The 72089-nt window shown below is 36.4% G+C and overlaps 3 protein-coding genes across 9 annotated transcripts in view; 1 reads left to right on the top strand and 2 right to left on the bottom strand.

Moving 5' to 3' along the window:
• The window catches only part of LOC129887320 (phospholipase D zeta 1), an 18628-nt gene extending 2968 nt beyond the window's left edge, over nt 1–15660 (bottom strand). The window contains exons 1-16 of one of the 3 annotated variants that reach the window (XM_055962381.1): nt 15254–15660; nt 14248–14349; nt 13998–14113; nt 13753–13894; nt 12136–12306; nt 10925–11098; nt 10511–10753; nt 10302–10418; nt 9466–9605; nt 9216–9365; nt 7820–7976; nt 7217–7738; nt 4483–4593; nt 3025–3171; nt 2744–2941; nt 1181–1270 (exon numbers count right to left, since the gene is read on the bottom strand). In XM_055962381.1, the coding sequence (XP_055818356.1) occupies nt 1226–1270; nt 2744–2941; nt 3025–3171; nt 4483–4593; nt 7217–7738; nt 7820–7976; nt 9216–9365; nt 9466–9605; nt 10302–10418; nt 10511–10753; nt 10925–11098; nt 12136–12306; nt 13753–13894; nt 13998–14113; nt 14248–14349; nt 15254–15484 (2766 nt within the window). In that variant the 5' untranslated portion in view covers nt 15485–15660 and the 3' untranslated portion in view covers nt 1181–1225. Of the gene's footprint in view, nt 1–1180; nt 1271–2743; nt 2942–3024; nt 3172–4482; nt 4594–7216; nt 7739–7819; nt 7977–9215; nt 9366–9465; nt 9606–10301; nt 10419–10510; nt 10754–10924; nt 11099–12135; nt 12307–13752; nt 13911–13997; nt 14114–14247; nt 14350–15253 lie in introns of those variants that run through there. The other 2 variants (XM_055962379.1, XM_055962380.1) reach the window with 2 other exon arrangements.
• A 27997-nt stretch (nt 15661–43657) lies between these two features.
• Nucleotides 43658–44197, bottom strand: LOC129884198 (uncharacterized). The gene is made up of 2 exons (XM_055958538.1): nt 43988–44197; nt 43658–43804 (listed from the first exon to the last, which is right to left on the bottom strand). The coding sequence occupies exons 1-2, from the start codon at nt 44195–44197 to the stop codon at nt 43658–43660; spliced, it is 357 nt and encodes a 118-aa protein (XP_055814513.1).
• Nucleotides 44198–52058: 7861 nt separating this feature from the next.
• On the top strand, nt 52059–68426 carry LOC129887319 (uncharacterized). Of its 5 annotated transcripts, none has more exons than XM_055962377.1 (5): nt 52059–52377; nt 59740–59905; nt 63308–63406; nt 67317–67514; nt 67876–68426. In XM_055962377.1, the coding sequence occupies exons 2-5, from the start codon at nt 59873–59875 to the stop codon at nt 67906–67908; spliced, it is 363 nt and encodes a 120-aa protein (XP_055818352.1). In that variant the 5' UTR covers nt 52059–52377; nt 59740–59872; the 3' UTR covers nt 67909–68426. The 5 variants fall into 5 exon arrangements, with proteins under 5 accessions (XP_055818352.1, XP_055818353.1, XP_055818349.1 ...); XM_055962378.1 differs by having other exon boundaries at nt 63305–63406; nt 67350–67514; XM_055962374.1 differs by having other exon boundaries at nt 63305–63406.
• Nucleotides 68427–72089: the final 3663 nt, after the last annotated feature.

The following is a 72089-nucleotide window of genomic DNA, read 5'->3' as shown; positions in this document are numbered from 1 at the left end:
TATCCTAAGACTCTCATATAATAACATCTCGTGTACATTATTATTAAGCCAATGAAAAGCTTTTCTATTTTTCATATCGTATTATAGCCTCTACAATCTTGAGAGAGACTTGAATAGCTTCCACGACAAGCAGGTGGGGTACTGGCCAATGTGTGCTACCCATCGGGCCAATTTTTACTTAATTTGTTCTTCCTTCTGGTTTTCGACACCATTCCTCTCTTCGGCAACCAGTGCCTCTACACTCTGGATGGCCGGTCAGGCGTCACTCCTCTCTCTAGGATCGTTAGAGAACCATTCATCTTTCTGGCGGCCAGCTACGTTACTTTCTACACAGACGGCAGCTTCACTACAAGAGGGTGGGGTACTGGCCAATGTTTGCTACCTGTCGGGCTGATGTTTACTTAATTTATTCTTCCTTCTGGTTTTCGACACCATTCCTCTCTTCAACAACCAGTGCCCCTACTCTCCGGAAGGCCAGTCAGGCAATACTTCTCTCTCTAGGATCGTTAGAGAACCATTCGTCTTTCTGGCGACCGGCTATGACACTTTCTACTCAGACAGCACCTTTGTCCAAACCTTGAATTTCTTATCATTATTCTGCCAACTCAAGTTACGCTGATAATGTTCTGGAGATTTGCAACACCATATCATTGAGAATAGCTTCCATTTCGTGAGTAGTTAACCAAGAAACACTTTGCTTCATTGTGCAATTACCAGCGATTTTTTGGAGGAAATAATTCTAGTGCCACTTTTCTATATGGTGATTGTGCACTATTCAGCGAGATTTTGCAATCAAATTTCATTTCAAAATAAACAAAGTCAAATTGGTGTCCCCGCTTTGAGTTTGAGGGGATATTTCAGAATATAATTGAATGTATGTCTAGATTCATTGTCCTTGAACAAGAAAAATAATACAGAATATTATATAGGATACCTAGGGATATTTTGTATTTAATTATAGGATACTTAAATACCTTACTAGCATAGCGATTGATTACCTACCATATCATGCATAGCCTAAGACTTCTATATAAGGAACCCCTCTTATACGTTATTAAATCAAGTCAATTAGAAGCTTTTCATATTCTCACACAAAGCAACATAAGTTCACCATCAATTGGATATATATATATTTTATATTTTTTTTAAAAAAAAACCATGGTGTGCGGGTCTTGCATACCTCGACTAATTCCACGGGATACCTTCCACCTCCCACCGGCAACGGCTACCAGGTAACTTTGTCCACCAAGAATAGATGAGAAGAAATCACCTAGTGTTTTTTTCATGGAATTTGAACCTGAGAACTTTTTTTGACTACTAAGCCACACCCTTAGTGCAAAGAGTATCACCGTCAATTGGAGATTCTCAATTGAGTTAAAAGAAAAAATGAAACTAGTTATCATTTCATATTCCAACTGACGACACACTTTAAGTTCAGATCTTTGGTTTTAACATCACATAAGTTCTTCTTCAAGGATAATCAACAAGTGAAGACATGATTATGCACAACAACAACTACAAATTAACTGGTAAATGTAGCTAAAGTTGAGTAGAGTAAGGCCTAGTGTAGTAGAATGGTGTGCCTGAGTTATAAGATGTCGACCATGAAAGGCACTTTCTCCAAAGGTTTGGTGAGCATCTAAATGTGTTTGTAGAGATTTCGATTAAAAATAACCACTTTGACCGAAACTGAAAGATACCATTTCAAAAGCAGCTAGCCCACTATCAAATTTCAAGTTTTAAAATATTATTTAATGGATGAAAATGGAAATTTTTAATCCCGATCCATGTCGTAACATTATTTTAAATCCTATAAGTATCAAACAATGTTTGTGGTCAGTCTTATTGTTTTAGAGAATAGAAGGACTTGACAAAATTACCTTGCCAAAAGCAAAAATAGACCAAAGTTATGCACAAAAATTTTGAGTAGTACTTTTCCTGAGAGCACCATTATAGAGATAACTTCTCTTAAAGAACCCAAAGTATAAAGGGAGCTGGCCTGAAATGTAAAAGCATCATGTTATTCCAGGCCAATAGATTTCTCTTGAACTAGTCTCGGATCTGTTTAGCAAATAATTCTGGCTTTTACTGGACTGACGTCAAGTCAACACCCTAACAAAAAGGGGTCTTGACAGCATGGCAAAATTAGCAATAGATATCTATGCAGTATTCTAGTCTACTAGACAAATTTAACTTTCTTTTTTAACATGTCAAGGGAAACCTCTGCGGCTGTGGCAAAACATTGTCTCAAATAGGACACTTGGATTCACCATCTTGCTCCCCCACCCCCTCTTTCTGGGTCCTTTCCCTTCTCTAACAAAGACTCTAGTGTTACTAATTGTTATAACCAACTGTTTTGTCTTTACTCTTTCTATGTGTTACTTATGAGAAAAAACTATGTGTCCTGAAGAATCCTGTTTTTGATTTCCCCACTGTACAAGGCCTATCAAATGAGTAAACGCACACAGTACAAGGCTACAAGCCTTAGCCTTAACACTAAGCAGCAGTTCTGAAGCCTGGACACATGACATAGAGGTGAAATTCATCCACGCCATCCAGTTGTAAGTAAAGATTCAATGCCAGCATAGATTTTTCAACCATAGAAGATAAAGTTAACATACAAGACGACATAACAGCCTAAACGTCTAGAAAGACATCCACTGACTATTAGGACATGAAAAGGGAAGCCTTTAACAATTCATGGAGTATGTTGTAAAAATCAAGGAGGAAGGATGGAAAATACCTGGCTAGTTGCAATAGGACCACCATCAAAGAGCCTTCCATAAGCTCTGAGACCATAAAATGATATATAGTCATGCATTCTAGAGCCCATGAGGTCATTAAGATTATGCAATATTGAATTCGATCCTCTGCATATTGTTCGATATTGCCAATGCATAATAGCTCTAACTGAAGCAGCACCACTATCATCCAAACCACCCTGTTGTAACTTAATCCTTAGTGGAAAAAATATAGACAACTATCCACAAGAAAAGATATAGGTCAGTCTAGTCATACTGTTACCTGGAAGCCAGGAAGAAGTGGTATCACAATGATAACCCTGAAGGACTTCTTTTCATTATAAGCTCGCATAATACGCCTGTACACTGCTTCTAAAACACGATTTTTTATAATTTCATCTCCAGATAGACCAGAAATGAAAAATTGATTCTGGACAAAAAAAAAATCACTAGAGCTGTGTCAGATATCAGATAAATTGAATGGTTGCTCAAAATCAGTAAATCAAGAACACAAACAAAATTATCTGAAAATGAAAATTTATCATCAGTAGGAAAGAAATAGAAAGATAAACTACAAGACATTTCATTGTTTCTCTAACACATCTGATTCAAATGTTCAGCATCACTCTATAGGAATATGATAGTTGAGTCAACGATAGTTGAGTCAACGATAGTTGAGTCAACGATAGTTGAGTCATCTTCCACATATTAACAGGTATATTGTAATAACCCTATTTAAAGCGTCAAGTAGTCAATAGACCTTTAAAGCTGATTATTTTAAAATAGAAAAAGAGCTTTAAATTATAAGGTATTTCCACCATAGAACGTGTCCACAATACCAGTTACAGAATATAATGTGGTAAATCATAAAGAATGGTTTTCAAACTACATATATGGCTTGCTAACCATTCTATGTCCTAAAATGTACTTCCATTGCTATAGCAATCTGGAATTGATTACAATCATATTGATTATAAGACATTGCCACCAACTGATCCAGGCAAATTTACTTGGAGTAAGAGTGTAAAAGTAAAAACAGGAAGTCGTTTCATAAAGATATTAACATATGAACTAAAAATTGCATAGTCCCCACAGTGAGTAAATACTTTGAAACAACCATTGAAAGAAGTTTAAATAACATAACTTGAACTTCCATCAGACTACTACAGATGTCAAAGTTTAAAGTTTCTCAATGAACAGCTCCCAGGCTTGGAGTGTAGTAAGATAATCCAGAGGAATATGAAAAACCATCAACTTGCTATAGCGTCCACCCACAGGTGAAAATAGAGATATGCAAGAAATGAGTACTTAAAACAGCAAGAGAAGTTCGGATTAATGCATAGATTCAACACTACAACAAACTTGTATTAGCTATTAAGGCAATACATATTTGAGAAGAAAACAATTAATGCTGCATAATATTAGAATATAAACTACTTCTGTTGTAGGCTAAAAGAAGAAAATGTTCAAAAAACCCCTCCTGCTACTTTATAACTAGAAGGCTAAGACAATATCCTTCTTAAGGACAAGTTAGGGTGGAGAAGTGGTGCCAGTACTTCAACAGAGCCAAACTTCTATAATTATGTGATCCTGCTTTTAAGAGATTATTGCCAACAACCATCTGCAAGCAAGGACTATTTTGTTCTGGGGAAACAACAAACTAGACGTCCTAATTCAGCCAATGGGCACTAGCTATATGATGGTTTCATCAAAGAGCACAGTATAAATGTATAATGTATACCTCTATGTAAACAAAATGTTCAGCCTTTTCAATAAGGGAGCAGTAAGCATTGTGTATGCTTTCTTCAATTTGACTTGTTCCAGCTGACCATTGACTGACACTCCTTATAACCTGAAAGCAAAGAACTTATATCAACTATATGAAAAATCAAAGACCCAATTAGATATAAAACATCACAAGCAATTCTAAGGGAGATTCAAACCGACGACAATAAAATATCCAATTTACATTGTGGAAGCAAACCATAAACTAAAAAAGTGCCATCCAATTTGGCTCAATTATATTTGTAGCCACAAAGATTCAGAGAGATTATTTATATAAAGAATAAAATGTCACATCCAGAAGAGCATAAAGCAAACTTCCAAAATGACTTGAATGCTCGTTTGAGCTACTGATACCGGAACCGGTCTCTCTCTGGATCTAAACCAGAATCAGGGAAGATGTTACAAAAAATCAGGAGAAGATTATGAAGAGAAGAATTTAAATGTTACGACATCTGCATAGCCATGTTATTCAATATTAACTAGTATCTGGTAGTCACACATAAGGGTATATGAGCAAAGACTCCCATTCACAACTCTTTAACATGAAATGTTCCAATGTCATCCCCTTTTTAGCCACCGAAAAAAGAGAAGATGTCCAACAGTGATAAAACAGGGATGCAACTAGGTATGCAGATGGACTATTGCAGATAGAGACAGGTGACTCAAGCCTGTCCCAATCCTTACAGCATCAGTCAACTCTTCTGTTGCTTATTTTATTTTTCACTAACCTTTTTAGGTAACGATTGTAGAGAACTTCACATTCTCATTACTGCAGCACTTCTTTGATTAAACTGTTGTCAATTGCTAGTCCGTAAAACACCCTGTTATGTTACTTGAACAATAATTTGATTTCGCCTAACCTTCTGGTCCTAACTCCTACGCATAATCATGTATGGATGCATTCACACAGGAAAGAAGAGAATAGATCTACCATTTCTACCAGATATGCTAATTTAAACTAAGGAATGAACCTTTTTCTCTTAAGAATTTTCATTCAATCATTTATGATAAAAATTTGATCAAGAAGTTTTTGTATCTATTACAAATAGATATTCTGCAAGTCTAGTCTGGTAAGGCTTCAAAGTAAGGAAATACCTCTACCATTTCCATCATTTGTCAACCCACTAATAGGTATTTATGACATCAAAAGTTCAATAGTTCCAATTTCTTTTAATAACCGACAAATTACCGAGGGCTAGTAGCGCATGGTTCAAAACTTGGAGGATGATGGGCCCGCCCTTTTACTCTTCTACATTTAAAATACCATGCTATTGTCTGCGACAAGGTTCAAATCCGCAACGTGCACCTAACCTACACATCAGGCGCTGCACTTGTACCACTAAACCAAAGCCCTGGGGACCAAGGTCAACAGTTCCAATATATCTTTCTCTAGGTTGACAAAACTTAGATCTCGGAGATGTCTTTCTACCACTCAAGTGTCTTTCTGAAGAAGAACCCAGAGTTGGACATGCTTACTTCTCTCAGCTACATGAATCATCAGCACTTGAGTTATAAAAGACACTTCCATTTCAACCCAAAAAAAAGAGCTACAAAAGATATTTCAAATTGTGTACTTGGGAAAGCTGAAAGGATTAAACCCACAAGATTATTTCGAAGGGGCTATTAACACTACACCTAACATAAGGGGCTATTTTGTCATTTTCTCATACAGTCAACTAAAAATGTACAGAGAATTTATTTAAACAAAACAATCATGAGATTTCTCTTCCAGCATAATACACCATCAACTAATTTTTGGTGAGTTCTAAATTCAACTTTATTGGCAGTTACAGTTTAGTGTTACAGACCGGCTTTGTTGTATGGGGTGGAGTGTTGGTCAGCCAAGAACTCTCAGGTTCAAAAGATGAAAGTGGCGGAAATGAAGATGTTGAGATGGATGTGTGGGCATACTAGGAGCGATAGGATTAGGAATGAAGATATCCGAAACAAAGTGCGAGTGGCCTCCGTGGTGGACAAGTTGAGGGAAAGGAGACCGAGATGGTTTGGGCATGTAAAGAGGAGGTGTGCGGATGCCCCAGTGAAGAGGTGTGAGAGTTGGATATAGTGGGGGCGAAGAGAGGCAGAGGTAGGCCGAAGAAGTATTGGGGGAGGTGATTAGACACGATATGGCTTACCAAGGACATAACCTTATATAGAAGGGTATGGAGATTGCGGATAAAGGTAAGAAGTTAGTAGGTAGTTAAGAGTGATCCTATTACTAGCTTATGCATGTATTTGGTTTGGGGTAGTATAGAGCACCGTGTCGGTTGTAAAATTAGCCCATTCATATAGTCTTAGGCTTTTGGTATTCGTTATCATATGTGGTTTACTGTGTTTAGATGATCACGCCTTGTTGTGGTGGTGGTTACGGTTCCTTGCATATAGTTGTTACTGCTTTGTTATTCGTGTCAAGTTTCTCCCCACCACCTGTTTTTTCGTTTTATTACTGCTTTGATTTCCTTGAGCCGAGGGTCTTTCGGAAACAACATCTCTAGCTCGGAGAAGTAGTGGTAAGGACTGCATACACTCTACCCTCCTCAGACCCACTTTGTGAGATTTCACTGGGTATGTTGTTGCTGTAGATTCTCATTAAACCAGAAAAACAGCAGAGATGACCAAAACATAGAAGCTTGAAAAAACTGAATAAATTGACACGCTAGAGATGTAGGCATGGGATGATTATAACTCACCTGGCAACGACATGAAACACGAGGACCAACTTGCCCATTTTCTTCAGGTGAAACAACTTGATCGCCTCTCTCTTGTTTCTCCCACCAATCCTTGTCCAACTTCTTCATGCCAGGCTGCACCAGATTTGAAGATAGCTCCAGATTTTGATCCAACTCGTCCACAAATCCTTTCATTGGCAAATCTGGAACTAGAGGCTCTACACGGGTCTTCCGGAAAGAGAAAGGGATTCTGCTAGGCCTGCTCCGCTGATCATGAAAACCATGCCCTGTATGGAAGCCATTTATTTTTAGTTCTTCCTTGAAACTATCCCCCCCTTCAGCTTCCTGAGGAATAAGCAAAGGAATATCTTGGGAAGAAGACCCTGAAGAAAATGAATCATGTCTTTTGATATTTTTATGAGGACGCGCAACACCATTACTTCCATTGTCCATCTCACCGCTCATTCCCATGTAATGAGGAATAACCATGTGATGCTGAGGCATAAGCAGCGGAATTGCTTGCTCATGTGGAGCTTTGTTCCTCTGAGGAATTACAGAAAATGTCAATATGACAATATACAATCATATCAGTGAAAGAAAAATATGTTTACAACAAATATGAACCTTTGCATAATTCCAGCGCTGAACAAAGTGTCGAGCAGCATCACGGCACGGTGGTCCCCAGAGGGCACAATGGACATCATGCCATGGCATACGTGGATACTTCTTCCGGTCTAATTCATCCTTCATGGTATCTTCCCAGGAATTTGGTTCAGATTCCCTGAATGTTGTATTACATGAGCAACTAGCAAACTTTCAAACAGAAGAAACTTCTGAGAGTTGGACTACATACATGACTGTTCTTTTGAGAAGGACAGTGATAACCTATCAGTTTGGTTCTTAAAGGAAAAGTGTTATAAATAAATATGAGGAACTCATCAACTAGATTTTGAAATAGGAAAAATCATTTATCTAAAAGAATCAATCAACCATACAGTTTTCGGATTGACCTTGACCTGAAAAGGAATTACCCAAAATTATGCCTATCCTTAGTAGTAACTTCCATGTATCTGCTTAGTCTAACTGAAACTTTTATCTTAAAAGCCGCTTCAAGCTTTTAAATAGAGGCTGTTAAACTGTGAAGCATTAGCGTCTAAAAATGTTGAAAGTTGGATATTGTTAAGTTAGTTCCTTCCCAAATAAATATAATGTGTGAATTGTATCTCAAATCCATTTGTTGGTGTGTTTTGTATTCTAATCATCAAGTTAATTATTCTCTTCCTTTTCTCAATTTTCTCACATGGTATCGGAACCTCTATGATTTGGTAAAGCTTCTGGTGATCAAAACTTTTTTCCTGTGTATTAAGCGCCACTATTAGCACAACCTTCTGATGAGTTTATTCTTCTTGAGTTCTTCAAAATATGAAGAAACAGGTGAGGAGGTGTTAGAATGTCAGCATATTGGTGTGTTAGAGCTAATGCCCCTCATTTAATGAATATAAGATGTGAATTGTATCTCACACTTATATAGAGTTTCCTCCTGCATTCATCTATCAAGTTATCTATTATTCTCTTCCAGTCTGTTATTTTTGTCACACAACCATCTCTTTCTGGTGTTGACTCACAGGTATAGAGGTTACACTTCATTTCTCTAAGTCTAAGGTGAAAAAAGATACCAGACTGGGGACCATCTGAATGAAGGAACAAAATGAATTAAACTATACCGCTGCCGGTAGTTACAGAGTATTTCATTTTTCCTTAAGCTTATCTGAGCTACAAGTATTTCAGAAGTTTTATACAATAATGTTTTAATTATGTGCACCTAAAAACAATCAATATCTAGGGCAATCTTACCATTTTAGTATAACCCCACAAAAATTTATCATCCTTTAAAATATAATGGGATTTACACATAGCTCAGGATTCTCGCATTTGATTATTTATGATTCAAAGCAGAATATGACTAGTTCCAAACAAATTGAAAATACAATTCTCTTAAAAAGATAGTGTGGAAGAACACCTTGGATTATAATAATCTTTTCCAGGCCATATAAGAGGTGGACAATCACCCACTTTGTGTTCAGGTGAGTCATAACGGCCAAAGCACAGGTCCAGTCCTCCGATAAAGCAAATCTGATGGTCAACAATGACAATTTTTTCATGATGGGACCTATACGTAACCATACATAACCATTAATTGTAAATAGAGTAACTAAAATTGCCAATACGAATAATGAAACAATGCAATAAGTATGTTCAGGAACACATACCATAGATACACACCACTTGAGAAATGATCCGGATAACGCAACACTCTGACATTCTCATGGATGCCTACCAGCTTTCTCTTGCTATACACACTGTTGATTTTTAAAGCAATAGCAACCTCTTTGTACAGAAGGATGTAGATCTGCATTTGAAATGAGCTAAAGCTTTGGAGACTTCAATAATCAGAAGCAAACACGACATCACACAGAAAACAGACGAGAAAATAAGAATTACCACCTAATTTGGGGAAAATACAGACCTCGGTTAACAAAATACTTGTGCAGGCTATTTACCTAAACATAGATAATGAAGCAACTGCCCTTCAACACCTCCACCCACCCAAAAAAATATTTAAAAAAAAAAAGGGGGGGGGACAAGAAAAGAAAGACCATAGCACTATCAGAACCAGAGAAGTAACTACACATTTATAAATAACTGCAAAATCTTAGCACTTGGGTGGGGGTAGGACTTAGGAGTAACCAATCTATTAGGAAAAGAGAACTGGAACATCATGTGGTAGCACTCAAAAATAAATCACTCCAAAAGCTGAATTCTGGAAGGACTGGGACATTAACAAGATGAGATGCTAGTCATAACCAGTACATTACACAGACACATCAATGAGTTTATGAAAAGAAAAGAGAAGTCTGATTTACAAGTTCAAATATTTCTCGCATTAGAATAGTAGAACCCTTCTCTTTAAAAGCACATTACCTTACTATAGATTAAGAAGGATAAGTCATAAAAGCAAAACCAAATGACAAGAATCTCTCCATTTCATATTAGATATTAAATAATCAGAACCTAATGAATAATTTAGACAAGCTTAATCACCAACCTGAACACCTTGTTTTGCTTTGGCTTCCAGTAAAGCATCAAGCCGGAAGGATGCATTAGTGTGAAAGGGACGTCGCATATAAAGTTCGGGACACAGCCACCAGCCACATATAAAGATCTGTAAAAACATTGAATCACCCAAATCCTTTCTAACTTTGAACATTTTAATAAAAATTGACTTCTGTAACAAATGCTAACTTAAACACAGACCTCTGACTTTGCTTCTTCAATAGCCAAAGCTATAGCTTCAAATGCTGATTCACCATCAACAAACCACTGAGCCTGACTGTCATCCTCTGTCAAACCCCTAGGAGGAGCATAAGAACCAAAGCGGTGAGGATGACACCATCCCTCAGGTGGCCTAAGCCCTGCATCATTAATTGCTGCTACCCAATCTTTAACCTTTGCATCGCTCTTGGTCCTCAGTTTGATACACCTTGAACCACAAGACACCTAGGAAAAACTTCTGTTGTAATACACAAGGAGAAATCCCAAGCATCTTTAACTAGTATAAGTTATTAAATACAAAATCTCAATGACTCTAAGAGGAATTGGCTGAACTGCAACACAAAAGAATACAAAGCAGAATTCTTCAAAAGCATCATAGTTTCATAAGCTGCTTACCCTAAAATAGTGGCGTAAAGGGTTTCCATCTTTTATTTCTTTTGCTAAAGAAACGCGACCCTCACCATTGCCATCGGATGCTGGTAGTACATCAAACACTATTATATCTAATGGCTCGGGGTCACATGGATCTTTGAGGAAAGCCAGGAATCCAGGTTTCAATACAGCCCAGACCTGAAACAAATCCAACCCAGAACCAACAGGCTCTTTACATCAAATTTAGACAATTGCGCCCTATAAAAATTGAAAACATAACTTGAGATTAGAACAAGGCAAAAATCCTAAGCCATACATAAAACTTGAAAGATTCAGATATGAATCCATGGCAAAAGTCATTTTTGTTGCTTTATGAACACTCATTTTTAAGACTTGAGAAGAAAAAAATCCAATAAACACACCTGTTCTAACATTAAAAAGTATATATTAGGCTAACCAGTATAAAAAGAGGAAACACCAATTACACTAACAAGCAAAACAAACAAGGTTGAAAGAGAGGGTATCGAACTACACTAATCTTTTTCCAGCTAATGGAAATTGTTCGAAGTAGATGTCAAAATCAATTACCTCAGTCGATAGACCATACCAGTCCCTTAAACCATGGCCAGAGTTCAAATATAACAAGCAATGGACGCAAACCAAAAGAATTGTGTCAATAACAACAGAACAAGAACATCACTTATAGAGTAAAGAAATATACTCTACTTGAAAACCTCAGGCCTAAGGAACACATCGGCGCTGTTTCAAAAACAAGCATAAAATCAAACAAGAAAGTACCTAGATCTCCACTTACAAATTTCAAGAAGGTTGTCTCATCAATGAAACAAAACCATTACTCTAGGCGTAGTGAAGGCTACGATTGCAGAATCGTCTATATTTTTAGTCATTCATGCCAAGAGATACAGGAATCAGTAGACAGCTCCAAAGAAATTTGAAGCTTTCATTCTCTATGACAATATGTGCTTCAGAAAACCCTTTGCAATAAACTTCCACATAAAAGTAAAATCTGGAAAATATTTATTATGAAAAAAGAGAGCAACTCTGGAAAATATATAAAGAACTCTCAATTTTCACCAAGTGATTATCGATCCCTCTAAGCTCTTTTTGAAGGTAAGAAATAATCCGACAAATGGACAGCTGAGAGGCTGAGTAGATATGTGTAACCATCTTAAAACCACAGAACCATATACATATGAACCAGAAAGTAAAGCTACCTTCTGCCAGTTGTCTTTACAGCAACCGAACCACTGACATGAACAACATTTCCGACTATCATCGTCCCTTTGAATTTTTGGTAAGTGCTTCACCATAATATAGTCTTCTTTTAGCTTAGGACCATACTCGGGCGAAAAGGATAATCTTGAAACTTCCAGAAACCTGCAGACCTGCAATTTAATTCCAGTGAAATAAGGTGTTGCCAAGTGTCTATACATGTTTGCTATCACACTTGACATTATATAATTTGGGGAAAGTATTTTTAGCATTAACACATTGAGTAAGAATACAGCACTAACACATTAGACATATCCACATACAGGAAAGGGGTATCTTGGGACTAGTCAGTAATTGAATGTTGAAATCCTACAAGATGGTCAATGAGAATCTAGAATATTAAAGCTATGACACTTGATGCAAACACTGCCGAGAAATGTTATTATAATTAGAATCATCCACAATTCCAATTCCAATTGGCGGCTAGTAGCACGAACAAATATATATCACAAAGATGGCAGAGAGCATTTGGTCAATGGGACTCCTGATACTGCAATAATGACTAAGAAATATGGTTGTGACCCAACTGAATCCTCTATCATCATTCTTAGTCACCACTTTATTTCTTTCTTTTTTCTTTTGTGCTTCCATAAGTAACCATCACTTCGTTTCTATGTAGGGCATTTATTTTCAGAAAAATGGATTGAGCTGGGGGGGGGGGGTTGCAGATAGGGGGAGGGAAATAAGTGGATAGAAAATGTAATTGTTAAGCTACCAGCTGATATCAATATTTTTCGGTTTTATATTTTAGATATTACCCTAAGAGTGAAAACATTCTCGCTAGAAGTGAAACTTCCAAGATTCAAACCACTAACCATATAAGGTAGCTAAAACATTGGGAACTTGAATATAAGATTCGTAATCTTTTACAGACACACATGGCACTTCTGATGGAGGAGCACACATGGCACCTCAACACAAATATATTAACTCTTATTTATTACAAATGTACATGATGAACAACTTTTTTGGTATTGTGCAAAGCAAATGAGAATTGTCACTTTTCTGTTCTTGCTGATTTGTGTCATTTTACAAGAACCATCTAAATTCCTAGCAGATTATACAAGAAGGCATAGAGCAATGAAGATTCTTAGATATTGATTAGATGGTTAAGTCGGGGAGGTTCTTGCTATGGCATTTTCATAAATAAGGGAATCAAGTCCTCCAACTACATTTTGAAGTTTGGTTCATAAAGATGCAATAATGTAAACACAAAAATATTCACTAAGCAGGGAAATACACTTACCAACTAGAATTTTTTTAATTTAGAAAAAGAATCTAATCAGGAAAGGCATCTTGAGGAGGTGAGTAAAGTCCAGAAACTAGACATCAAGGCTAAATGCCATTCCAAGAGAACTCAGTAGAGTGAGGCAAAAGTGAAAGGTAGTACTAAGAAACATCCGGTGACCTCAACATATGGCTAAGGGAAAAAGTGAAAGGTAGTACTAAGAAACATCTGGTGACCTCAACCAATGGCTAAGGCAATGAAAAAAGACTTGCAAAGGATTTTTCGAGTAAAAACAACAAAGAAAAGCAAGAGTAAAACCACTTCAAGATACCTCCTGGGAATTGACAATATCTATATTTCCAAGAAAGTGATTCAAGTAACCCTGCATAGCAGTTTTTGCTCTATCTGACATTGAATGCTGCCTTCCGAGGGTTGGCCGAATTATTGGCAAAGCAGCACTAGACGGAACATCTCTGAACAAAAAACCACCTGTAAGAATGATAACTATTATAACAGGAATAGATGTATTTAGTGCTTCCCTTTTATGATGAAAACTGGTTCTAGTTGAAGAAGCACCTGTTTTTGGCACTTTCCTCAGCACGCACAGGACTAGCCTCATCATCAGGTTCATCCTCATCTTGTATTACAGTTGTATGATCTCCTATCCCCAAGTTTTGAAGCCATTCTTTGACCTTTAAAAGAATATATCAGTCATGAAAGTCCACCATACTCACAGTCGTCAAATCAGAACCGTGCTGCTGCCAGATGCACCAAGCAACTAAACAATATGGAACCAACAATATTTCACGGAAAAAACCCAATATACCTGTTCTTGCTTCTCATGAATCTCCTCAAAGAATGCACGCTTCTTTAATGCAAAATGTAAATAAAATACATGTGAGGCTTTCTTCACCAATTGCCACTTGAACTACAGGAAAAAAGAAAAGAAAAAATGTGACACTGTTAGACAAGAGTGCCTCAACTGAAAGAGAGGGAGGACAAATATTTTAGGGAATAAGGTCTTTCTAGAAGGAGATCAAGGAAAATACATGGTTTCGGATGGGGATCACAACTCCACCAACACAAGATAAGTCTATCATTCTCAGGAACAACCAAATGGTGTTCAAGATGTTTCAGCATACAGGATAGCTACTAAGTAAGGAAATTGCTCTTTGAGCTCCAAATAACAAATGGATATCTTACCAATCTTCTACACTTTAATGTTAAGAATTCCTGAGTAAAATCTTTCATGTCATTTATCACTCAGAATAGATAATGTAAGGGACATTGATGTCAAAGTTACTTACCTGCAATAATTTCTAGTAGCAGATGCAAACCCTTTTCAGTGAAAAGGGCGACAACAAGAACAAAAACTATTTCTCAAATCCAAACTAGTTCGACTCAGCTATATGTATACTCTATATTCGTTTCTTGTTTACTCACAATACCTCAGATACACAAATTTTGCTCCTTCTGACCTCAAGTTGACATCTTTTGGATTAGAAATTTGAATTTCCATTAGTAATTAAGACAAAGATTGATTAACAGCCAAAATTCCTTTAACAAAGTAAAAAAAAAATAGAAACAATCAACCGAAATCACCTAACCATATAATTTGGATATCCAAAATTCTTTTCAGCTTCTTCCTTTAATAAAAAATTCCACATTTGATGTTATCGTCCAATTATAATTCCAAAATACCGCTATTGCCTACATCTCTTTTCTAACAATTAAACTTTTCTAGATAAAATACAATTATTCACTGCCAAATCTATGGGAATTAACCTAATTGCGAATCAAAAGAAAAAGTTGCACGGAGTGAAGAATAGTACCTGCTTGTATTGGACTTGAATGGTATAAGTTAGAAGCATAGGGCTGATGTCGCCGGCATCGGATCTCGAGACCTGTACGATGGTAGCCTGAGGCAACTCATCGAAAATTCGAGTTGCAGTATCCTGATGAAAGGAGTACAAGGATGAAAGAGTAGAAGGCTCCGGCTCGGGCTCCGGCTCCGATTGCATCTGGACGTACCGAGGTCCATCGCCGATCGTCAACTGCTCCATTTTGTATGATCGGAAAAAATAAATATGTGATTGGAGATCTAATCCAGATACGGAGAAGGAGAATTTGGAAAGGATAATACGATTGCTAGTTGTAGAGAGAAGGGAGATTGAAGGTGAGAAACGGCATTGGTTTTTGATTCATCAAAGCAACAATGGGTCAATTTTTCTTTCTTGGCCGGTTCTTGTTTTGTATTATTTAGGTTATAAGTTGAAATGGGTTATAAGCTAAAAAAAAAAAAAAAAAAAACTTAAAATATATTTATTCAAATAAATTTAACTATTTATTGGAGCTTATTTTAAGCACAAAACAAAATGATTTCAAATTGGTCAGTCAAACACTCAAAAAAAAAAAGTTGAAAACAACTTATAAGTAACTTATAAGCCAATTCAAACGCCTCATTATTACTTGTGGAATATCTAGCTATTCCGAATTATAATCTCGTTTAAGGAAATATGTTTTGTTCTTTGGTTGCGTAATTAATTTGACCAATAAATACAACGGAATTCTAGATAACTTGGTTATTAGTCATCATCATTATGGTATTAATTACTCATAGTGCCAAGTGAAAATACAGCCCTATTGATCTTTCACATAGATTTTATTCATTTTGTATTAAGCTTTAGATCACTTTAATATGAATTTGTTTAAAGCAAATAATCATCTTTATCTGAGAGTAACCAAAAACTACTATAATCGAACCACTGTTTCACAAGTTCGAATGCAAATTATTTGGCATCAAATAGCAATGTGCAAGAAAACCATATTTCTTGTGAGAGGGAATAATACATTAATCATGAGTTGAGAAAACTAATGAAAAGGAGTTGCGTGCAAGCCTTTAATTTTTTAAAATTAAGAAATGGAATGAACATAAATTATACCTAATGTTTCACGAAAAGAGAAACAAAAATGTACGACGTATCTATGGGTGTTCACAATTTGGGTAGAAATCGATTCAAATAAAAAAATCGAACAAAGACGACGTTGATTTGATTTATATTTTTAAAAATCGACAATAGTTAATTTGATTTTGATTCTATAAAAAAGAATTAAAAAAATAATCAAACCGAATCGATAAATTATATACGTATTTTATATAATTATATATACATAATATATTATTTTTATGAATATTTGTATGCGAAAAATGCAGAACACTAATTAAAAAGAGTAAGGTATGATGCGTCTTTTATGTACGCAACAATATTAGTAGCTTATGCATTTGTCACGATCCAAAATCTCAGGTCATGATGATACCTACTACGTTCCACCATTAGGCAAGCCAAACTCTTATCTCGAAACCAGAAACAACAAGTTATCACGGGGAAGAGAAGAATGTGGAAGATAAAGGATAATTATCAATATAAAAGAAAGAGATAGAATCAATTATACAAAATATATCCCCAAAATCTGGTATCAGTCGGTACTCAAGCTACTAATCAATATAGGAGTACAAGGTAAATACAAATATTCAGAACCGTCTCCGAATACAAAATTAAGAGTAGTCCTGTAATGACCCTCAAGGTCATTTTCGTCTTTTTGATATTTTCAGTGTTTAGAGCTTTTCTGTAGCGACTCCAAGTCATTTATGACATATTGGCACTAACAGTTTGGTCGTCTGGTCATTCGTTTGAGTTTTATGCTCGATTCCCTATTTTGGAGCTTTTGGAGTTTAAATGGTTGACTTCGGTCAAAACCCAGCAAAACACCTCAGAATGGAATTCTGATGGTTTCATCAGCTCCGGAATGACCAAATTAGGCTAGTAGCATTATCGGCATGAGTATCGAGGCAATTGGTGCGAGTTTAAGGTCATTTGGTGCTTTAGCCTTTAAAATTTGGCCTAAGGTTGACCTTGGTCAACATTCTTGGTAAACGCGCTTAGATTGAAATTCCGTCAGTGCAGTTAACTCCGAAATGTCGAGTTTGGTCTAGGACGATCCTTCGTTCATATCCCGTTCAGGTCTCATTTGGGCCTTTTTGTGGAAATAGCAAATATTATGCTTGGGTGTGGGACCCACATTTTATCGAGATGACCTCAAATGGAAATTTTGACTTCACCATTGAGTCTAGAACGTCGAATTTGGTGGGGTAGCATAGTCCGTTTATGTGCATAAAATTTTGAACAATTTCGAACACCCCGCTGGAGTTGAAAAAATTTCCAAAACCAACTGATGTGCATCAGCTAGTGCAGACTAAATTTGGTCTTTGTGTTCGCACCACCTAGGCCTTATTCGTGAAATCCATGGTTCTTTGTCTCCGCGTTCGCAGGCAAAGGGTCGCGTTCGTGATGGGCTAGTAGATTGGCCTCCACGTTCGCGAGGCCCATGTCACATTCGCGGAGCATTAAAGGCTTGGCCTCCGCATTCGTGGTAGTCCCTCCGCATTCGTAGAGCTTTGAGGCCTTAGCCTCTGCATTTCCGGACCTCTTTCTCCACGTTCACGGAGAGCATTTCACTGGTCTTTTAATTAAGACCAGTGACGCGAACCCAACCCTGACCCTCATTTTCTTTCTTCAATTTTGGGAGCTAGGGAGCTCCTATTTGGGCTATTCCAAGTGAGTTGGGTTCATGGGAAACTTGGATACGTGTTGGTAGGTTTGGGGAAGCGTGAAAGGCACTGATTTGAGGTAATTGTTTCCCCAAACGGGTTGTCCTAGCTTAGTTTAACTTTAACTGTGATTTTTTAAATGTTGGGCTGATTTAGGTCATTTTGAGCATCGATTTGTGCCCCATTTTAGGGTACAAGCTCAATAATGCGTTTAGAACCTTTTCATGAAGTCATTTTTGGATTCTCAATACGAGTCCCACAACCCATTTTAGACCCAATTTTGGATCTGTCTTCGAAAAATATGATTTTAGTGTCAAAACATCCGTATTGATGAGGTGATCAATATTTTGATAGTACGGAGGTATTTGAGTCATTTTTAGAGTGAAATGTTATTGACAAGTGGACTTGGAGCATGTTGTTCGGTTTCGAGGTAGGCTATGGTCTCCTTTCTTTTAATTAAGCTTCATAAGGTATTGTCTAGTATAAATAGCTTGTAGTTTGGATTATATGTGACGGGTTAGGCTCAATTCCAGTTTTTTTCTTCTTTGTCCCGATATGAGCCTTAGGCTAGGATGGTTTTATGAGATTTCCAGTCTAGTTGGTAAGATTGTTGATAATGCCTTAGTTGGCCTTGAATAACTTATTTTAGGTGGCTTGATTGATGGTTATGGTGATTGGAGGATTTGCGCCGCTGGATTGATTATGGGATGAGACTTATTTTATGCAGTCGTTGTTGGCCGAAATTTATGAGGCTTAGTGTCCTTCGCTATTGTAGCACATTTCTTGAAGCCTTGGTGTACTGATTTCCATCTGATTAGGCTTGTGATCTACTGTCGGATCCCATTTCTGGATTTAGAGTTAGAATTCCCTAAGCCTTCTTGTTGCCATTTGGTGGGGCTAGCTATGGTTGTATTCCCAGTTGGATCTAGAGGTTTTGATTGACTAGCTAAGCACCGTTTCCTCACTTTCCTCCTCATTGTTACCCAGTTAGGGTTGAGTTCCCTTTTGGGTCTTGTTGTTGAGTTAGATGAGTAGATTTGAGCCATAGGCCTTGGTTAGAGGTCGGTTACATGAGCTAGTCCTATTTCTATGCTTTAGAGGGTAAGGTGTTTGTTGAGTCATTATTGTATGTGATTGTGCATGGTGATGGCATGCATTGCATTGGATCATTGTTTTCTCATGGATGTAATCGACCCCGATGCATGCATTGGTTCTTGACATTGATTTGAGAAAACTGGTTGTAACCTAAACTATTTTATACTGATTTTTGAATGGGGTCGTATTGCCTTTATTACTACTATTTTTAATGGACTGAAGGCATCGAAGATGTGCTTATTTTATTATATTGATTTGTGGCATGGAGGATGCGCTTATTTTATGACACTAGCCCTATTGTAGAGATTTCTGACCCTTTCTATACTGATTTGACTATTTATCTTTGATCATCACGATGGAGCGGATTTTATGATCGGATATAAATTAATAAGACCTGGATCGGGACCAGGTAAGTATATAGAGGCATTCCCGGGCCTCTCGTGGCGATCCCATAGAGGCGCATGGGTCCTACTTCCTGGCTGGGACTGGAAGTAGATGTATATATCTTAGTATAAGGCACTTGACATTGATGATACTACTGGTTTTACTGCATGACTTTCATTCATAAATGCATTGCCTATCAATAACATAGTTGTTTGTACTTGTTAGTAGTATGGGATGCCGTGCGGGATTACCTGTTTGTGAGTGAAGTTTCTGGGCATACAGGGACTCGGGAGGTATTGTCTTACTATTTACGAATTTGTGGTGGTATAAAGGGTAGTCTCTTGTTTGAAGGTAGTTACTGCCCTTGTTCTTATTTATCTATTTTTTGTGCAGGGATTTAGTGATACGGTCCTTTGGGCCTTTATGTGATATCTGTGTTTACTTTTGTTAGTATGGTGTCACTTAATTGTTCCCCCTTCGTAGTGTGTCGTCGTGTTTAGGTTTTGGGTTGGCGCCACTAGGTATGTCCTTGCTTGTTTCCTATCTTCTTCCTTCTTTATATTAGATGTTCTTATTGCAGGCTTTCCGTATTATTGTTGTTAGTTACTTGTGATATATACTCCTTGCTTACATGTTCTTTATACTTGCTTTATCTTTGGAGCTCAGTCGGCTGATGCTTACTGAGTGCCACTTGTTGGTACTCATACTACACTTCTGCATCCTGCAGATGAATGAGAATTGATCTGACAACAGCTGGGAAAAATCCATCTCTTTCCATCTCTATGTTCACTAAACTTGCTTCCTTTCTTGCTTTTATGAAGCCTCCACGAAAAGTCAGAAATTCCGCATATTTTGATCAATTCAAGGTGAAAAATGGGGTTGCTCCCTCGGTGGGCTTTTTTCGGAAGAAGGGTGGGATCCGGACAAAATCGATGAAACGGAAGAAATCTGAGTGAATCTGAGATAAGTCCTTCTTTTTCTCTTACTATTTTGATAGAGGAGACTGCATATAGAGCCGTGTAGTCGTCGGTTTTACCACAAGAATGCCTCGGTGGAGGAGTAGAAGCGTTGGTCCCCTTCGGTCCAAAAGTAGAATGCTTCTTTTATGCCATTATCTTCCTGCCAAACCAACTAGTTCGATCCAACCCAGCGGACTCTTCTAGGCTTAGGGTAGTCCTAGACTACTTTCTTCTTTGCTGGCTTGGGAAAGACCCGCGGCCCTGCTCTTTAAGAGAGTAAAGGTTGTATGCATTACTAGATTAATTCAAATTAATAGTAATAGAAACGGGTCTTCACTATTGATTTGGATATCGTGCGGAGCAGCTCTTGGATTTTGGAGACTTGGGTGAGCTCTTGGCGTTCGGGGTTGTCTGTCTTCCTCTATTTTGGCATGGACTAGTCTTTACTTAGTACTCGGAGACAGTCTGTACTATTATTATTGTTGTTGTTATTATTATTATTATTATTATTATTATTGTTGTTGTTGTTGTTGTTGTTATTATTGTTGTTATTATTATTGTTGTTATTATTATTATTGTTATTATTGTTATTATTATTGTTATTATTATTGTTGTTATTCTTATTCTTATTCTTATTCTTATTATTGTTGTTGTTGTTATTACAACAACAACAACAAACCTAATATAATCTCACCATGTGGGGTCTGGGGAAGGGTAGAGTGTACACAAACCTAACCCCCACCTTGAAAGGTAGGGCGGCTGTTTCCGAAAGACCGTTGTTGTTATTATTATTAATATTATTTTAATTATTGTTATTATTATTATTATTATCGAGATATTGAATCTTGTTGATTATACAAGGGTTTAGGTTGTAAATCTAAGTCCAATGGCGTATCTTCTATTTCTTGTATCTTGGCTATGCTAGACATTTGTATTTGTCTAACTTCTTCGAATAAATAGGGATAATCGATTGTATCCTTTATAGCAAAGCAATCTGAATGATGAGTATTTGAAATTGCATATGAAATAAATAAGTTATCGAATATGGCCTATTGTTTCTATGAAAGAATTCTTTTCTTTTAAAATCTTGTATTAAGCTTAGAGTTTTATCAAAATCTCTATCCAAAAGATGTATGAAATTCTTGGATATATATTGAACTTAATCTTTCCATATTGCAGATTTCCTCGTAAGATTCCTAAACATGCCTCTTCTCTGTTTATTATCCTGTTATCTATAATAACTAAATCTATTGGAGTATCTAACCCTTCTCTAAAGGTAGATTTTATTATTATCTGGATAGCTCCTATATGTATCCATCCAAGGGTATTTCGAATTTCTATATTTATTTTTCTTAATTTATTTTGAATATCTTTTTTAGATAATAACGGTATCATTACTTTATTAGAAGTAATCGAAACTTCTAAAGCTCTTTCTTGAATATTTAATCCATAAAATAAATGATGTTTTCTTTTTCTTAATCCTAATCTTTCAAATATATTTACTTTAAATCCTAAGTAATTAGTTAAAGAAAACTTTTCATTTTGTATTTCTTTTAATTTTCTTTTATCAATAAATATATCTTGTTTATATTTTTCAACTTGTTCTATTATTTCTTCTATTATATCCTGGACAGTTTCTATTTTATTATTCATTTTGACTATCTTTCTTCTGAAAAGAAATAATAATCAGTATTTGTTAATATGATGATTGTGTCATCAGACTCAACTTCTTCAAAATTATTTAATTGTATAAATTCTTCTTAATTTATCATTTCTTCAATATCTTCATCAATTTCTATTTTTTTGGTATTATTGGCAAACTTCTTTGGGCATCTATTGGCATAATGTCCTATCTCTTTACAGTAGTAACATTTACAATCCTTTGGATTTTTTTCTCTTATTATTTCTTTTGAAAAACGGTTTACTATATCTAGTAAATCCTTTCTTTTTGTAATATCTAGCTTCCATCAACAGCTGCAACAGCTCCACCAACTTGCAGCAGCCAAGGAACAAATACAAGCTAATGCTACAGCAGCTTGCACACCTCTTTGGTTGAATGTATTGTTGGTCTTGTTTGGCTGTGCAGGTACAGGTCTGCAGCAACCATACATTTGGACCACCATGCAGCTACTTCCTTCCTTTCAACCTCCATAGCTGGTAATCATGATGCTGATACAAAGGCACACTTCACCTGGATTTACTTGGTACGACAAGACTAAAAGGAGCAAAGATGAAAGGAATTTCCCATCCCATGCGAGATAGAAGTTTCGTATGCTTGTTCTTCTTCAATGTAGCTATGTCTGGTACGTAGCATAGTTGAATAGGACTAGTGTAGGTTACTTTTCTTTTTTTCTCATGGAAGGGGAGAGTCTCCCTCATTTATGCTTTCATAGTTGAATTGTACCGGGAGGAGTCCTCTCACAGGTTTAATGCTTTCTAGTTATAGTTAGTTTCTTTTTTGTATCGGGGATGAGTTAGCCGACCTTAATAGGTTAGCCGACTTATGAACCACCATAGGATCGGAGGTAAGGTTTATGTCCCCCTCCTTGTATTTTTATTTTGATTATTTATGTTAAGGCTTGGGGGTGTTGCTTAACCCCTGACTGTGCACGAGAGGTGGGAGCCTCGTGTAGGGTCTGTTCCCGTAAAAAAAAAAAAAAAAAAAAAAAAAAAAAAATCTAGCTTTTCTCTTTTTGAAATATTTCTTTTTAAAGAGTTTCTTCTTTTTATATTTTTTCTTTTCATATTTTTGTAATAGTATGGACTTTCACATCCAGTCATTATAGGCATTTTTGGATTATCACAACATAAATTTATTTTTCTTTTTTAATCTTTTTGTTGATTTAGCTAATATGACGTCTGCACACCATGTACTAAGCTTATCTTTTAAATGAGTTCTTTTTTCTAAAGTATCAGTTGTACCAGGATTATAAGTATCTATTAACTTTTTACCCCAAGGGTCTGATATCTTGTGAAAAACAGAGGCAGATACATTTTTGAATTTTTTACTCTGTTATAGACATAGTAATAGTAATCTTGAAAGACACAAATATATTTATCTATTTCACACATATCACATAATTGTAATCGTAATAACTCAATTTTATATTTTTTAATCGTTGCATGGTCTTTTAAAATATTACCTTCTCCGGCAAATTCTAATTTTATAGCTTATGTAACCCTTGTAATTAAATTAACAATATTATCATCGGTACCAAAAATATCATTTCTAGTGGCATCATTTAAGTTATGCCAAAATCTTAACATACTATTTAATAGATTTCGTTCTATAAAATGTTTAGTTGTGTCATAATCCATTTTGTTTACTGTTACTGCTATCCTTAAAGAAGTTTTTCATTTATATATAGTTTTTTCAATATTATCGATACAATCTAAATCTAGATATATTCCAAACGGATTAATCGCTTCACTTTTCATTGATCCTATGAGTGTATGACTATCTTTTGATCTTAACGCAGAGTTTATACCTGCATAAGTCCTGGTGGGTTTATTAAAATTTGTTCGGCTAGTTTCAGCCTGAGTAGGGAGCTCAGTAATATTAGGATTAAAATCTACTTCTCTGGTTTGATAGTATCAATTTTTAAGTTTATCGTATCACCTTTATTTTTTAACTTGGCCTCTTTTATATTTATTATAAGATTATCTATTTCAGAACTTTTTGAGTCGGAGCTTACCATTTTAAATTGTTTCCTCCGTATCATTCAGGTATTTTTATTTTAGAAATATGGATCATTTTTATTTCCTTTTGATTTAGTATATCTTTCAAAGTTTGAATTTCTTTAACTATTAAATTTTCAAAGTAAATTATCATTCTCTGTATTTCATATAAATCTTTCTCTATCTTTAGAGGATCTTGTTCATTAAGTAATTTATAGTTGGTTTTATTGTCCATTTTATCCTATACTAGCTGGATGTTGTTTAAAATAATAACTTCTAAATAATTTTATATTATCTTAATCTAATAATATTTCTTCATTATCAGCAATCATTACTCATTGCTAATAATGAGGAAATATTATTACTCATTGCTAATAAGAGAGTTTAATCAATAAGACTACTAACAAGAAGATATTTTTCTAAGTTTGATTGTAAAAGTGGACTTTGGCAAATAAAAATGAATAAAGATAGTATTTAATATACCGCATTTTCTATCCTCAAGGACAGTATGAATGGTTAGTTATACCATTTGGATTAAAAAAAAACACCACAGATATTCCAAAGAAAAATAGATAATATTTTTAAAGATTATGACTATATATTTATTTACGTTGATGATATTTTAGTTTTGTCTGATAGTATTGAAGAACATCTGATAAACCTAAATAAGTTTACTAACCTATGCTTAGAAAATTGATTAACACTTTCTAAAAAAAGCAAGTCTATTAAAAATGAGATAGAATTTTTAGGAATGATAGTTGACGGAAATGGTAAAAAATTACAAAGCCATACCATTGAAAAAATATCTGCTTTCCAGATAAATTAGTCGATAAAAAACAAGTACAAAACTTTTTAGGAATTCTTAATTATGCTTAAGATTATATTCAGAATTTGGCTGAATTAAGAAAATCATTTCAGGAATTACTAAAAAAGGATAAGAGCTTTGAATTTAATAAAGTCTTAGCTAAAAAAGTAAAAGATATTAAATCTATTTGTAAAAATTTACCAAAATTATAATTACCAAAAGATATGATGACTTAATTTTAGAAACAGACGCTTCAGAATACTATTGGAGCGGCGTATTAAAAAAGATAGATTATGATCTTAATAAAAATAAGATTGGAAAAAATCTAAGTAGATATTGTTCTAGAACCTTTTCAGACACGCAAACTCGATATCACATTAATGAAAAAAAATTACTAACTGTAGTAAAAAGTTGTCAAAAGTTATATTACTTCTTACTATCAAAATGATTTACTCTCAGAACTGATAATACACAGGTAAAAGCTTTTGTTCATAATAATTTCCATCAAAACCGGAATACAAACGATTTATTAGATGACAAATGCCTTTGTCTGAATATTCTTTTGATATTGAAATAATTCGGACTAACAAAAATGTTGCAACAGATTTTCTCATCAGAGATGGAAGAAATTAAAAATCATCTACAGGATATCGATAAGGGTTTCAAAGATATTGAAACAACAGTTTCTGATATTATCGAAATAGCTAATTTCGATTGTGAACAACTGATTGCGGACAAATTATTCAACATATGTGTCTAAATAACGTCCAAAATTGGAAAATGCAATGATTCTTATGATATTGTTAATAACTTGATAAAAGTGCAAAAGGATGATAATACTTCGACAACTACGGAGGGACAAGATAAGTATGAAAAAATATCTTTTAGACCACAATTGCCTCAAAAGGGAGTTACTTTGGGATCTAAAGAAAAATTCAATAAGTTACTTCAAGTCATCGGAGATCAAGAACAGATATTGAGAGATTTATTTTCTCTCAAAACCACTCCAAACAGATACATTGATTTTACAGGGATATACCCTCGAATCAATTACTTACAAAATTTGTCTCCACAAGAAATTAGAAACTGATACGATTTTGGAGATGTAAATTTTATTTATCTGACGTCTCCAAATATTGAGGCAAAGAAATGTACCTGGAGGCACTAACCTCGACCTGATGCTACTATTAAAATCAACTAATCAAGGGTATACTATATGTAACTACTACAATGCATCATAACATCCAAAGGGTTAATCATCTAAACCAATTATCGAACTAATACAAGCTACACAATCATAATCAAACAATGACCTAACCGAGCTCCCATAAGCCCCGAAGGTACACAACAACAATCATAATCCAACCGACCCCCATATGACCGGCAGGTGCAAACAACAACCAAGTATACTGGTGATAGGCGATGCTTATGAATGCAATTTGCTATGAAAAATTGGTAGTGCCATAAATACCAAGTGACACATAACCAAGTATATACATCTACCTCTTGCCTCCGGTGCGCTAGGTAGGACCATACGGATACCTCTCCTCTTTTTCAATGTGTCACACTAACGGAGAAACCCATAGGGGACTAGAGAAGTTTGAATATAATGTATAGTCCTGACATAGGACTTTCATAATCTATCACTTATAATACCAGATCAGCTCTGCAATGATACCCGAGATACATACAAAAACCACCTTAATATCGGAAGGGTCAACAATCTCCCCGACTAATCAAATAAGTGGTAAGCAAGGTTTGGCAATCTCCTCGACCGATTAAATAAGTGATAAGAAAAGGTCGGAAATTTCCTCGACAGATCAAGTAAATAGTGAGCTCATCCCCGATGCCTCTTTATCTCAAAAATTCATTTATCAAAGTGGCAAAGAGGGTACGACTCCCATGAAAACTAGTTTTAAGAATAAAAGGTGCAAAATCATACCTTTTCAAAAATGGTAGTGAAAATCAATGCATTTATTGGGTTCGTACCACAAAATATGTGAAAGTGAGTACCAATACAAGCATACAATCCATCACCAGCATCCAAACAGTACCATTTGCACAACCTGAAACACATAACCGACATCACTGTGCTCCCAAAGCATAGGAAACTAACTTCGAAATTACGTGGTCCTCGACCAAGGCCTCAGGAACAACAATATACCAATATACTCAATAATAGTATCATAATATGATCAACATAACTCGAGAAATGAAAGAAATTGTAAAGAATTCAACAACCAAAACATTAACTCAAGGATCTCAGCCTTTATCCCCAAACAGACTCTCAAGCAAACCCCATCTTGAACCCGTCAAGTCCCACAAAAAATGAGCTCCAAAGGACATTTTATGGAGGAAAATATGATTTGAGAAATGGCTGAAAATCACTAAAATAAAATATATAACTGCCAAGGGTCTTTCTCCGCGAACGCGAGATCTGGTAGGCGAATGGGGGACCTGGTTTATGAACACGGGGGTCAACCTTGACCATTCTCTATGAACACGGGACTAGTCCATGAATACGAAGCACAATCCAAGATTCACTAGTAAGGGTTGCATCAGATGTACTTTTAATGTTGAAAATGCTATGATTTGGTGCCGGGGATTTATTCAAAATCCCATACACGCAAATAAATTATTCTACCCCATCAATTCGACATTCTAAATTCAAAATGGAGACTTTCAAAGGAGGTCATCTCAATAAAATATGGATCCCACATCCAAGGCTCGATTTTAGCCATAAGATACAAGATTGCTTGAAATGAGTCCGAAAGTCTTGAAATCTAAACCAAAGGTCCTTCCAGATCAAACTCGATGTTTCGAAGCTAAATGAACCATTATAATTGCATTTTGAGGTTGTTTACCTTATGTTTTGACCAGAATCAACCGTTCAAACTTCAAAAGCCCTAAAATAAAAAAAAATTGCATAAAAATCAAATGAATGGCTCAATGACCAAACTATCAGTCTCAACAAGTTATAAATGACTTAGGGATACTACAGAAAAACTCTAAATTTCAAAAATGCTGAGAAACAGAGGAAATGACCTGGATGGTCATCATAATATCAATTATTAAAAGGACTTTTGTCCACAAAAGTCAAGGAGCGAAAAAGGCCAAAGAGCTCAAAAAGATGAAGGTATTGGGTTTGGATGCTCTTTCAGACTTCCAAACACCCTCTCAGATCAAACAAAACTATCTCAAAACATAGGTTAGGAGAATACTCTCGAATTCACTTCTTTCGCTCCAGAGCTAAAAGCTAGCCACCAACTCCTTACTTTGATGCCAACTTTTATCCAATCGAACCAAACTTGACCGAATGCACCAGACTCACCCAAGATATACCAATATTGTACAAATACTATAGAACTGAACAAATTAAGATAAACACTAGCTCACAAGTCAAATTATCTGCTTTATAATCCTAGCTCAATATCTTCTAGTTATCAAGAGCATCATATCTGTCCTGAGCCATACAGAATTTCTCCAGCATAATCTGAGTCTTACCCGTAAAACCACACTATCGCAAACCTTAAAAGAATTACATATCCTTCGCCTGGACATTGAAAAGTGGCAGAGGCCAACATAAGCAACTCAACCCAAGGCAATACCCCAAAATAGAAATCCTAATAATCTCAAAACCAACAACCTAAGTTTGAAATGTCACCTCACGAAACTAAACAAGTTCTCCAAGGGACGATCAAACCACGGGTAAAACTATACTAAGCTCAACTCCAATGTCTTTCTTCTACCGAAGAAACTCTTAGAAAACTGATGCACGGTGAAAATTAAGCCCGATGTAGAAGAAGTTGATACCGTGTGATCACGAAGTATCCCTTGGGTGCAAGTTTGATCCAACCACTCTAATCTAAGAGAAAATGCGCAGGTAGGTAGTGAATACGTGTAATCAACCTGTCAACAATGACCCAAATAGAACCAAATACTTGTAATGAGAACTGAAGCTACTCATAACATTAAAAGCTAACCTCACATCCTAAAACATAACATATATCCATTGGTTCTATAAAGTACTTTGAACCCATTAGATGAACCATCTAAGGAGATTTCCATTAATAAAAGATGACGTTTAGAAGCCATCAATGAATGCGAAAACACATAATCCAAATCAAAATCTAGATCTCGTGAGCTATGTACATAATTATTGTGGAACACAGGCAAAATTAAGGCATAACAAGAAATCACCGTGACTGAAAGTAGTCCTAATCATGAATATGTTCATATCTCAAATTTCTGAATAATGAAAGACAAACACCAAGCCCACTATATAGAGATGAATTAGATAGACCAAACAAGAAAACAATAACTTCTCCACCTTAGGAACTGAGAGTAAGATTTAGGCATGGAAAAGAATTGACAAGCGAGCTCTATAACAAAGCCATAGAAGGTTAATCCTCCGTTGACATGACTCTTCCCAACAACCAACCTCTCAACTACTAACTAAAGGACGACGAGCAATGAAGGTAGTCATATAATCCAAGCAAGGTACACAATGATAAAATAAAGCCAACTGTAGAAAAAACATGCAAAGTGGTGGAAAATAGACCAACCACTCGACTAAAGGATTATAACCAAGCCACTATGCCCAAAGACAAAGGGAGCTATTCAAACACTACTCCCAAATTAAGAAACAATACCAAACTGATCCACTACTAAAAGAAATCATCTAAGGGTATAAACACAGACACATAACCCAAATAAGGATTTCACAACAACTAGAAGATATGCAATGTATTGGTATAAAAACCCCAAATCCACATAACATAAGCAATAAGGTATAAAAGAGAGAAATCACATATGTATTAACGATATCTGGAGCTTTGGCCATCAGCCTGCTTGTAGAAACATAAAACGGATTATGTTTGACCTCAAACTGAATATCTGAACTACTACCTACAATACCCAGGGCACCACCTCGTATCGAAGGTGCCACAACCCTAAGGGATTGACTAGAGTAAGATGATTGCGTAATGATCCTAAGTTGGGGACACTCTTTAGATCGATGGCCATTCTCCCCACAACCACGACATGCTCTGATAGTCCTAGTCTAGGGAGTAACAGATGTTGACCACGTCCAGATGACCAACTTATGCCTGGGGAAATCTCTAGATTAGTGGCCAAGTGCGCTACAATCATAAAAACCCTGAAGAATATCCTTAATTAGAAAGGCCACCCGACCCGAAGTACCGAAATACGAGCCTCTCAAAGTCTAACCTGAAATTTGTATATCATGGGCACCAAACCTTCCTCAGAACCACCTGGAACCTAAGGTGTTTCCGCTATGGGTCTAATAGGCCGAGAGTGATGATGACCTCCACTTAGATAATACTTACCTCGGGGTGAGATTCTATTGTTGTTGTACTGATAACGGGTCATCTTACCACCACCCTTGTAAGTGTCAACACACATGTGCTCTACATCCCTCGCGTGACTAACCACTTGGGGAAAGATAGACTCGACTGCTATTAAGTGGTCTGATACTATATGGAGTGGTAAATTTAACCTCCTAATGAATCTCTCACTCAAGTCCTACTTAGTGGGAAACAATGTGGGAGTATGCTTGGCGCACTCAAGAAACCCAATATCATACTCGAAAACTGACAAAGATTCTTGTTGGAGACCTACAAACCCAACTCTGCCATGAAAATCACTCAATAAACCAAGAACAACACCCGACTATAGTGTATCCTCAAAAAGACTCATAACCCCAATTACTGAATCTTGATGAGTCGAGGTGGTCACAAATTCTAGTAGAGCCTAGGCTACCCTTGACCCTCTAGTTGAAGCTAAATATACCCATTCTTAAGATCTACCCCTAGCGGAGGCTCTCGATCTTGACTACATACCAAAACCTTAGTAATTTACACTGATGTTCCATCTTGGTCCATCGAATACCTCATGCTATTTGTCCAAGAAAGAGTGGATTCAAATAAGTATTTTAGAGGTTGATCAAAGAAAATACACATGATAAGGAATCAAGAATGAGATTTCCTAAGAATGTCCTATAGCCTCCTGAAGATAGGATACAAACGTCTCTACACCGATCGTAGAATTCTACTAGGCATTTGCTCTTATACCAATAATACCAATGAACTTAAAGCTCTGATATCAATTTGTTACGATCCAGAATTTCAGGTAATGATAACACCTACTATATCTCACTAGTAAGTAATCCAAACCCAAAGCCTAAAACCAAAAGAAGCGTGCTATCACACAGAAGAGAAGAATGTGGAAGATAAAGTACAATTGTCAAAATTAAAGAAAGAGAGAATAAAATATACATATATATCTCCAAGACCTGATATCAGTGGGTAATTGATCTATTAATCAATATAAGAGTACAAGGTAAATACAAATATATAGAATGACACACCCCGAGCCTACACCTTAGGTGTGGCTGGAACTCAAAAATCATTATTGGTTCTCAAGTGAACCCTTGGCCTGGTGCGGAAGACTTAACCCATGAATAGCATACTCAAATAGGCATAAGTAGAAACATAAGTTCAACTTCTAAAATTATAATTCTCAAAATACTATGCATGTAATATAGTTATGTAAAAGAAGTTTTAAATATAATCTCCTTATCAAATGAAAGAACTCAAATTTTGTCTGTCTAGTCTTTGAAGCCTTTAAAACTGACTCTGAAATAGGTATTGGGACAGGCACACGACTACCTCAAAACTAATAATAAATTATTGAAAAGTAAAGACTCAAGAGCTCCTTTGAATGCAAAGAGGTCTCACCAAAGTTGGGTAGAAAATTGATCTTCAATAATGCGTCTGTCAAGGATCTCTATCACCTGTGTCTGTATTATATAATGATTCAGCGTCGAATGGTGTCAGTACATGCAATGTACAGTATATAAAATGTCTGAAAGGAAACTTACTCAAAAATACTCAAAGAACTCAACTTTGAAAATAACTTAACTTAGTAAAGTATGCAACATATGTAAAAAAATATTTTAAAAGGTATGCATAGGTAAATGCAACTAAGTATATAAAAATATATTACTTTACTCTTGGTGAAATTTTTTAACCAAAAATCATCACTTATGAGCTACGTGATGATACAACAAACTGATGTCGTTGCCATGACGTCCAATACCTTGCCAGGGTAAGGGACACAACTTATCTCTGGAAATAATAAAAGTCCTCTTTTGGGACTATGAAGAGTCATCTGAATGAACTGTGCAATCTTATCCTAGGATGGCTACGTAGTTTATGGGGTTCAAATTATTCTATACTATTGCCCAAATCGGTGCTTAATACTACTCTCAAAATATATTTACTACGTTTGTATCTCAAGTGAATGTATTTACTTAATTAACCCATTTAGTCTCTTTTGGACTTAGCTCAAAACTCAATTCTTCTCAACTCATCTCTTCTCTCTAAAATAGATATGTTATCAATTCAATAAGTGCATTTAAAAGCATAATTTAACTTCTCAATCAATCTCAAAAGAGATGTTTAAATGTATTAATATTCATGCTCAAAATAATAATTAAGAGACTTCTAAAAGTCAACTCATTTATACTCAATAATACTCGTACTCAAAATAGTAATTAAGAGACTTCTCAAACTCAACTCATGCTCAAACTCTTTCAAAATTAAATGATAATTATAATAATTCTTTAAACTTAAAACTATGCATAAAATAGTCAATACAAAAACTCAACTAGGGTTCATGCGAATGCAAACAGAAACAATAATATCAAGGACTCAACTCATGAAAATCATCAAAGTATATTTATATCTATACTATATTAAAAGCATGAAGACCCTTAAAATATTTATTAAACTTTTTGTCCTTCATCAAAAGACTCCACTTTACACAAAACTGTCTTTTCATCATTTTTCCTTCAATTAATATACCATTATTTTAATGATATTAAATATTGACTATAATAAATATAATGAAAATTAAATATAGAAGATTCTCTTATCATGATTAAATTCCTACACGAAGAAACCTTTTCCAACTAAAATAATTTGATCTTAAAAAACAGTCAATTTTTTCCAAAATAATAGGCAGAAACGATTTTTTTAAAAAAAGTTATAGGAAACGGTCCAAAAAAATAGGACAACAAAAAAGTTAAAAAGAAGAAGAAGAAGAAGTAGAAGAACGTCAAAACAACAACAACAACAACAACCCAGTGGAATCTCACAAGTGAGGTCTGGGGAGGTTAGAATATACGCAAACCTTACCACTATCTAATGGAGAGATTTTTTTTATATATAGCATAAAGAAAAAAGAAAAAAAATATTAAAAAAAGAAAAATAAAAATATGAATAAAGTAAAAATAGAAATAAAAATAAAAATAAAATGCAATGCAAAATTTACAAGAGAATAATAATAAGTATATCAAAGTACTGCAATAATCAAAGGCAATAGCAACACAACTATACAGGCACACCTAGACCTACGACCACCCTAAATCGACACACGGTAAGACATCATTCTATCCCTACTAGCCTTCTACCCTAATCCGTGACCTCCACTCTTTTCTATCTAAGGTCATGTCCTCGGTGATATGTAGTATCGCCATATCTTATCTAAACATCTATATCCAATACTTTTTCGGTAAGAACGTCAAAACAAATATAGCCAAAAAAAAAAGTTAAAGAATGGCAAAAACTTTCTACTGCTAATATTTAGTATGTAAAAATTGACTAAAATCATACTTCTTAATTTTTTTAAACTATATTAAAAGTTCTCACATTTAAATCTTTCTTTTCTATTTAGAAAATGTAATTTTTTTTAATTTATATCTAATGATAAATATCTATATCGTCTTGGGTTGTTATTTAGGTTTAGAATTCTTCAACTTTTTCTTTGTTTAGGAATCTTGACTTGGTTAGGATAGTAAAGTTGAGGTAGATTTAGTTTCAGCCCATGTTAAACTTACTTATAAAATCTCATGTAAATCTCTTAAACCGTAATTGTAAAATAATTTTCTCTCTGATTTAATGGTATAATAATTAAGGGTTCTGGTTTTAGTGTTGACCAAATCTAATGTATTGTTTTTGTTTTTGCAGCATATGGTCAGCTCAAACAAGTATGAATTTCGGTAAGTTTTGTTTTTAAGGTTATACTTTTATTTGATATTATCTATCGAAACAACCTCATATTCCACAAAATACTAATAGTAAATTAGGGATAAGTTCTACATATACATATATTATTATTATTGCTGCAAATATTATATGTGCTTCTAAGCTTTATGGTGGCTACGGTTTTGTTTAGACGTCAACCTACTCATTCATCAACATCGAAAATGTTGGCATCTCATGTCTTCTGGATGGAAATACTCATAAAAATGCCTATAGATTTTTTTACTTAATAATATAACGTAGATGTAATAATTTATTTTTATATATTTATTATTAATTAATGCGACAAACACGTGCAAATCACATACACTTGACTAGTTTATATATATACATAAGAACTCAATAGAATTTATATGGATAACTCTAGAATTAACTTTATCAGAATAGAAACACAAACTCAAAGCTCAACTTGACTATATGACGATGTAGGAAACGAGAAAGAACTTAGTCTAATGTTATGATAAGCCTTACATACCTGGAATGAAGATTATCTAAGTGAAAGTTAAAGATCTTCCTTGAAACCTTAGCTTTTCTCCTTCTCTCCAATTCTTGCTCTTCTTGCTCTCAAAAGATTCTAAATGTTAATGAGAGAAAAACCTTGTTAGGTATTGATAAGGGACTAATTTTAGTCCCAAAACGTTTTGGGTTTAGTTTGGGAAAGGTGGGGAAAAGGCTGAAATACCCCCACTTAAAATGACTGTGGGGCCGTAGAAGCTTAGGTCCAAAATAGGACCTCATTAGAAATTGACAAAATAGGTCTACGACCACCATTCTATGAGTCATAGACCACGATACGGTTCGTGAAGACCACTCGTGAAAACCCTATTGGAAAAAGGTTGGAACTACGGGTCCTTCTCTACGACTCTTATAACTTGTATGGGTCGTTGACTTGGTCGTAGGAGTGTGGTACACATCTACTGGAAAGTGACACCTCATTCTACGACTAATTCAATGGGTCGTAGAAGATGTGACGACTCATGAAGATGATTCGTAGAAACTGATCTAAAACTCTAAAATTTGGCTAAGTTTAGAGGGGTTCCACGTGCCCCTTCTACGACTCGTAGAACACTCTACAGGCCGTAGAGTGGGTCATAGACCTAACTGCCATATTATTTCCTCAATTTTTCTTTGGGTCTTGAAATTTATCTAAGTTAAAATAGTACAGGGTGTTATATAGAACCTTCTCTGAATACAAAATAAAGACTGGTCCAGTCAAAATAAAAAGAAAAGGACAACTTCTCATGCCAGGATCTCACCTAAGTCTTCGATCCACAACTACTCCGCATGATGCCCATATCAACAACGAATACTGGTACTATGATTTGCAGGGTGCAGAAGTGTAGTATGAGTACCAACAAGTGGTACCAAGTAGGCATAGGTCAACTGAGCTTTAAAGATAAAGAAAATAGAAATAACAGGTAAAGAAGAAGTATATATTATAAGTAGCTAAAGAAATAACAGCGTGCAATAAAAGTAGATAGAGACAAATCCATAAGATAAAAGAAATATGTAACTAAGTCAAAAAAACATACTTGGAGGTGCTATCCCAATAATCTAACCATGATCTGATGGTACTATGGAAATCAACTAACCGAGGATATACTAACTATAACCACCACAATGCATCATAACAATCAAAGAGCCAATCATATAAACCAATCATCGAGCTAGCACAAGCTACACAATCATAATGAAATAATAACCTAATCAAGCTCGAAAGGTACACGACAACAATCATAACTCCACTGGCCCCCTATAAGATCGGTAGGCGCAAATAATAACCTAGTATACTGGTGATAGGCAATGAATATGAATATAATTATACAATGAAAAATTGGCAGTACCATCAATGCCAAGTGCCATATAATGAAGTATATACCCCTACCCCTACCCCTGGCATGTTTGGCAAGATTCATGCGGACACCCCTCCTCCCATTTAATGTGTCACATAAACGAAGGGACCCATATGGGACTCAAGAAGTCCATATATACTGCCTGGTCCCGACTTCCATAACCTATCTGTCCTATTATTGGATCAGCTCCGTCATAGTACTAGGTATACATATGAAAACCACCTTAATTTAGAAAGGGTAGGCAATATCCTCGATTGATCAAATAATTGGCAAGAAAAGGTCACCAATCTCCTCGATCGATCAAATAAGTGGTAAGAAAGGATCAACAATCTCCTTGACCGATCAAGTAAAATAGTGAGCGCATCTCTGATGGCTTTTTATCTCAAAAGTCCATTTATCAAGGTGGTAAAAGTGATACGACTCCCATCAAAACTAGTTTTAAGAGTAAAAAGTGCAAAATCATATTTTCTCAAAAATGATAGTGAAAATCATCCTGCAATCGAAAAGTTTATCAATTATTCTGCAATTCATCCCAACAAAAGTTTTGTTTATGGATAGCTCTACACCAGAGATTACCAACTGTTGAGAGGCTCCAAAAAATTGGTGTCAAATTCTCCTGATGCCTAAGTATTATGTATAACTCCATTGGAAAGTTTGGCTCATTTATTCTTCAACTGTCCAATCACAAACTCACTTTGGAGCACATTATTAAACTGGATGGGTGAACACAGATCTATTGGTAGCTTATAAGAAGAGGTGGCTTGTGCAATAGCTTGGGCTTAGAAGTGTTCTGGTAGAGGTGGCATCCTCAATAGTTTATTTGCTATGGTGGTTATAGTGATATGGAGGGAAAAGAGCTTAATACATTTTCAAGGAGGTCAGTCGCAATCCACATACATACAAGAGGGATAAAACAGAAAAAGTGGCAAGCTTGTCTCCAACAGTTAAACCAAATACCTTGAGACAAACCTTTGAGTTAGTTTTCTTACTTCGAATTGATTCTTGTTTGATAAAATAGATGTTATCTTAATGCACCACATGTAATTGCTTTCCCTATTTTTTTTTGTTACATCAAGTTGTAGAGGTAGTGAGAAACCAGAGTCCAGTCTTATTTAGTTTTGTAATGTTCGCACTTTTGCTAATCAATAAAATTGTTTATCTACCAAAATAAATGATAGTGAAAATCAATGCATTTACTGGGTTTGTACCATAAAACATGTGAAACTGAGTACCAATGCAATGCATAAATGGCATCAGCATGCTCCTAGAGCATAGGAACTAACCTAAAATCTAGTTGATCCTCGAGCAAAGCCTTGAGCCCAACAATATACCATTATAACTCAAGAAAACAATTATAAATTAAGCAAAAACTGGATCAGTAACTCAAGGATCTCAACCTTTATCCAACGGTACCACTCAAGTAAACACTAAGTTCAACTAATACTGACCTACAACTATGACAAGCAACTATGGTTAAATAGCCTAATCTAAGATAGGGATCAAAATCAAGTCCAACGGATCTATTTGAGGGGAATTTCCACAATATCAAAGCGAACATAAGGTACCCGCACTATATAAGGGCACTAATCCATAATAATGACTACAAGGAGCTGCGACATTAACTAAAGAATCATTAAAAACCATTCTACCATGCTATCCTAAGGCCTCAAGTATCAACTTTAATGAGTCTATAACCATAAGTATGAAATTACCAACCTAAGTTAAGGATTCCGCAACCCAATACTAGCCTGAGACTCCTACGGGAATCAAGAAAATTGGAATAAAGAAGTAAACCTAAATCTGTCACATACATTCCTAACCCACATACAATCTATACTATGAATTATCTCAAGAAGCATAGTCTAATAGAAAGTAGAGATTAACCTACTTCAAAGCTGAACTACAAACTTGGATCATCTACGAGTAGCCCGCCTTTTGTTTACATCCTCTAGATGCTATGATACTATCAATTCATAAACTATGCATCACTACGAGAAAAAATGATACCCATAGTGCCATAATTTAACTCAGGTCAAAAATAGGCCTATGGAACCCATTAATGGAATTCCAAAATTGAATAGTCATGAGATCTGCAATAGCTCAAGGAAATTATGCTCAAAATTTGTCATGACCCGATTCCTTTAGTCATGATGGCACCTATCATAATCCACCGGAAGGTAAGCTAACCCATATCTCATAACTACTAGTAACGGTTATAAGGGGGAAAACTAGACAGAAACTAATAGAAACAAAATAATAATGATATATATATATATATATATATATATATAAATATACATACATACATACACACACAAGTATAGAGCTACTACATCATAATAGATAAGTACAAGTTCCAAAAGTGGACCATAAGCAAATACAATAATTGGCTAGTCTCAACATGTAAAAAATGGGCCATCCATGCTGAAGGAGATAAAAATGATCCCAAAACGTCAAGTGTTCACCGTCATCTCCAATGTAGACTACTATAGGCTCGATAGTTCAGCTCTAGTAACTGGTGCTAGGACCTGCATCATTGAAGTAGATGCAAAATGTAGTTTGAGTCCCAAGATAATAGGTACCTAGTAGGCATCATAGGCCGACTGAGTAGGAAATGTAAAGATAATATGAAAAAGAGAGGAATAAACCTAATTAGGAGTCAAGTAAGAAAGTCAGTAATCATACGTGAATAAGAAAAACACCAACTAGGAAACACTATAGCCAACTACACCCAATCGGGCTCCTATAAGCCCAACCGGGATACTCGTGCGCAATTTAAAATAAAAACTCAGAAAAACTCCCAGAAGCCCGCCAAGTATACAAAATAGCTAAGACTACAAAGAATAGGAACCAATGAATCTAAACTTCTAAGGACCGAAGAACCACCCCCAATCCTGAACCACAAGTGATAGAAATACTAAAGTTGGACTTGAAATCTGGATGCTCGTCAGAATTATTAGTACGATCGAGATCGGAACTCAAATTTGAATACTCACAAAAACATAATAGAAGGTGCTGAAGATTCTCATTTTAAGTTGTATTTTAATAGCCACCATGGATTGCTGTCTGCAATGAAATAAGCCAACACAACTATCTAAGCTTCGTCTGAAACCAATCTTGAGCCAAAAAAGAGTCTAACATTACTAATGTATATCATAATCTGCGAGACTTAAGAAAATATGGGCAAGTGTTTTAGAAAAGCAAGGTTACTGCCTAACTAAGGCCCAACTATCAAACTTTAGTCTGCTACACTAGTCTATCGGGATCTAAACCATCCGAAATAATGTCGAGTCATCTAAGGCAAGTTTTAATAACCCTAAACTAAGGCCATCATGCTCCTAGTAATTATGAATAGGAATTTAATAACACACGAAGCATAGGTAAACAACAACAATGGATACATGCTCTCAACTACCCAAAATTCCTCAAGAAAGACTAAAACATGATTCTTAATCATCTAACATATATACAATAGCTACCCAACCCGAATTCCAATAATTTCATCAAGTATTTACACATTCCAGCTCAATCTAAGAAATGGGAAGCTGTAACCTAGCTACCTGTAGATTGAACACGTGTGCTCCAACTCATAATGTCGGAGCTTTCCTTTCCATATGGCCTCTGATCACTCCCTCATTTTCAAAAAATAGATTCACAACATCAATACGGTCATTTTGACATGAATATTTCCATGATAATGTAATGCATGCATTAATAATCTATGATGATCTTAGTAAAATCATAAGAAATGGATACAGACCAATTTTAGAGCATGGACAAAAGGTATTTTTGTGATTTTACCTCAAACAAAAGGTATCCAACACTTTATGATCACCAACCCAAGTAGCCATGATAATTCTGGATGATTGGAACTTTGAATCACTAAAATTGGCTGAGAGATGAGGGAGAAATCGTAGCTTGAAGATGCTAACAATGGTTGAAAAATAACCTTAAGGATTGGGCTTTGCGAATGCGGGATAAGTGGCATGCGATTGTGGAAGAGAAAGGTCCAGACCTCGACGAATGTGGAGGGAAGGGAGACAAAGCTCTATGAATGTGGCCCCTGGCCTAGAAACACCAAGGCTTAACCACTTGAACTCCGCGAATGCGGCAAGGGTCTCACGAATGCGTAGACCTGGCCTATGTGAACGTGTCCCTATGCCCACGTACGCAAAAGTTAAAATACCCCTGCACCAACAAAGTGCTTGGAATTTGTTCAAAATCCCATGCTCTCAAACGAGATATGCTACCCCTTCAAATTTGATGTTCCAAACTCAATGACACATTAAAAATTCTCATATGAGGTTATTTTAAAAATAGTGGGCCCTACATGCTAGTTTTATTTTAAGCCAAATTTTACAACAGGCCTTGAGATTAGATTGGAAGCCTTGGAAAGCGACGAAGGATAGTTCCAGACCAAACTTGATTTTTTGGAACTAATCGCGCTGATGGAATTTTATCCGAGGGCATATTTTAAGAATATTGATCAAAGTCAATCTTAGGCTAAATTTTAAAAGTTAAGCGTCAAATGACCCCAAACTCATATCAATCACCTCGATAATCATGTCGACCATGCTAATTATAATGACCTTGAGGGCCATTTTCAGAAATTTTAGCGAAATTACTATTTTGCCCCTATCATTAGTGCCCCTGAGTGTTATTTGTTTAGTTTGTATGGTTGAATGTGTTAAAGTCTTAGTTATTTATGAATCGGGCAAATTCTTGAGTTTTATAGAGTTAAAATATTAAAAAGTGGTTTTTAGTACTAACTGGAGCTACGGGTCGCGGTATGAGATTATATTAGTTCCATCAGCTCCAGAATATGAAAATTGGACTAGGGAGGTCATTAGAATCAGATTTGGGGTTAATATGTGAATTTGAGGTCCCAAGTTGGAAAGTTAGTTTTAAATGAGCTATGTTTGACTTTGGTCAATAAATCAAGTTTGGAGATTTGGATTAGATTTCTAATGATTCTAATGGTTTCGAGGGTGATTCAAACGCTATAAATGGCTACATTGTAATTTTTAGAGGTTCTGAGGGTATTTTGGGTATTTCAAGTGTCAAAACTAGTTTAGTTGTGACTTATCAGATTTTAAGTCAAGGAGAACTCGAATTTAAATTTTGATGGTTCCATTGAATCCAGAACGTTGAATTTAGTAGGAGTACATATAAAGTTTGTGTATACAGTATTTCGAACAAATCCCAAGGGTCCAATTGGATAATTTGAGTTTGGTTTCAACTGGATTCTGGTGCAGGTAATTTAACTCATTGTGATCGCAATACTAGGTCACGCGATCGCAATGTGTTGGGTCAATGTGCTTCACGATCGCGAAAGTGAGCTCTGCATCGCCCTGGGTCATTGTGTCCAGTATTCTTCACGACCGCGAGGTTTAGTGACTCGCGATCGCGAAAGGTTATTTGATGCTAGAACATTATTTAATTGGGAAAACCTCCATTTCCTCAACTGTTGAGTCTTTGGAGCTTGGAGAGGCGATTTGAGAAGAGGTTTTTGAGTAAAATTGTTGGGTAAGTGACTTTTGACCTAAAACCTTCTTTTTTACTAATTATTTGATTATTTCAACCCCTAATTTTTAGTTTCAAACCCAAAACTTCTTGTTTCTTTCCTAACTCGAATTTGAAAAAATGGTGATTTCTAACTCGTTTTGGACTCTATTTTTACGAATTTTCAACCATGAGTTCCTTATTACTATTAGAACTTGATTTTGCAATAAAATTCTTGATTTGACCCTTTCTGAAAATGATCAATTTTTGGCCTATTTTACCCAGTTTCAAAACCTAATAATATAGGTGTCATTGAACTCCTTATGATACATATGTTACATTCTTGATAGTGGATTGTTATTTCGAGCATTGAATTCGAGAGTTGATCATCTGGTGGAGCTGTTTGAGTTCGGTTTCGACTATAGAGGTAGGTTTGGCTATCCTTCTTGGGGCTGAGTTGGGGTGATTAGTCAAATTCTATGTTGTAGACTTTGAGATAGGGTCGTAGTGTAGTTTGGGATTGCTAATTTGCTTTGAGATGCCCATGTGTGGGCTTATTTATATTGTGATGCTTGTGTGGGGGATTATATATGTTGTGTAGCTCGTGTGGGGGCCTTATTTGATATATTATCTGTGTTGAAACTATGTAATCCATGACTTAACTAAATTAGAGATGTGAAATAATTATTTGCCTTGAGATACCTGCATGAGGGGTTGAGTTGGGGGTTTTGAGCAAACATGAGTATTGAAATATTGTAAAAAATGGGTGAACACTTAATTTGTGGTATTTCCTTCCCATTACTGTCTATTGAGGGTGAATATCATGTTTGGGTTAAGCTTTTGAAAAAAATTGAACCTAGTACTACATGTTGAGTTGAATATTACCTCCATGTCTTATATGTTGTGAATGCATTCATCTTCATTCATATTATCACTGATCATTGGAAAGTTGAGAACTGTGGAAATTCTTTTTGAGCAAGAAAATGTGATACCTTTCATATATCTTTGACCACGAGTACGTAGCAAGCATATAAGATATTAGTATCATGAGTCCTTGGCGATGAGCTGCGTGGTGAGGTAGTTGATACATTGAGATTGTGATGAGGTATATGGATTGCGAGACCCCATGGGTCCTGCTTGGTAGCATAGCTTGGCAGGTGTATACGACAGGTTGTGCGACAACCTTAATCCCACTGTACCATCATATCATTAGATCATCATAATGCATTACATTGCATTGATACTTGTGATATTTGACCTATCTGTTAAATTGTGATATTGAACTATATTTATGTGTTTACTTTATTCGTGTCTTTCTATATAAATTGGCAGCAACGTAGCCGGAGTTAGACTTTTCTATGTGTAGGTGGAAGCATTCCTTCATTTATTTCATAGTTTTTGATTAATTCCTTATACTTAGTTAGTTAAACCTACTGAGTACATGTGGATTGTACTCACCCCTACTTCTATGTCCCTTTTGATGTGGATCCTAGTCAGGGTATTCTGTGCAGCAATTGATCTCTTTCTCTTGCAGATATTTTACTATTCAGATTAGTGGAGAGGTCTTGAGATTCTGACCGCCATTAGTTCTAGTATTTATTTCCAGTCTTTATTGTTATTCGAAGACTTATTATGTATATCAGATTCGATCATTGTATCAAATACTCTTTACACTTATGACATCATGTTTTGGGATAAGTTGGTTGTTGTCCTTTTATATTGTTTATTTCTGGCCTAACTTCCTTTTGGGAGTTTTGTATGGTTTTACTTTTCAACTTACACATCGAGATGTGGTTGGGGATATTTGCATCATGACCTCAATTTTTGGGCCGTGACACTAATAGCCTAATTTGGCCATTTCGGAGCTAATAGAACCGTTAAAATTCTTTTCTAATATGTTTTATCTTATATTAACCGAAGTCAACTTTTTAAGTAATAAAATTCCAAAACAAGAAAACGGACCTAATACCCAAACAAATGATCAGGCGACCGAGCTACTAGTGCCACGAGGTCATAAATGACCTGGATCGCTATAGAAAATCTCTAAACAACCAAAAGGAGTATAAGAAAAATGACCTGAAGGGTCATTAAAACATCCACTACTAAAAGAACTTTCGCTCGCAAAAGTAAGGACAAGGTCATACCTCAAGGCTCAAATAAGCCAAGGAACTGCTCCCGCATCTCCTTCTCTGTCTCCCAGGTAGCTTCCTCAACTTGACGGTGCCTCTAATTGACCTTAACAATAGGAATGGCTCTCGATCGCAACTGCCTGACATCTTTGGTTAGAATGGCGACCGGTTCCTCTACAGAGGTTAGATGATCATTCAACTCAACCGAATCATACTTGAGCACATGAGACTCATTTGGAACATACTGCCACAACATCGAAACATGAAAGATCAGATGGATAGCTAATAGTGCTGAGAGATAGGGCTAACTCATAGGCAACCTCTCCGATTGTCTTCAAAATATCAAATGGCCCTATATACCTGGGCTGAGCTAGCCCCGCTTCCCAAATCTCATCACACCTTTCATGAGCGATACTCGGAGAAATACCCTGTCATAAACACCAAAACATAAAGGTCGATGCCTATGATCAGCATAACTCTGGTGCCGGCTCTGAGGTGTCAGTCTATCCTGAATAAGTCGAACTCTAGCTAGAGCCTCCTGAAGTAAATATGTAGTGCGTGTCCTAGGCTCTGAAGACTCAAACCAACCAATTTGAGAATGACAACTCCTACCATACAAGCCCTTGAATGGGGCCATCTGTATACTCGAGTGGTGACTATTGTTCTACCAAACTCTGCCAAAGGCAAAAACTGATTTACTAACCCCTAAACTCCAATACGCAGGCTCACAACATATCCTTCAAAACCTTAATAGTGCGCTCTAACAGGCCATCGGTTATAGGTGGAAAACGGTGCTGAGAATTACATGGGTACCCAACTCTCTCTGAAAATCCCTCCAGAAGCTAGAAGTAAATTAAATCCCTCGATCTGATATAATGGACACTGGCACCCTATTAAGATGGACTACATTCGGAATATAAACACGAGGTAATCGCTCTATATTGAATGTTAACCAAATTGGGAGAAAGTGAGATGACTTGGTCAATTGATCAACAATGAACCAAATGCTATCAATACCCCTTGATGTCTGAGGCAATCCCATTATGAAGTCCACAGTGATACACTCCCATTTCCACTCGAGAATGGGTAATCCCTGAAAGAGTCCTCTAGGCCTATGATGCTCAGCCTTCACTTGGTGGCAACTCAAACAACGGGATATATAGTCAGCAATATCCCTCCTTATGATATTCCACTAATAGTGTTGCCTCAAGTCATGATACATCTTCGTGGTTCTCGGAAGGATAGAGTATCTTGAATCACAGGCCTCACGACGGATCAACTGAATCAAACCTCCCACTCTGGAAACGCATAGATGACCATCAAATTGCAACACCTTATTTGAATTAATATAAGCCTAGCTATCCTCACCCTGTAATACCCAGTCCCTAAGCTTTATGAATGACTCATCCTCAAACTGTCAGGCACGGGTCTAATCAAGTAGAAAAGACTGAGCCTCGACAAGGACCAATATCCTTCTAGAGTCTTAAATATCCTGTTAGCAAAGGAATGGACATCTAAAGCTAAAGGTCGCTCCATAGTAGGCAAATTGGCTAGGCTACCCATACTCCCTGCCTTCCAGCTCTAAGTGTCAGCTACTATATTTACCTTGCCCGGATAGTAGAGAATAGAGTGATCATAGTCTGGCAAAAGTTTAATCCAGTGCCGCTGTCTAGAATTAAGATCCCTCTGACTCATGATATACTATAGGCTGTGATGATTTGTATGTATCTCACAATGGACCCCGTATAAGTACTGCCTCAACATCTTGAGTGCGAAAACTACTGCCGCCAACTCTATATCATGAGTGGGGTAGTTGCGCTCGTATGCTTTCAAATGCCTAGAGCCATATGCAATAACCCGACCCCACTACATCAAAACACACCCTATACAACCACCAAATTCATCATAATACACTGTAAAGCCCTCGCTCTCAACTAGAAGAGTCAGTATAGGAGTGGTGATAAGCAACTCTTTGAGCCTCCGAAAGCTCAAATCACACTCCTCAGACCACAAAAATAGGACATCCCGATGGGTCAACCGGGTCAATGGGGCTGGAATGGCAGAGAAACCCTCGATGAAGCATCTGTAGTAACCATCCAATACGACGAACCTCCTAACTTCCATGACAGATGTGAGCCTATCCCAGCTACGAATAGATTCAATCTTCGCTGGAACTACCATGATGCCCTCCTTGGATATAACATGCCCCAAAAATGTCACACACTCCAACCAAACCTCGTACTTTGAGAATTTGGCATAAAGCCGCTGATCTCTCAAAGTTTGGAGCACAATCCTCGAATGTGCATGCTTCTCTCTACTCCGCGAGTCCACTAAGATGTCATCGATGAACACAATCATGAAAAATCAAGATAAGGCCTAAATAAATAGGTCATCAAATCTATCAAGGCGGCAGGGGCATTAGTAAGCCTAAATGACATCACAAGAAACTCGTAGTGGCCATAGCGAGTCCAAAAGGCTATCTTAGGGATGTCTGTAGACCTAATCCTCAAATGATGGTATTCAGATCTCAGATCAATTGTAGAAAACATAGCGGCACCTTGTAGCTGATCAAACAGGTCATCAATATGGGGAATGGGGTAACGGTTCTTCACTGTCACCTTATTTAATTACCTGTAATTGATGCACATATACATAGTCTCGTCCCTCTTCTTAACAAATAGGAGAGGAATACCCCATGATGATATACTCGGACAGATGAAACCATTACTTAGGAGGTCCTAAATCTGAATACTACGCTCTCGGAGCTCTACGGGATCCATCCGGTAAGGTGGGACTGAGATGTGCTTAGTGCCTAGCTCCAAGTCTGTAGCAAAATCAATATCTCTCTCCAGAGGTAGGCCAGGTAGGTTAGTATGAAATACATCAATAAACTCTCAAACCACATGAATAGAATCAATAGATGAGGCCTCACTGGATATATCTCGGATATACGCCAAATAAGCTAGAAACTAGAGGCAACCATTATTGAGCTCTCATCAAAGATATAATCCCCGTCGGTGTGGGTATATAAGCACTTTGCCATAAAATCAAAGGAATATTGGACATGGCTAAGGTAATAGTCTTATCATGGCAATCCAAAACCGTGTGGTGAGGAGATAATCAGTAAATGCCTCGAATAACATCGAAATCCAGCATATCAAGTAAAATAAGAACTTCCCAGGTATCATACCCTTAAATAGTCACCACACATGATCTACAAACCAGATCTAATACTAAAGAATCTCCTACGGGGGTTGAAACATGTAACAGTGCCACTAAAGGCTCAAAACTAATACCCAAACGGGGAGCAAAATACATGGATGCATATGAATATGTAGAACCTAAATCAAATAAAGTTGAAGTAGTCTACTGGCATATGAGAATAGTACCTGTGATAACATCATTCGATGCCTCAGCTTTAGCCCATGCTGGAGCGACATAAAAGTGGCTCTGCCAGCCTCTATCACGACCTTCTGTCCTACCACTCGACATGCCTCTCCAGGGACCTCCCCGAATACCCTAGTGGCTGCCTCCACGGCCCTATGTCGGGTCTCTACCTCCATGACATAACTCTAGTCTCCGCCTCCATGGTTCTGTAATAAACTGACCTCGGTATAAAGGGTGCGAATATGTTCCCCTTAAGCTTTGTCCTGCACTAGAACCACCCAAATAGGGCTGCTTGCTATCTGAAACTGGTAGAGCCGCCTGAATAGACCGATTAGGTTGACCCTGCTAGAACCTCTGAGGGGGCCTGTCATAGCTGTCTCTACCCATAGTCTGGGATCCATCCTGGTGTCTGGCCCTCTTGTCTCTGCCCTGTTGGGCCACGCGATGAATTTGATCCATGGTACGGGTGTGATCAAAACATCAAGAAGTGAACGGCCTATTGAAACCAAGTGCTCTATCTCTAACCTTAACTTATACCTCAACCCACGCACGAAGCATCGCACCTTCTCCTCCTGGATAGGTAGAATCATAAAAGCATAATGGGAAAGCTGATGGAATCTGGACTTGTAGTTTGAGACCATCATAGGCCCCTGCTCTAGCCTCATAAACTAATCTCGGAGTCGGTCCCTGACACTCTTACTGATATATCTGGGTAGGAAAGCCTCTAAAAACTTAGTCTATGATAAGAAAGGCGATCCTGCTGGTCTAGATTGTAAATAGGAGCGCCACCACTACCGTGTTGTGCCCCAAAACTAGTGAGCAGTGAAATCAGCTCCCCTAAACTCCACAAGGCCTAAAGATTGGAGCTGCTCTTGGCAAGTAGTCAAAAACTCCATAGCATCCTCCCCGCTCGCTCCTGAAAATATCGGAGTAACTATGCAATGGTCGCCTATAGAGTTGGAGTCATAGCCGATCCAGCTGGGGATTGTGCCAATCCTAGCCCTCCGGCTGAGGAGGAATAGGGGCACCCTGGTGCTCTTATATGTGCTCTGGACCATATCTCCATCTAGAACTGGTTCTACATCCCTACCTATGCCTCGATGCCAACCTCTGGCCTGCCTGAGGCTCTATATGCCAGTCCTGGCGAGTCATCTCCGTTAGTAATACCATGCATACGTGCCATCCCTTTGAAAGAATAAAGCAAATAAGATTTCATGAAACCAATAAGAAACACACTACACGAGGTGATACAACATAGAGAACTTTCCTAATGACCTCATGTAGCCTCCTGAAGATGGGCTACAGACGTCTCCATATCGATCTGCAGGACTCTACTTGACGTTAGCTCTGTACAAGTGAGACCATTGAACCTAGGGCTCAGATACCAACTTGTCATGACTCAATTCCTCAAGTCATGATGGCACCTACCAAAACCCACTAGCAGGTAAGCCAACCCATAACCCAGAACTGCTAGTAATAGGTATAAGGGGGAAAACTAGATAGGAACTAATAGAAACGAGATAATACAGATAAAAAGAGCTGAAATATATATGTACATACATAAATGATCCCTCCAAGAACCTGAAAGTCAGGCAGTACAAAGCTATTACCAAATAAAAGATAAGTACGAGTTCCAAAAGTAAACCATAAACAATTACAACAACTAGCTAGTCTCAAAGGCAAAAGACACGTCATCTATGTTGAAGGAGTCAAAAATGATCCCAAAACATCAAGTGATCACCCTCGTCTCTGATGTAGACTGTTATAGGCTCGATAGGTCAACACTGGTAACTGGTGCTCGAAATTAGATCACAAAAGTAGATGCAGAGTTTAGTATGAGTACCAAGTCAATAGGTACCCAGTAAGCATCATAGGCCGATTGATAAGAAAAGGTAAAGACAATATATAAAAAAGGAATAAACTCAAATAAGAGTAAGAAATAGAAACCCATGGTGAGAAGGTAAGTAATCATACGCGAATAAGAAAAGTTTCATCTAGGAAGGACTACAGCTAACTACACCCCCCATAAACCTAATCGGGATAGTCGTGCACAATTTAAAATAAAACCCCGACAAACCTCCATAAGCCCACCGAGTACGTAGAATAGCTAAAACTACACGAATTAGGAACCAATGAATCTAAACCTCTAAGAACGGAAGAAACACACCCAATCTTGAACCACAAATGACAGAAATATCAAGGTCGGACCTGGAATCCAGATGCTCATCAAAATTATCAGTATGATCGAGGTCGGAACTCAAATCCAGATACTCGCTATGAGAAATAAGTCGGTCGAGGCCGGGCCTATAACCTAGATACTCTCCGATGGGATTCTAGAATCAAAGGCTAGAACTCAAAAGCAAAAGCACCAAATGGCCACAAACTCATACCGATTACCTCGATACTCGTGCCGACCATGTCACTAGCCTAATTTGGCTATTCCGGGGCTGATGGAATCGTCAGAGTTTCGTTCTGAGGATCGAATAATCAGTGCCAGCAAGTCATAAATGACTTAGGATAGCTACAGGAACTCTCTAAACGATGAAACAAGTGCTTTATTTCTCAAATGACCCGAAGGGTCATTACACATTGTTTAAGAAAAAAGAAAAACTTTTGAAACTTGAGGTCTAAAATAATTCTTAGATATTTGTGTGGTTATGTTGTAAATCATTTCATTAAGGATAAAAAAAATATTTTAAAGTCAAATTATTTCAAATTATTGTAAGGTGACATTCTTTTTGGGACGAACTAAAAAGGAAAGGGTGCCACATGCAATGGGACAATGGGAGTACCATTTATAGTAATACACAACAATATTATAATAAATCTGCACTATGTATTAAAAGTGAATGATGCATGCAATATAGATGTATTATAAGTGTTTTAAAAATATATTATGCTTGTTTGGTAAGTAATGACACAATATATTATAAGTGTATTAAAATTTGATAAATATATTATCCAACAATAAAGCTTGTATTATATGTGTTTATAAATTTTTATCTATAATATATATTAAAATTATATTATAAATATATCATAAGAAGTGAAAAAAATGTTATAATTATAAATGGTAAATATTTTCTTCATATAACATATTTATATAAATTTTCATAAAATAAGATATATTGAGCCGTTTGTATCTTAGCTATAACAGAAGAGTGAATAGAGAGGAATTTGGAGTCGAGGATATTTTTTTTTTGTAATTTTCATGTGAAGCAATTTTGTGGACAACTAAATTTAACTCATGCATCACTTTTCAAGTTCAGCTACTCCATCCCACATATTTTGGATGCTGTGGCATCAATTTTTTCTCTTGTTTCAGTTATCACGAGGCTATATGGCCTTCCTAAATAGTTACCTTAAAAAAATAAATTGATTTACTTTTAGTTATCATAAATTTAATTGGATATTTATCCATTTTGGTGTAAAATTTTATTATTTTCTTCGTTTTTTATTATTTGATTTTTATATTTTTAAATACCTAATATACTAAATAAAAAAGTATGATAAACAAATTGAAACAGAAAAAAAACTAAATATAAATAAAGAAAATTGAAAGAGACGGCCAATTACTCTTCTCTTAATATACGGAAAATGACCTAAAATGCCTTTGAACTATTGAAAATGGTACAAAAATACGTCTCATTCATCTATTGGGCCTAAAATTTCCTTAACATCCATCTTTAGGTCCAAAAATGACATTTTCTTTAACGAAAAAGGGCATTTTAGTCCCAATATATGGATGAGGGGCATTTTTATACTATTTCCAATAGTTCGAGGGTATTTTAGGTCCCTTTCCCTAATTAAAATTCTGTTAAATAAATTTTGATTTATAATTAATTTTAAATAATTAAATTGTAACCAATAGATGACCGCCACGTGTTTAAAAAAATATTTAAATTATTTAATTAAAATTCTGTTAAATAAATTTTGATTTATAATTAATTTTAAATAATTAAATTGTAACCAATAGATGACCGCCATGTGTTTAAAAAATTATTTAATTTATTTAATTAAAATTTTGTTAAAGAAAATGTCATTTTTGGACCTAAAGGTGGATGTCAAGAGCATTAATTTTCAGAATTTTATATGATAATCTTCCACCTTTAGGTCTAAAAAAGACTTTTTCTTTAATAGAATTTTAATTAAATAATTTGAATAATTTTTTTAAACACGTGGTCACCATATATTGGTTACAGTTTAATTATTTAAAATTAATTATAAATCAAAATTTATTTAACAAATTTTAATTAAATAAATTGAATAATTTTTTTAAACACGTGGCGGCCATCTATTGGTTATAATTTAATTATTTAAAATTAATTATAAATCAAAATTTATTTAAAATTTTTTAATTAAATAAATTGAATAATTTTTTTAAACACATGGCGGCCATCTATTGGTTATAATTTAATTATTTAAAATTAATTATAAATCAAAATTTATTTAAATTTTTTTAATTAAATAAATTGAATAATTTTTTTAAACACGTGGCGGCCATCTATTGGTTACAATTTAATTATTTAAAATTAATTATAAATCTAAATTATTTAACAGAATTTTAATTAAATAAATTGAATAGTTTTTTAAACACTTGTCAGCCATCTATTGGCTAAAATTTAATTATTTAAAATTAATTATAAATTAAAATTTATTTAATAGAATTTAATCACAGAAAATGGCTTAAAATGCCATCGAACTATTAAAAATGGTACAAAAATGCTCATCATTCATATATTAGGCCTAAAATGCCCTTTTCCGTTAAATATATAGTCATTTTTGGACCTAAAGGCAGATGTCAAAGGTATTTTACGCCTAATATATAGATGATGAACATTTTTGTACTATTTCTAATAATTCGAGGACATTTTAAGCCATTTTTCGCTTAATATATAATATAGAGAAATGAATATTGAGTGATTCAAAATTTCATGCAACATAAAAATAAGTAACATCTGTTATTTAAAATTTATGTAAATATTATTATAAATTACAATAATTAATAAAATTTAAATATTTAATATAAAAATTTAATTGTCTCTCCAAATATTATTGGTGCCACGTAAATTAACTCTAATAAAATAATATATATTGAGTCGTGTTTATACGGGCTATGGTATCTAGTGGTATGATGAACGGAAAGGGCTGCACTTGGTAAAGACGAGATCACCGGAAAATTATCAAAACCCTTAAGCCTGTCTGGACCAAAAACCAACCATGAATTCCTGCAAAAAGAGTCACCGGAGTTGAAGAAACAACAGCTGTAGACCGAATGAGTCAGTTGCCGGACTCGCTTCTCCTTCACATTCTCTATTTTATGCCCACAACTGAGACAACCTTAACATGTGCTCTCTCAAAAAGGTGGCGTTATCTCTGGAATTCACTTGAAAGACTGACTCCAACTTTGGATAAAGCAAAACAATATTGGTCAGTTTTGTTCATTGTTTGCAAGTCCCTTACTAACTCTAAATTTTCGCATTACGTTCAATGGTACTCTGTTTTTTGAGCATTAGCTGTTTAAGAGAATTGCTAGCTTTTTCACAGAGCTATATATAATCTCTTCTTCCTTTGATGTTTTAGTTTTCAATAATCTTCCACTATTTCTTCTGTTATAAATAATCACACTCCTGCAAAGCGGACAGCTTGCTTTTCTACCATGAATAATGATACAAGATTCCAGGGATTGAACTTATCTGAGAAATCTGGAGCTAAGTCTGGAGTTCTTTGGAGGAACTCGTGAATTCTAGCTCAGGAATGGGGAAAAGAAATGTTGAAGAAGAAGAAATGTAGAGTAGAGTAAACTGTAGTAATTTCATATATGATTGAAAAATGAGCAATACAAAGACTTATAACAGTTTGATGAATAGCAGTACAATCCAGAAATCTGTTATTGAACTAATTAGTTATAACCAACTATTGTGAATCCTAACAGTTGTAACTAACTCTGCTGACGTGGACCTATGAATCAGATTTACTTGTATCAATACTCCCATCCAAAAGAGATCCTTGATCACAAGGATCAAATTGAGGAAAACGAGTCTGCAAAACATTAGTGAACTCCCAAGTTGCCTGGTCAGCTGACAAACCAGTCCATTTCACCAGAACTTGAGCAACAGCCTTGTTGCCTCTTTTGACCATCCTTCTTTGTAAGACAAATTCAGGGTTGGGGCAGTGTGTGCTAGAAATATCTGTTGTAGGAGGGTAAGTAATCTGTGTAGGCACTGCAAAACATTTTTTCAGGAGGGATACATGTACTGTGGTATGTATTTTCACAGAAGAGGGAAAAAGAAGGGTGTAAGCAACTGGTCCAACTGTTTTAATCACCTGGAAAGGGCCATAGTATTTGGAGGCTAGTTTATGGAATGGTTGAGTGGCTACGGAAGTTTGTTTATAAGGCTGCACCTTGAGATATACCCAATCTCCAACTGTAAATCTCCTGTCACTCCTATGTGAGTCAGCTTGTTGTTTCATTCGCAACTGAGCTCTCCTTAAATGGTGTTTCAGCAACTGTAACTTTAGCTCTCGTTGTATCAAAATGTTGTCTACTTCAGAAGAGGCAGATTCCCTGGGAAGATATGGTAAGTGAAGTAGAGGTGGTCGACCGTACAAGGCCTCATATGGTGTGGTTTGGATGGCTGAGTGGTAGGAGGTGTTGTACCAATATTCTGCCATAGGCAAACAAGAATGCCACTCAGTGGTGTCTTCAGTGCAAGCACACCTCAAGTATGTTTCCAAGCATCTATTCAAGACCTCAGTTTGACCATCAGATTGAGGGTGATATGCTGTGGAAGTATTCAACTGAACCCCTTGCAATGAGAATAGCTCCTGCCAAAATGAGCTCAGGAACACTGCATCTCTGTCACTTGTGATGGTATCAGGCAACCCATGTAACCTCACAATCTCATCCAAGAATGCTTTAGCCACAGTTGAGCAGTGTAAGGATGTTTCAAGGGTATAAAATGACCATATTCACTCAGTCGGTCCACAACCACTAGGATTACCTCGTACCGCCTAGATTTAGGTAAACCATCAAAAAAATCCATGCTAATTTGGGACCAAACAACATCCGGAATAGGTAGTGGTTGGAGTAGACCAGGATAAGCAGCTAAGTCAGCTTTACTCTTTTGACAAATATCACATTTTTGGACAAAACTCTTGACATCAGTTCTGATGCCCTTCCAGTAGAAGAGTGTTAATAGTCGTTTCAATTTAGCATCCACACCCAAGTTTCCCCCCTGAGAAGTATCATGCCAAAGGCTAATGATATCATTCCGCAAGTTCTGAACTTTGCCAGTCACTAATCTTCCTTTTCTTCTCAACTTATTATTTGTCCAAGTGAATTGTGAAGATGAAGTAGGATTTGTAGTCAGCTGTGCAATGAGATTCTGTAAATCCCCATCAGTGTACCAACTATCTTCTATTGCCTGGAATAAAGTAGAATCAGCTGAAGAAACCACTAGAGCTAATAGTTCAGCTCCTGACATTCTCTATAAGGCATCAGCCACTTTGTTGTCAATACCCCTTTTGTACTCAATAACATACTCAAAAGGCATCAATTTGGTTAACCATATTAGCTGGAAGTTGGTGTGCAACTTCTGTTCCATCAAGTACTTTAGTGCCCTCTGATCTGTCCTGATAGTGAATTGTTGTCCCAACAAATATTGAGACCATTTGGTAACAGCATGGACTATGACCAACAATTCTTTGTCATAAACAGATAGTGCAGCATGCTTAGGAGACAAGGCTTTACTGATAAAGGCTAAAGGATGGCCTTGTTGCATCAATACAGCTCCAATACCATGGCCACTGGCATCAGTCTCAACTACAAATGTTTTGTGGATGTCAGGCAAAGCTAACACAGGAGCTTCAGTCAAGGCAATCTTTAGTCTATCAAAAGCATTAGTGGCCTTTGATGTCCACTTGAAGCTGTCCTTCTTGAGGAGGTCAGTTAAGGGCTTACAAATCACACCAAACCCCTGGATAAATCTCCTATAATAGCCAGCTAATCCTAAGAAACTCCTCAATTGCTTAAGGGTAGTTGGTAGTGGCCAATTCCTCACAGCTTCCACCTTTGCTGGATCAGTAGAGACCCCTTTCTCAGTAATGAAATGCCCAAGATACTCAACTCTTGGGACCCCAAAGAAACACTTGCTGTCTTTGGCAAACAGTTGGTGTTTTTGCATTTCTTGAAATACAGCTCTCAAGTGTTCCAAATGATCATCCCAACATCTACTATAGATCAAGATGTCATCAAAAAAGACTAAAACAAACTTCCTTAGAAAGGCCTGAAATACTGAATTCATCAATCCCTGAAAAGTAGCAGGGGCATTTGATAATCCAAAGGGCATAACTAGGTACTTGAAATGGCCTGAATGGTTCTAATGACAGTTTTTGGAATATCTTCAGTGACCATCCTCAATTGGTGATACCCTGATCTAAGATCTATTTTGGAAAAAATCTTAGACCCTCCCAATTCATCCAGTAGATCTTCTACAATAGGTATAGGAAACTTGTTCTTTATAGTAGCTTTGTTCAAGTCTCTATAGTCAACACATAACCTCCAAGTCCCATCTTTCTTGCCTACTAAAACCACAGGAGCAGCAAAAGGGCTACTGCTTGGTTGAATAATTCTCTGTTCTAGCATATCTTTCACTAAAGACTCAATGATATCCTTTTTGACAGATGGATACCTATATGGTATTTTGTTAATTGGTTCAGTACTCTGATGTAACACCACTCTGTGATCAAATAAACCCCTAGGTGGAGGTAACCCTGTGGGTTCTTCAAACACCTTCTAAACTCATGTAACAGTCTTGTCAAGCCAACATTATATTCAAGTTTCACCCTTAGCTTCCAACGCATACCATTGTACTTCACTACTCATGGTAGGAACTAACTGAATCTTACAAAGTTCTGAGTGATTACCTGAAATTCGAGCCAAATTTCCTCCTCCAGAATTTAGGATCTGCTTGCCAGCACCTCTCAATATATGCCTCTTGCCCTTGTATATGAATTCCATTGTCAAGTTTCTGAAATTCATCCGAATGTCTCCTAGAGTTAGCAGCCACTGAACTCCTAGGACTACACCACAAGACCCCAAGGGTAACAGTAGAAACTCAGCTGAGAACTCTGCTCCTTGTAGTAGCCAGGAAATCTTGCACATCTTGCCCACCTTCATAGTGCCATTAGCTGCTGCTACTGCCTGAGGAAGGATCTGAGTAATAGAGCACCCTAATTGTGCTGCTAATATAGGGTCCAGGAAATTATGGGAACTACCAGTATCCACCAAGATGTGTAATGGCTTCTTAGCTTGGTAACCAGTCACCTTTAAGGTTCTAAAACCCAAGGATCCATTCAGTGCATGGATGGAAATTTCCATGTGTTTCAGTACTCTACTGGGGGTCAATCTCTTGTACCATCAACTCTTCTTGTGGAACTCCCTGCTGAAATGATTCTTCATCCTGTTGTTCTTCAACTTCCAACAAGCATAACTGCTTAAGATTCTTGCATTTGTGTCCAGCCACATATTTTTCATCACAGAAGAAGCAAAATCCTTTTGCTCTCTTCTCATCCATCTCTTCTGGGCTTAACCTCCTTCTATTGGATCCCCTCTAAAAGGGGGTTATTCCAGTATTAGGATTTGGTAAGATTGGCTTGCTTTGATTCTTATGTTCCATGAAACTTCTTGGGGTATTCGTGTTTGTGTTTGGAACAGAAGAAGTCTGTCTAATAGCCTGGATGTAAGCCTCCTGCAGCCTAGCAGACTTGTACACTTGTGACAGGGTGGTGGGGTTTGAGACCTTCACTGCAATGTTAAATTCTGGCTTCAATCCTCCTATAAAACAACTAATAGCATTTTCTTGGGAAAGATTCACTCTGGTCAAATTTCTTTCAAAGATTGCCTGATACTCCCTCACACTTCCTACTTGTTTGACCTTCTTAATCTCCTCCATGGGGTCATCAAAATCAGTACCAAATCTCTCAACTAAAGCCATTACATACTCATTCCAGGTAGCAGGGTGAGGTACTGCTTATACCTCATGAAGGATAGATGCCATGGGATGGCTTCCCCTTCTAGTTGTAATGCTGCTACTCCAATCTTCTCTTCAGTCGGTATATTTTCCATTACGAAAAATTGATCAATTTTAAACAACCAGGATTTTAAATCTTCACCTGAGAACCTCAAGAATTCCATTCTTGACCATCGAGAAAAATTTGAGGTATGGTAGTGGTTGTGATGGACTTCTATCCCTCTGCAATCTTCCTCTAGAGTTCCCTTCTGCAGAAGGTTCTTCCTCTGTTACTATTGGTGTTTTGTCCCTCCGTGGCGCATTTGCAGCTGAAATCTGATCTCGTAACTCGAGCACCGTCTGATCCAATCTCTTCAGATTTGAATCTTCTCCTGTGAGAATTCCCATATCTGTCATCATCTTCTGCATCATATCACGCAATTCTCCTATTTCTGTGGGAGAATTCTCACCACTAGGGTCGCTATTCATCCTAGTTCCCTTCGCCATTGATGCCGAGGAGTCACAAGCTCTGATACCACTGATACAACATTCCAGGGATTGAACTTATCCGAGAAATCTGGAGCTAAGTCAGGAGTTCTTCGGAGGAACTCGAGAATTCTAGCTCAGGAATGGGGAAAAGAAATGTTGAAGAAGAAGAAATGTAGAGTAGAGTAAACTGTAGTAATTTCATGTATGATTGTAAAATGAGTAATACAAAGACTTATAACAGTTTGACGAATAGCTGTACAATCCAGAAATCTGTTATTGAACTAACTAGTTATAACCAACTATTGTGAATCCTAACAGTTGTAACTAACTCTGCTGACGTGAACCTATGAATCAGATTTACTTGTATCAACTAGATTGGCCAGTTTTTATGCAGTTGTCTCCATTTGATAAGCATACGTGCAGTCAAGTGACGTTTGATTACTGATCGGAATATACCCCATAATTTAATAACTATATAAAAAGTGTAGGTCTTGTGGACTCCAAGGGAGCCCTTGGAGTTTCACATTAATTATACCGCATGTTACTCTGTTAAGTGCCCATGTCGTCAAAATCTTTGATTTCCTTTCGTTCCTTTTCGGTTCTTCCATTTGGCATTTATCACTGTTCTCTCCCTCTGATTTCTGCATTTCCCCCCTTGCATTTACATGGTGTGAATAGAAAGTAGAATACAGAACATTCTTGGTTTTGCTTGGTAAGTTTTAGGTCTTGCTACACTGCATACTCCAACTTATACATATTCTCCCTCATTGAACTGACAAGTAGAAATTGATTCTGTATGTCTGTCTCTCTCCTACCTAGTTCTTTTGTTCAGAAAGCACGAGCAACTGTGGTAAAGAGCAGTTTGAATCCAGTTTAGAATTAGGAACTAATGCTTTCAGTTCCGCAAGATCATGGGACTGTAAGACTGATAGACATTCCATTTCACCTTTATCTTACAATTCTAGTTATCTTTTTCTCCGTTTTATTTTTCCTTCCTCTTGGTGCACTTTATTTTTGTCTATGTAACTCCTCAATGATTTACTTTGAATATGTTGTATAAGCAGTTGGTTTAGAGTCATTAAAGAAAAAAAAACTTAAGTTCTAAGTGCCATATATCCAAGAGGTCTAGGAAAGGAAAAATACTTTTTGGTGTAAATAATCATAGAGTTGTCCATTTTTTTAGAAATTTGACCAACTGTTGAAATTGTAGTAGTTTCTATCCAGCTTCAGGCATGCGTTACAAATATCTAGAGCACAGGTGTATTGACGACACTGAGACAACCTGATTATCAGCTAATAGAAAGTTCAGTTCATGAATTTTGTGTTGAAACTTATGTTTCACCCGTTCAAATATGAATTAAGTTGTAGGTTCTAATCTGAGGCTGCACTTTGCCATATTGAGTTCTTCAGTATGACTGACATAACACCATTCCCGAACCTTCTAATACCAGAAGAATCCTTCTACAAAGACGAAGAAAATCATGAAGGGTCCATTTTGTTAACTACAGTAGTAGATGAGGATGATACATTTCACCCTTCCCAGACCCCACTTATTATATATTTTTTTTGTTAGTAGTAGTAGATGAGTAGGATGCATTAAAAGTCTGGCAATACTTAATCTTACCCTTAATAAGCATAAGCATTGCCTAGGAACGATGATAAATGGGACAAGCAGTTCGTCTAGCGTCAATTCTTCTGCCAAGGATTCTTTATATCAAGAAATGTCATCCTCAAATTACAAAATATATTATTTTAAGAATTAACTTAATAATCTAATCCTGGAAATAAAGGAAAACATTTGTGTAATAGCCTACACTATATTTTCAATGGCATACTTGCATTAACACTATAAACTGATCATATCCCGCAAATTCTTTGAAATTCAAGCATTTTACCACTTAAGAAATCTCTGAAAGACTGAATCTATTTAACTAATATTTTCTACTTTTAGCCTAACTTTTTGGTAATTATTTCTTCAAGAGCACACTGATCATATCCCAAAAATTCTTTGAAATTCAAGCCATTCAACATCTAAGAAGTCTCTGTAAGACTCAGCCTTTCAACTAAAAATTTCCACTTTTGGCAAAATTTTTTGGTAATTATTTCTTTCAGTGCATGTGTTCATATCTGTCTGCCTGTGGATTTTCATTCTGCCTGGTTGACTTTTTGCTAGAAATTTGTCTCTCAGTGCTTATGTTTGTGAATACATGGAACTCCTATTAATTAGTCAAGCCTAATTTGAATTCCTTTTCTGCGGATTTGTGTTAATTATTTTTTCAGTTTGTTTCAGGCAATATTAGTTCTCATCCATGGGTCCTTTTGGTGTCACAGTGTTAATGTTACACCTACATCATGATGTAAATGGCGTCAAGTGTTGCTCAAGTGGGAGGTGAGACTATGGTTAGAGATCAAGTGGTAAAAACATGTCTCTGCATGCTCACTGTATCCTTCCTGAGGTAAAACTTCTATTTTGTATCCGATCCTTGTGTATTCCCAGTTTTTCAATGAGTGCCCTGTGTCTCTGGCTAGGAAACATAGTTGATAGATTATTCATGAGGAAATAGCCGTGGGAAGATAACTTCATATCTTATGAAAGGAACTTATGGAAACGACAATACCTCTCTCTTGGGGGTAGAATCATTTGGATTAACACTGTTCTTAGTGCATTGCCTACCTTCTTCCAAGAGTAGGGTCTGATCACAACCCTATTCTTCTCACATGTGGGGACTGGAGTTGGCACAAGACATATTTTAAATTTGAAAATGGGTTGCTAGAAGTTGAGGGCTTTAAAGACAAAGTCAAAGACTGGTAGAATTCCTTTCCCAACACTGGCAGAGTTGCTTAAATATTAGCCAACAAACTAAAGCTTCTCAAAAAGGAGCTGATCCATTTGAGCAAAAACAATAGGGGCAATTGGAAACATCGGAAAGAAAATATCTTGCACCAGTTGAGTGCATGGGAAGTCGTTCAGGAACAAAGTTTACTGATGATGAACTAGTACAAAAGACCCACCTTGCCGTGGAGTTTGAGGAGGAAGCTAAGAAGGAAGAAATAGCTTGGCAACAGAGATCAAGAGTACAGTGGTTGAAGATTGGAGACGAATACTAAGTTTTTCCATAGGTTGGCTAACTCTCACAAAAGATATAGTTCCATTGGTTCTTTAGAGGTAGGGGGCAAACTATCTCTGATCCAGAAGAAATCAAAAGTGCCATTCAGAGTTTCTATCAGAGTTTGTATAAAGAAACAGAAGAATGGAGACCTGATCTCATTCTCCAAGGTATAACAACTATTTCCACTGAAGATCAGGAATGGTTACAAAGAAATTTTGAAGAGGAAGAAGTATGGGATAGCATCAAATGATGTGCAACTGATAAGGCACCTGGCCCTGATGGCTTCAATATGATTTTTTTTCATACTTTCTGGAGGTTACTAAGGGTGATATTATGGGGACACTGCAATATTTTCATGATCATCAAGTCTTTGAAAGAAGTTTGAATGCGACATATGTAGCCCTTATATACCAAAAAGGTAGGAGCAGTGGAACTAAGGGATTTCAGAGCCATTAGTTTGATTTCTGGGATTTACAAGATAGTTGCTAAAGTGCTAACTGAGAGATTGAAGAAAGTGATGGACAGTCTGGTGAATAAGCATCAAATGACTTTTGTTAAAGGAAGACAAATTATGGATGCTGCCTTACTTACAAATGAATGTGTAGACACCAGGATCAGGGGAGGGGTAGCTGGTGTAATGTGTAAACTAGGCATTGATAAGGCTTGTGACCATGTGAATTGGGATTTACCTGCTAAGTGTTCTGAAACAAATGGGGTTTGGGGGACAGGTGGTTGAAGTGGATCAACTTTTGTATTAAAACGGTTAGGTTCTCCTTTTTAATGAATGGAGAACCTATTGGTTTTTTCCCTCTGGAAGGGGACTCAGACAAGGGAACCCTTTATCCCCTTTCCTATTATTTTGGCTATGGAAGGGTTCAGTAGCATGGTAAGAATAGCAATTTACAACAATTTGCTAAAGGGTTTCAGAATAGGGGAGGGTGGTTTGGAGATATGTCATCTGCTATATGCAGATGCACCATTATTCTTTGCAAAGCTACAGTGGAACAAGTTACCTATGTCAGAGCCATGTTGGTGGTATTTGAAGCTGTTTCCGTTCTAAAGGTGAACTGGAGGTAAAGTAGTATCTTCACCATCAAAGAGGTAACAAATGTTCAGTCTTTGGCTAGTGTGCTGGGGTGTGAAGTGGGTATTTTGCTCACTGTGTATTTGGGTATGCCACTAGGCAGAGAGTACAAAGAAGTAAAGATACAGGAAAACATTATAGAAAGGTCTGAAAAGAGACTAGCACAGTGGAAAGCACAATATTTGTCTTTAGGGGGAAGAGTCACACTAATAAACTCAGTGTTGAACTCTTTACCTACATATGTGATGTCTTTGTTTCCTATTCCTGCCAGAGTAGTGAAGAAGCTAGATAGACTAAGAAGAATTTTTTTGTGGAAATGCAACAAAGATTGGGGGGGGGGGGGTATGTAATCTGGTTGAATGGGAAGTCACTCAATTAAGAAAAGGACAAGGAGGTCTAGGAATAAAAAATCTGAAAATTCAAAACAGTTTTCTTTTGATGAAATGGCTTTGGAGATTCTGTGATGAAGAAACCTCTCTCTAGAAGGAAGTAATTGTTCATAAGCAGAAACTCCTTGATGGTCCAATGAAGTGAATTGCACTTATGGGATGTATGTATGGAGGGTTATCAGAGGTCTATGGTCAAAGCTTCAGGAGAACTCTAGAATCAGAGTGGGTAATGGTAACAATGTTAGGTTGTGGAAGGAGAACTGGATAGGGGAAGTACCACTGCAGGATAAATTTTCAGATCTCATGTTACTATCAAGCAACCCTGAAATTGTTGTGTCTGAATGTTGGTCCCCCAGGTCTGGGATCTTGACTTCAGAAGGTATTTAAATGACTGGGAGGTAGAAAGAGTAGTTGACTTGCTAAAAGAAGTGGACACTTTTGGTGGGACAACAATGGAGCCTGACAGACTTAGATAGAGACACAATTTAGAAGGAAGTTTCACAGTAAACAAGCTATACAAGAGGGAGAATAACATTATGCAGGAGGAAGAGTTGAGGATATGGAGAAATGTCTGAAAGAACATAGCCCCTACAAAAGTGAAATGCTTCACATGGTTAGTGGTTATAAAGGCATGCCTTACACATGAAGTGTTACAAAAGAAGGGGAGAGTTATGGTGACTAGATGTTGTTTGTGCAATGAGACTGGGTAGGCAAACAATCACTTGTTCCTACACTGCAAATTCACTGCTCAACTGTGGAACCTATTTTTCAGCCTCACAAAGACAATGTGGACAATGCTTGAACACACAGCTGATCTAATGAGTTGTTGGATTAAAAGAGGGGTAAGTGAAAGTAAAAAAAAAATATGGTGGAGGATAATACCCTCTTGCATATGGTAGTCAGTCTGAAGGGAGAGAAATGAGAGGTGCTTTGAAGACAAGATCAGATTAGTCCATGATGTGAAATGGAATTGTTTGGTGACTTTATTTTTTTTTGGTGTAAACATAACTGTATAGCGAAAATAGAGGAGTTAGTAGAATTACTAGGAGCTTTGTAAAGCTAGAGTCTACTTTCATTGTAACATGTTTTTGATGGTGGCCAGCATTCCCAATGTTGAAGAATAACACAATACTAATTCTCAATAAAATAAAATAGAAACCAGGTTATGTTCATATAAAAAGGGGGGGGGGGGACAGAGCTCATTAATTTTATTCAATTTGTTTTGCAAGAATGACAACTTATGCTGGTTTTTATGAGGTTTGCTCTCCCAAGAAGGGAGAAACTGTCTTTGTTTCAGCAGTTGGTCAGCTCGGTGGGCAATTTGCAAAGATGCTGGGTTGCTATGTTGTTGGTAGTGCTGGAAGCAAAGAAAAGGTAAGTTCCATCGCGATGCTTATATTTCCTTTGTTCAATCTGAATAGTGGTGAACCTATCTAGCTTATCTTAGTCATTATGCGCTGTCCACTGTCAAATCCAAAGGTAGGGGTGGGAGGTTATGCGGAGAAATGTATTTATTATCCGTTTCTAATATTTTCTCTTTAATTTTCCTTTTTCTTTCAAATAAATTCTTTATTTTCTTATTTTTACCAAAAAGAATTCCTCAAAATTACTTTTTTAAGAAAGAAAGGAAATTGTTTTAACTTTGTGGTCTAAAATACACATTAAATATGTATGTAACTATAAATCATTTCATTAAAGGTAAAAAAAAATTAAAGTTAAATTATTTCTAATTATAAAAATGTGACATTCTTCTAGAGATAAATTTTTTTAAAAAATGTGTCACATTAATTAAAATAAAGGGATAATTTTTATAAAAATTGTATTTAGGGGTGACAATTGGGCGGGTTGGGTCAAGTTTGGGTGGGTCATAATGGGTTAAGACAACAATTGAGTCAAGACCCAACCCAATCCAACCCAACCCAAATTTGTTTGGGTTAAAACGATTTGGGTCAAAATGAGTTAGGTAATGGGTTATATAACAGTCAAGACCAACCCAATCCAATTTTTACTAAGCTTAATTATTTTATTTGTTCTTTTAAACTATTTTAGTACCTAATAAAATTATTTTTCTTTATTATGGCTATATATGACATATCAAACTGAAAAAAAGAGATTTTAAAAATATTTTAACAAGATTCTCATAAGCCAATTCGGGTTACTTATCAACCCAATTTTTAATGGGTTGGGTTGCAATGGGTTGAACTAATGAATGGGCGGGTCAATAATCAATCCAAACTTAAACGGCTTGGGTAGGTTCAGTGGGTTGGGTTTGATTTTGCCATCCCTAATTGTATCACATCATGAAAGAAGGAATATAAAGTAGGTAAAGGAATACTAATAAAAGAATAGTAGTAATAGCAAAGTAAAGTAATATCAAATGTGAGAACAAATAGCTAGTAAAGTAATTCTTCTGCCATCTCAAATTATCTATCGTGTATCTCTTTTATACGTCACTTGAGAAAATAATACTAATTAGGAAGGATTTTGATTATATTACCCTTATTTATGTTTTGAGAATATAATCTCTCTTCATTAACATTTACTCTATTTATGTGTCATCACTCCATAATTGAACTTCAAGAACAATTATTACTAAGGATAAAATGAAAAAAATATAATTAATTTTATCTTGAACTTTCAAAATAATAAACAATTTGAGAGAACTAATTTTGAAAATCAAGACATAATTGGTGTTACCAAAGTACTTAGAGTGCAAGTTCAGTGAGACACCTCAGGAGGTTGGCGTGAAAGTTAGGCTTGGTGCCCAGGCCATCCAAAAGAAAAGTAGTTTCAAGTATCTTGGGTCTATCATACAAGGCAGCGGGGAGATTGACGATGATGTCACACATCGTATTGGGGCAGGGTGGATGAAATGGAGGCTCGCTTCCAGAGTGCTATGTGACAAGAAGGTGCCACCACAACTTAAGGGCAAGTTCTACAAAGTGGTGGTTAGACCGGCTATGTTGTATGGGGCGGAGTGTTGGCCAGTTAAGATCTCTCACGTTCAAAAGATGAAAGTTACCGAGATGAGAATGTTGAAATGGATGTGTGGGCACACCAGGAGCGACAAGATTAGAAATAATGCTATTCGGGATAAGGTGGGAGCAGGGGCGGATCTAGCATGTAATTAGGGGGTTCATCCGAACCCCCTTCGGCGAAAAATTATACTATTTATACATGGTTAAAATATTTTTTTATGTATAAATAGTAGATGTCGAACCCCCTTCGGCTAGTTCGTGTGTCTACTTTTTCAGATTTTGAACCCCCTTATTAAAAATCCTGGGTCCGCCACTGGGTGGGAGTGACCTCGGTGGAAGACAAGATGCGGGAAATGCGACTGAAATGGTTTGGGCATGTGAAGAGGAGAGACACAGATGCCCCAGTGCGGAGGTGTGAGAGGTTGACCATGGATGGTTTCAGAATAGGTAGGGGTAAGACGAAAAAATATTGGGGAGAGGTGATTAAACAGGACATGGAGCAATTACAGCTTACGGAGGACATGACCTTAGATATGAGGGTGTGGAGGATCCACATTAGGGTAGAAGACTAGTACATAGTCTCGTTATTCTTCCTTATTAGTAAGCGCATTACAATTTTTTGTGCGCTGATTTCTGTTATTATCTATTACTGTCTATATTTTGATTACTCTATTTTATCTGTGTCGCTTTCGTTATTTGCTTTTCCATAACGCTTTGCATTTCTTAGCCTTATCTGACCTCTTTTTATGCTTTTATTGAGCCGAGGGTCTTTCAGAAACATCCGTCCTACCTTGGTAGGAGTAAGGTCTGCGTACACTTTACCCTCTCTAGACCCCACGTTGTGGGATTTCACTGGGTTGTTGTTGTTGTTGTACTGCATCGGTCACAATTTTATTTCAGGAAAAAGAGTTATCTATTTATCGGAATTAAGAAAGAGGAAAAAACACAAAAACCAAATTGTTCCACAGTGAATAGCTTGAAAGCGAGGGTTTCAAATCCATTTGGACACAAAATCATGCCTTCTTCCGGCTTTGGAAGTAATCTGATAAATCCTCCAACGACGAAGAAACAGGGGAGTGGCTGTAGTTGAAGAAACCCTAGATGACCATATCAGTAAGTTGCCGGACCCACTCCTTGTTCTAATTCTCTCCCTTCTGCCGATGAAGGATGTATTTGCAACATTTATTCTCTCTAAAAGGTGGCAGTATCTCTGGACTTTTGTTTATAACATCAATTTAACTTGTAGAAGTTACGAGAGGGTAACAGAAAATTTCGTATCTTTTGTTAACTTTGTAGTAGATCATACCGTCTCTTCCAAAATTAAAAAGTTTATGCTCGACTGCACTCCCCCATATTTGTGGAACTCGCTCGAAGCTCGTATACATAACTCACAAATCGGCAGATGGCTTAATTTTGCTGTTGAAAAAAATGTGGAAGATGTTTTATTAACTTCAAATGGTAAGAATGGCATTTGCTCGTTGCCTGAATCTTTCTGCACCTGTTCGTCTTTGATAAATTTAGTATTCTCAACTTGTTGCTTTGGTCCTGAAGTGGTTGTTGCCTGGAAGTATCTGAAGAGCATACACTTCGAGTGTTTTGCTTATGGGATGAACATATTGTGAATGTGCTGTCAGGCTGTCCTGCTTTGGAACCTATGGAATTAAATCATGTTGGGGGTTTTCGTCGCCTGGACGTTAGGTCTTCAAAATTGAAGAGATTGAAGTTGGAAAAGTATTTGTTCCCTTATGATGGAAGCGATCATACCTTGGAATTTATTGCCCGTATCTTCAACAATTGGAAATTGCAGGAAGTTTTTATGATCTCAAGTGTTGGCTTGTAGATGTGTCCTCAGTGGTTAATGCCAAGATTACTTTCAACGCTATATGTATCAAAGACGTCTTCGCTATGGCTGTTGATGAGTTTGATGATGCGGAAGACAGTTGTCGTGACTATCATCAAGCTTTTAGGACCCTCGTCCAGGATTATCTTCAAAAGTTGAGTTGTGCAATCGAGTTAACAATAGGAACATGGTTGACAGAGGTTTGTTTTTAACTCAAAAGTCCTTATGCTCTCTGATTGATCTTTAAGTTCTTAGCAAACAGTTAGCAGGATGTAAATATTACACAATCGAGACCTTTGCACAAATTTCACAAAATCAACTGGATTAATTAGAAAAATTGAGTCCTTTTCCTATCCTTTTGTCAACTTTTTGATGTCCGGTGCTTCTTTTATTATACCGGCAAAAGATATCTTATTGAATTCTCTGCTGTGAAGTACTTTCTTTTTGTTGTTATTGCTATCTCCAGTCTTTACTAGGTTCATTGAGATCCCTGCACCAGGTCCTGTGCATGTTGCAGTTCGAAAGAGTTCTGATTCCAGAATTGAAGTGCAAATCTCTAACTCTGGAGTTGCATATTGAAAAGTTTAATTTGTATGGAGCAGCTGGCCTCTTGCGAGCCTCGCCTCAGGCAGAGTCGCTCAACATATACATATCAGCTATTCATGTAACTTTCTGTTGCCTTTTATCTTCTTTTTACATCTGTTCATTTTATGAAGCTCTGACAATTCCTTCTTTCTGGAAGTTGTTTTTGAAGGAAAATCCAAATATATCCTTTATTGTTAGTAAGATGATTTGCTTATGTACCATAAATCTTAGCTTCATGCTGGAACGAAACTGATTATTGCTCTACCAATCTTTTCTTGGGTTACTGAATCCATGAATTTTTATGATAGGAATATCAATTTTAATCATATCCAAAAGTATCATTAAAGTTGTTGGTTCCAAAATTCTTTTGTACTAGACACTTTCATTTTTTTTTTCACTAGGCTGACCTGCATTTGGTCCTGATTCTATTTTGTCTCCAGCTTTATCATTCCTGTTGCCGCTTTGAGTTATGAGATTTGGAAAAAGGAGATAATATTGATTTGCAGAGTTGGATTTCAAGCTTTGCATTTCCCAACCTCAAGAAAGTAAAGATTGTCGTCTCCTCCGGGATGTGCTTGAAGGGCCATATCAAATGGATCTATTTCAAGAAGCTTTTCAAACTTTGAAAATTTCTGTTAAAGAATGCATCGGTTTTGGAGAAGTTCGTTATTAAATTAAGGAGAAGAAGGTGCGAGATATGTTCGATGAGCTGTGTCCCAATATTTATTTCATTTGGCGGAGAACCTGTTAGATTGCCCAAAATCCTCCACCAATTGTGTGATTATCTTTCAGGAGTGAACTTTTCCTCACTAGACTTCTAGTTGTTTCCTGTCTCTCATGCAAGATATGTCGCCTTGTATTGAGTTTTGGATATGCTTCTTATGTAATCATGAATCTTCAACTTCTCTATGTAACTAGTTACTACCCTTTTGAACTTACCCTTATGGCATACTCAGTGTTATGATAGATTGATTTTTCATGAAGCTGTTTGTTTGCTGCATTTTTTATGTTGTACATGTGCATTGAGATTTCCTGCGACTCTTGGTTTCCTGGAACTATTAAGATGAGCAGATGAGGCACATTTGTTATGATTATTAGCCGCATGAAATGTCGTGTTAGCATCAAGGTTTATGATTGTGAAATGATCCCCTTTTCTTGAAAGAAAGAGGTCTGCATTGTTTCTTTACTGCGAATAATGTTTAGCAGTTGTTGCAAATAAAACCAAATTCTTTAGCAGCTGTGATTCAGGCTTACATTGCTGTTGAATCTTTGTATTTGACATCAAGGTCATGATATGAATATCTGGGTTGATCTATCTGCTTGATTTGATATGAATATCTGGGTTGATCTATCTGCTTGATTCACCTTATTCTCCATTCTTCTGCAATGGAAGCCTCAAATTGACATGTCATGGAACTGTGATATCCCTTCCCTTGTCAGTCCAATGCGCTTTTTCCACTTATTCTTCTTCTTCATCATGTTTCAGGTTCTGTTTTCTGATGAGATACATACTAGTACAAATAGTATGATTTTAAATGGTATTTGAAGATGGTGGTTGTTCCTAAGGAACATATATACTATTTCCCCCTCTCAAATTTCGACTTATTCCAGCTTTCTTTCTGATGAGTAAATTACTGATAATGAATATAGCATTCAAATTAGCAAATATGAATATGATGCATTGTTTATTCAGCCAGGAAGTATTTATGAGAGATCAACCTCATCAATTAATTCACTGAACAACTTGTGTAGAACAAGTCGCCGAGGTAAAGAAGCACCAAATATTAAGTAAAACCCAAACACTAATAATATGTATGTAATGGACTAGTGTTAGACCCTGAAATTGTTAGGGGTCGTTTGGTAGTTGCTTTGGAGTAAGTTATGTGGGTATTAAAGCAAAAATTCCGTTTGGTACCTGGTTATGAGATAAGTAATTCATGTATAAAACTAAAACGGTGTTATATTTGCAATTGAAAAATCTGCATAACTAATACACTTATAAGGTATGAGAAAATCTATGTATCATTTTGTGTGAGATAGAAAATGAAGTAACTAATACATGGGTAATTAATCCCTGCGAATACATGCATAACAATATACAGTGTTTGGCTGTAGTGTCAGATGCTGAAGGAAGAAGGACAGGTGGATGAAAACAAAAATCAATTAGTATTTGAGGTCTGTTAGTCGAAGTGAACTTAACTGTACGCCTTAATTGATTGAATATGAATAACATATATAGAAGGACTAAACTGTTCAATTGAACCAGACCTTTTTCTTTAGGTCAAATATACTACTCCCTCCATTCCTAAATATAAACGTTGACTAATTTAGTTTAGAAAATCTAAGTGATTTTTGTTGGGATATACTATTACCCATGTGGTTACGTTATAATATTATATTTCAATCTCTTGCAAAGCTTGTAAAGATTGTTTATTTTATTTTATTTTATATTGTTGGATTTTGTGGTTCATGGATCACATATGTGAATCGACCCAATGCAAATTATTTTCGACCCGGCACAACCCATTTTGTTCTATGAAAAGAAAATCAGATTAAAGATAATCTGAATTAAATAAAAGGGGAGTTTAAAACTAAAAAGAGGGAGAACATTCCCCCCGCCCCCCCATCTCTTTAAATTGGAAGGTTCTTCTTTTCAAGTGAATGGTATGATAAACACTATAAAGAAAGGAAAAACACAAACAAATAAAAGAATACATTTTGTTTGTGAAATTCAACCTTCGTTTTCTAGTGATTCAAGGTCGGACTTGGAGCAACTCTTTTCGATTAACATTTCGCTGCTGTTAACAGGTACATAACTTCATTCCTATTATGTAAATCTTTCATTGGTATCAAAGAGAGGGTTGAATGCTCCATGTTTGCAAAATCTGGACACAAAACACTGATTAGAACACAAATCTGTGCGATCTTGTTTATCTTGAAATTTTTCTTGAAGAAGAATGAAAATAATCAAATTGTGTAATTTTTCTATTCATAAGAAATATTTGAAGAAGATGAATAGGAAGAAGTATTTGTATAAATAACATATAAGTAGGAAAGATGGCTTGTAATTTCAGTTTCTTTTGATGAAATATGATTTTTTTAAGAAAGTGCTTTGCACTACATGATAAATTTATTGAAAATGTGTTCTACTTTATCATGTGCCATCCTTTTCAAGTAGTATTACTTTATGGAAAATCGTGTAGTACCTTTTAGTTCTTAACTTTATATATATAAGGAATCAAATGGCTATTCGAAGAGAAAGAGAGAAGAAACTAAGAGAGTTCAAGTCTCTTAAAATGTCGCCTACTATTTCCGTTGCTAACTTTAGTCAATTATTTGAATTAAAGCGTGTAGAACTGGAAAATTATGTAGAACTCTCGGATTGAAAAGCTTTAGCAATATTAGTAGACTCTCTTCGTGAACCCTGGGGCAAGATATTAATTACAGAATATCACGAAATTTGGCCAAACAAACCTTTTAGGGTGTATATACGTTATCTCAAATTCAAGTGGTGGTGGTGGGGGGACTTTATTTCAAATGACTTGTCACTTGAATTAGTTTGTTTATTTCAATATAATAAATTCTCTCTTTTATATGAATATCTTTTATCAATTATCTGTTTAAATGTGATGAGACTTAATTGAATGTCATAATTTAAATACTCACTACGATTTTTTTTCATTCTTGATTAAATATTTAATTTGTGGATGATGATTGGAAACTTAGTGACCATTTCGATGCTATATAAAGTCAATTATGAAAATTTATTTGCTTGAGTGAGTATATGAATTTCATGTATATATTGTTTAAAGTAGTATTGACGAGTAAAAACTTACTTAAGTTGTCTCTCATTAACAAAAATGACATCTAAAAATATCATTGCTGACTTGAACAAAGGTGAAAACTAAATGGTGAAAATTACGACATCTGAAGTCATAAAAAATGGTACGTACAGGAAGAGCAAAATGCTCTTAAAGGTATTAACCATGTTTTAAGTCAACCAGAAGAGGGTAATACTACACAACACAGGAGAGATCTTGAAGCTTATAAAACTTGGAAAAAGACCGATTTCACTACACGTGGAATAATTGTAAGCTCTGTTGTTGTTGACCTCATTCATGAATATGAGGAATTTCCTAATGCTTATGCCATGTGGACACACTTACGAGAACATATGAGGATACTTCTGTGACCCGCCTTAGACAACTGACCATCAAGTTTGACACTTTCAAGAAGCGTCATGATCAAAGCACCGAGCAACACCTTAGGGTGATGTCAAATATGATAACATAACTCAAAAGTGCTGGTCATGTTCTCTCGAATGAGCAACAGGTTCAGGCAATGATCCGGTCTCTTCTCAATAGTTAGGAACATTTGAAGGTTAGCTTGACCTATAATAATAGCATCAAAACTTTTTTTAGTGTTGCTCGACATATTGAACTTGAAGACGAGCGGTTTGGTGCTGGTAAAGCTGCTACTAATGTTTTTGTGGCTGAATCTAGTGGTACAAAGTCTTCAGGCTTCAAGAGTAAGAAAAATTAGAAAAAAGGAAAGGGTAAGGAGACCGAAGAAGGACCCTCTAAGAAAAAAAACAAATTAAATTCCAAAAAGGGAAAGTGTTTTTCAAGAACAGAGATGAGAAAAATGAAGTGCT

Source organism: Solanum dulcamara, chromosome 4, assembly GCF_947179165.1.
Source record: "Solanum dulcamara chromosome 4, daSolDulc1.2, whole genome shotgun sequence".
Classification (NCBI taxonomy): Eukaryota; Viridiplantae; Streptophyta; class Magnoliopsida; order Solanales; family Solanaceae; genus Solanum; species Solanum dulcamara.
The sequence above is the reverse complement of the archived record's forward strand: the minus strand, read 5'-3'. Positions and strand labels throughout refer to the sequence as shown.

Coding starts and splice junctions, on each gene's coding strand:
- LOC129884198 (XM_055958538.1), bottom strand. CDS start 44,197: ATGGCCCCATTCAAGGGCTTGTATGGTAGGAGTTGTCATTCTCAAATT. Junction 43,805..43,987: donor GTTTTGGTGTTTATGACAGG/GTATTTCTCCGA, acceptor ATGTTGTGGCAG/TATGTTCCAAATGAGTCTCA.
- LOC129887319 (XM_055962374.1), top strand. CDS start 59,873: ATGTCTCTGCATGCTCACTGTATCCTTCCTGAG. Junction 63,407..67,316: donor GTGCTGGAAGCAAAGAAAAG/GTAAGTTCCATC, acceptor TGCTATCTCCAG/TCTTTACTAGGTTCATTGAG. Junction 67,515..67,875: donor TATACATATCAGCTATTCAT/GTAACTTTCTGT, acceptor TTTTGTCTCCAG/CTTTATCATTCCTGTTGCCG.